The sequence below is a fragment of the Periophthalmus magnuspinnatus genome, chromosome 6, assembly GCF_009829125.3.
Source record: "Periophthalmus magnuspinnatus isolate fPerMag1 chromosome 6, fPerMag1.2.pri, whole genome shotgun sequence".
Lineage (NCBI taxonomy): Eukaryota > Metazoa > Chordata > Actinopteri > Gobiiformes > Gobiidae > Periophthalmus > Periophthalmus magnuspinnatus.
In genome coordinates this window covers 30,659,692-30,731,542 of record NC_047131.1, presented here as the reverse complement: position 1 = coordinate 30,731,542, position 71,851 = coordinate 30,659,692, and the positions used below count along the sequence as shown (strand labels likewise).

Genomic DNA, 71,851 nt, shown 5'->3' with positions numbered 1-71,851 from the left:
TAGTGGAACTTTAAGTCATATAAATGCAGTCACTATATTCAGTTAAAGCTCCTGTACGACACAAAACTGACTCTTGTGAACTTTAATTCATGTTCTAATTCCGTTATCTCCTCAAAAACAGACCTGGAGTTGTGTTTTTTTTCATTCACACATGTTTAAGTAACATTTCCAAAGCTAAAAACGCTCTGTTCCACCTTGTGATGTCATGAAGTGGTAATTTTCAAGTTAACAGCTGCTTTTTTTACCTTTAGTTCAGTCGAGATAAGTGGCAATTCCAGGGCTGAAATGATCCAAATGATTCTAGAAATGAAGGTGTGTGGAGTTTAAACCAGGAGTCTATTGCGCTGAATAACTCAAATGTGATGAATTACCATTATAAAAGTAAGATTTTGACGCCTGACGTTCTGCTCAATGCTCATCTAACGCTTCCTTTGGCTCCTATAAACTCTCAATTTCTTGCCGAATCTTGTCTAACCTCTAAAAATAGCAGCTCTTTGACATTTCTGTTCTGTAAAAGTAGCTCACGGGGGGAAAAAAAGGTTGGAGATCCCCGGTTTAAACACACAACGGAGCACTTCCTGTATCACCACGTGACATCACAAGGTGCGACAGAGCGTTTTGAGTTCGAGAGAAGAGTCTAAATATGCGAGAATTGTGTGTTAAACATGTGTGAATGGAACAAAACACAACTCCAGGTCTGTTTGTGATGAGGAAACATAACAGAAAATCAGAAAATAGAGTAAAATGTGAGTTTAGAGAGGTAGTTTTTCTCATACAGACACAAGTTTTAGCCTAAAGACCCACATCTGTCTTGGCGTTCGCTTCACAGAAACATGGGTTGCCAGACACTGATGACAAACTCTTCCTCCTCCTCTTCCAGAAATGTGCAAACACTACATTATCTCTTCGTGCTTTCTATAGGAAAACAGATTAAAATGTGTCTGCTGTGAAGGCTGCAGGTAAATACAGTGTGAAAAGTGGAACGTCAAGCTCATTTTTGGTCGTTTTGTCCCTTTTATGATGAATTTAGACATTTTTTATTCGATGAAACATTCACCCAACGCCCCGATATGTTCTGGTGTAATGACGACAACAAGACGAAATGATGCTCGTTTCATTCAAATGTTTATAAGTTTGCATCATTTCTCCGGAAAACCTGGAAGAAGCGGCGGATGTTTGTTTAAATGAGTCAATTGGTGGTTGTAAAACGTCTGGCAACTCGCCGATTGTAATGGCGTCTTATAAATCCAATAAAGATCTCGGCATTTTTGTACGCAAGACCCAAAAATAAAAGAATCAATCAATAAATATGGCTTAATAATGCAGGAAAAACTCAAAGAATCCTCTAGTTCTGGGGTAAATTCTTGTTTAAACCAATAAAACCCTTGAAGATTACAGCAAAAACGCTCCATTTGAGTCGTCTGTGTTTAGATAAATGTGCAGCTGAGACTAAAAACTACACCAAATCAAACTTTCACACTTTATTTCTCAACTCAGAATCGCTAAAAGAGAAATTCTATCAACTTCCTGTACATTATATTCTCAATTTGCTGTTTAAACTTAACCTAAACCCTCTGACCTTACGCCACGTTATAAAATCATGTTGTTGATCTAATAATAGAAGATTTACGTCATGGAGACTTGATTTTCATCCCCATAAAGGAGCCAGATCCCTTTGAATTTCAGTCTTTACAATTCTCCCACCCACACAAAATAAAAACCACACACGATCCCAATCCATGTTGCACAACTTACTTTAATAGAATACTTTTAACTCTGTACAAATTGGAAAGAAATATTGCGCAGTAAGTAACAAATTGAGAAGAATAAGAACCGGTTAAGGCCATTGCTAGCACACGGCTCTGTTCTGCCATGGCTGGGACGAGATCTACATCCATACAATCACGTTAAAAATCTGCGGGCGTTAAACTGTCGTCGCCGTAACCGAAGACCAAACGGCAAAAGTTTTAAAACAAAACACTGGTACAAAATACATTGGCAAACTCTGTCAGTCCCCTTGACATTCCACGGAATTAGACAAGGACAAAATAGAGAAGAGGGGTTTTAACTTCAAACCGTGTCGTGTAAAAACATTTTGCAGATGAATTGGCAAAGAGTTGAAGAGTTAAAGGTCCGATATTACGCAAAATGGACTCTTGTGAGGTTTAAATCGTGTTTTAATGTTGTTATCGCCGCAAAAACACACCTGGAGTTGTGTTTTGTTTCATTTATCATCACTCTGTCTACATCTCCAAAGCTCAAAACGCTCTGTTCCACCTTGTGATGTCATGAAGTGGTAGTTTTCATGTTAATTTCTGCCTTTTACATTTTGTTTAGTAGCAATTGGCAAGTCCAGATGTGAAATTATCCGAATGATTCTAAAAAAATCCAAAAAAACCACACAAAAAAGGGGTACGGAATTTAAAAACACAGTGAAGCACTTCCTGTATTACCACATGATGACATCACAAGGTGGAACAGAGCGTTTTGACTTTGAGAGAAGAGCTCAGCCTAAATATTCAAGGTTTGTCTGTTGTGTGAGTGAAACAAAACACAACTCCAGGCCCGTTTTTGAAGAGGAAACATTATAACATCGATGAGAAAATGGCGTAATACGGGACCTTTAAAAGTACATTTTGGCTCAATGACATCAAAAGGAGTTAACATATTTATTATTACCTTGTTTTTATTATCATTGTTCTATCATAACCTCACACTTAAACGAGAAAACAGGCAGTAGTAAAAATTAAAAAAAATACTTCAGACATGGGCAGTTGATGAAAAACTTTACATTTCCTCCTCATCTTCACACAAAATATCGGCGCGTTATGACTCGGCCGTGGGTTCGTCTGTGTAAGTGCGTGTTCTGACCCATTAATGTCCAGACAGACTAAATAATTTGGCAAGTAAAGAAGCGTTTTGACGGTCAAACATGTTTCTTGTGGCCTGACGTTGGTAAAGACACAGATCACATTACTCTGCTGACCAACTTTAAGTGTAGAGCGTTTGTTTTTATGCTCGTTATCCAAACCCCCTAAAGAGAGTGGAGCAAAAATGACAAGTTTTGAAACGTAAAAAGAAACTAACGATCCTATAAGTGCGGTTTTAATAACGCACCGAGTCACAGCTGACACGAGAACTTGTTCACCGACAGTACAATGAACATTCAAAATTTAATAACTTGTTTGCTATTTTAAAAACATCACAAAATGATACACCAAAAAAGATACAACCTGTTGAACACATTAGTTATTCAGCAGTTTCCTGGTAAACTTATGATTTTTGTTGGCAATAAAAACCCTGAGTAACTAATTTACCTTTGAAACTAAAGAGCGCATCCTCGTCCATGTCTTTTAAACATGGGGGGGGGGTTTAAGGATATTTGCAGTCACTCTCCCACTCCGCCTTCCAGAAAATAAAATACACAATGCCAAGTTTTTTAAATAGACTCGAGTCATTTCCACTGAACGGTACCAAAGCCAAATAAATACGTAAATGGGGGAGATGGGCGCAGGACTAATGAAAAGTCATGCACGCGGTATTGCATTCTTTCATGAGCGTGTAAAAGGGGCCTGGCTCACAGGACTTTGCTGAGGACTGATGTGGTTTTACATGTTCACCGCGTCCACTGATACGGTTACTGCTGTTTGCATTCGGCGGGCTGGGGCTGTTCTTTCTGTGGGAGAATCACAGGGAGAGAGGACGTTTACTTCAGTGCAGGGGGGAGCATTCATAAAGCCATTCGTATTAAGCAGGAAACCAGAGGAAATGTGAAAGGAGAGCAAGCAAAGAACAGGCTTCTAGAAGACACCTGGCTGTGTAAATAAACAGGGCTGTGTTAGAAACCCAGAAGAGAACGAAAAGAACGTTTTAACAGATGTAAGTGCAAGGTTCTAAACGTCAGACTATGAGGAGAAGACTATAGAGAGAGAGCAGCCAGATAAAACAGACCTAAGCCAAAAATAAAAAGAATTAGCTGGGCACTGTTTTTCAGTATTTCCCCCTTACCTATAAATGCAGGGGGTGAAAATGATTTGATTATGCCTGTAATGGAAAGGAACCCAAGAGAGGGAGAGACAACAAAATAGAAATTTAATAAACAAAAACAAAAAAGTAAAAAAAAAAAACAGGCAGATTCAGGATAATATGTGTAAATTCTAGTATTTCAAAGTATTGCCAGTAGCGCCTTAATTAAGTAGCATTTTCCTCTCCTTTTCTTTAAAATGAGTGTGCAGGAATTTAGCCAAAACAGTGCATTTACTCAGCGACAGGACTATATTTCAGACAAAGGAGCATTGTTGGCCACTCCTTGGTACAACCCAAATGACACACGCTAGTCAAACTCATGATGAAGAGCCCATCTATCGGCTAAAAGAGGAGTGTGGAAACGCCAGAGAAACACATTTTTGCGCAGTTAAGTGTGTGGAAAGAGCTGACAATTCTAGAGTTCTACAGAGTCATTCCCACGACCTGGTGTCATTAAAGGTTACAGCTAAAAACATGGAAGGGGGAGGGGGGTCAAAGGGTGCGCTCACCTTGGGGTCAAAGTCGCCGTCGTCGTCGTCTTCGTCGCCCTCTTCGTCCTGCTCCTGATAAATAAAAGCAATCGTTTAAAGCTGATGTATCGCTTTATTTTAGCAGATTAAAAAGGACAGGAGTGATATTTGTGACTGACTCCTAAACTACAATATGTTCTAGCTACAAACTCTCCAGAATTGATTTTGAGAGACTCCCGTTATAAGGCTGAAATTCATCCGAAAGCGGACGCCGACAAATCAGAGCGGCAGGTTTGTGCGAAGTCAAAGCGGCCGAGCGAATCAAAACAAACACGGTGACGCTGACAGACAAACTTCAGCACATTTCACACAAAAAAACAGTCTGTATTTTCACTAGAATAGTCCGATTTAAGCGCTTTTGTGGACAGGGAAGACGTCTGCACTGCTTTTAACTGGATGTTTGTTTGATTTTTTTCACCTTTCCCCAATCGCGTTCAGTGTGAATCTTTCCAGAGTGATAAATGTGCAGGAAAATACACACAAACACATACGAGGGAACCCGCTTTACCAACCTCCTCATCTCCCTCTTCCATCTCCTCTTCTTCAAACTGAAATTAAATAAACGCGTGGTCAAGATGAGCGAGGTTTAAAGAATTTGACAGATTCATTTGAAAGGCTAAAGAGGCTCACGCTCTCGTCCGCCTCTCCTGTGAAGTACAGCACTGCTCTCGGAACAATTCTCTCGCGGAAGAAATGACCGATCTCAAAGTCTGTGGCTAAAGAGGCGAGGGTGAACTCCGAGTCGTCCTCCTGCGAAACACAAAGCATCAGTGTGGAACGTGCGTAGAAACAATGGGATCAGACGAGAAAGAAAAGGAGGAAATGTACCAACCTCTGCATCTGGTGAGGCTGAAAAAACAGACAAAACTATTAACTTATGACTAAAGAGACATTTAACAACAAGTAACATGGAACTTCATTCAAGCAGCAGACTTTTGGGTCCAACTGTTTTGTAATTTTCAGTATTCAAGATTATTTTTTTGTTAATTTAAAAGCAAAACTGCTGCTGTGACTTTATGTTGGGAGCCACTACACAAAGGTGAATATGTTTAATATACTGTTTGTTTCTGAAAAATTGCTGTAAACTTGGAACGATTGAGTCCTAAATCTACAGCTGAGTCACTGTTACTAAGTATTAAAAGACCTCTGGCTCCATCTGCTGTTCAAAAGCAACAAACTGAGGAAGGAAAATCTATTTGTGCTGAAGAACTTTTACAAACACTGGAACATTTTAAAATAATTACACATGCATATGAGGAGGTGTGGAGGGCACAAACCTTTGACTGGGTTAAAAAAGTTGAAGAAAGAGTCATTAGGGACTTGTTTGGTGACTGTACGGACTGTGCCACGACCTTTATGTTTCTGCTTTTTCTTGATAGTTTTCACGGTCACGTCTTTTCCTTTGTGCCAGTCTATTTGACAGCTACAGAGGGAACATGAGAGGTGCCGTAATTTAATATCATAGTATTTTTACAGCATTTGTGAGCTCCAAACAGACGGATTTCTCACCCTTCACAGTCAACAATCTCTGGGCCTTCAAAAGAGAACGGGTCAGACTCATCAGGCTCCGATTTCATCTTATAGACTTTAGTTAGAACTGCATTGTTGAAGTAACCGTTTGGTTCAAAGTGGAACTCTAATGTAAAACTCTGAGAAACAGACATTTTCCTTCAGCATTCAATATTTTCCATGTTACACTTCATATAAATGTGATTTGCTACAAACCATTGGCTGCCCTGGCTCTGAAAACTTGACTTGGATATCTTTCAGATGTTTAAGGATAGGTTCATCATGTTCCTGTTGAGAAGAACAAGAAGGTACAAGTCAAAACATGTCACATTTAAGCTGGAGGCTATAAAAAGACAGCTCTTCTTTGCACAGATAAAAACTCAAGAGGGAATACACTGACTCAAAGCACATAAATAATATTATAACATAAATATTACAAATCATTATTGACAAAAGACACGTACCTGTAACATGTCACTGAGCATGTCCACACTTTTAAAAATGGTAAGCCAGAATTCAGGAATGCCTTTTTGGTCTTCCTGTGGAGTTTCTTCTTTCTTTGCATCTTCAATAGTAGCTTTTTCCTTAATGTCTTCCTACAAATGTAAAGGGAATAAACACGTGTGAAGTTTAAACAGCAGAGTATAGTAAAGGTCACTGGGTTTACTTACAGCTAGCTCATCCTCCTCATCTCTGTCACTCTGCCACTCACACTCCTCGTCTGTGGGCTCCACTGTTCCTGTGACAATGTCTCGTCTCTGTGAATCATTAAAGACGAATCATCAGCACACAGCCATGACTTCACCTGCTTTAAAAACTACAATCATAACATTTGCTCCTACATATTCAGGATATAAAAACAAAAACAAATCTGTCTACACCAGTCCACTAAATATTGTATAAAATAATTTCACACCATGTAAAAACTGTTTCATTCACCATAAACAACACATTTTGCCTCATTTTACTTCACAGCCTGGCATGTTTAAACATGATCCCCAAACAGTTACATTAAATTAATGTTTACGACAAAGGAAGTATTTGTTCATTGAGGAAAGTCTTTGAAGCTCACAGTGAAATGTGAAGTATTTGAAACACACAGTCTAAGTGTACACACTGTGGTGACAGGTGCAGCAGGATTACAGCTGCCAGTCTTCAGTGAAACTAAGAATGTCACTCACTCACTGGAAATAGCTCTGACTGACAAATGAACAGTTGACAACTCGTTGTGGTGGTTTTATTTTAGCACCATGAATGTAGGCCCGCTGATCTCAGATCAGAAAAGGAGCCGAGAAACACCATGGAGCATTATAACATTATTAATAATGTAGGCACAAAATACACTGATTTACTTTCAACATACAAAAGTACAAGTGTTCTGGAGATTAAATTACATATTATAATGACGTTACCTTGTCAAATAGTGGCTGATAAAGAGCAGAATATTTCCTCTCTAGCTCATGGACCTCTTCATAAAACTTGGCCTCTATATTGGCACACTGCACCTGTAACCTTTTCAAAGCGTGCACTCGCCTCTTGACGGCTTTGGGAAGCATGCTGTACAAGACAAAACAAAACAAAATACATTTAAGGAAGACAAAACCTAAGTATCAGTTCAAAATTTAAGTCATAAAACAGAAATATGCATCTTCCCACATATGACAGAAGAATAAGCCGTTATATTATTATATTATGAAGCACATGTGACACAAACCTTTCCAAATCCTGAAAGTTGACCACCGGTTTGTCCCCCGGTCCACCTGGATTTGGGACCGCTTGATCCCCCTTGGCTACAAAATATAAGAATTCCTCTGTTAAATCCAAGACACATTAATCATATCCTGTAAAAACATTTTTAAAACAAGGTTTTTTTTTTACCTTTACCTGCGTCCATGACGGAGACCTCCTCTGTCCAAACACAAGGCACAGAAGTTAGTGATCATTCAATTAACGTGTCTGAATATAATCTATTTGTCTGGAATGACAGGATCATTATTAGAGGTTAGACTCTTTCATAAGAGTCTGATATGAGACATGTGAGAGTCTGAGTGAACGTGAACAGGTTTAGACCCGTGAGATCAGTGACTCATGACTGATCTGTGGTTAAACACAACAGACCCAAACTGACAACTACCATTACATTTATGAGACATTTAAGTGGCGACAAGAGCAAAAGTGTGACAGGCTAAGAGCAAAAATGTGACAGGCTAACAAGACTGAGGCTGAAACACAGACGCGCTTCAGCTTCACTCGTTTCACTCACACTTTGTGTTAAACTCAGACTTTAAGAGTAAAAATATGATCATAATGAACAAGTCGCAGTGTAAAATGCAGCGTTTACGCACAGACAGGTCACAGACACATGACACAGTCTCGTGGACATGTAACTGTGCTTTATGTCGATGCTAACAGTAGCTTTAAGCTAACGCAGCTTTAGCTCGTGGAGCCTGTGGCTAAATGATGTGACATTGAGAGGATAAACTCAGGAGTCGAGATCTACACGACATTATTCTTTTGTTCTTCTGCTCGTTACGCGTCTGTCACGTCTCTGATCACACGTGGATTATTTTGTCTTACCTCACACTGAGCGGAACTGTAGTTTGATGCTAACCTCACGCTTCTGCTGCTAGCCACACGCGCGAACGGCTCTCGCGCATCAACATCGAGGAAGCTGATTGGACAGAGACGAGTGACATCACGTGCTGCGTTCAAAGACCGCGCGTTATTATTGAAACGTGTTTGTTTTTATTTCCTCTTTATCTCCAAACAAACACAGGCCTACAATACAAAATCTGTAGTAATTTGTGGTAAATGTATTTGACAAATATCCGTTTTAAATTCAACGCGCCATGAGCTTTGTGTACAAAAAAAACAGTCAAAAACAAAATAGTTAAAACATAGATTAATATTTCGTTTATTATGTTCCACTATTTATGATAATATAATATAAGATTTGTTGTGGTTACAGAGCTAGGCTTATTGTAACTTGTGAATTTTCAAACCTGTTTCTTTTAATTTGGGTTTGACGCCCACAGTTTAAAAATAACTTAAAAACAAATCGCTGATATGTTGTTTCCTTTAAAAACCACAGGAGGGCGCCACTCACCGAGAACAGCCAGAGTGTAGCTATAGTTTATTAGTTGGTAATAGTTGCACAACCTGACGATTAGGTTTGGTCTAATTTGATTTTACACAGTGTCCATCAGGAGGAGGACATGAGGACTACCTGCATCATGAGTGTTTGATGCACATAATCCACAGCCTTAATCATCCTTGACATTCAATTGATGTGGAGAGAATACACGCATATTCTGTTTTTGTTAGTTTTTTTGTTCTAAGTTATTTAACAGCATGTAGACCAACCGAAAAACCTCACCTAACCAACCACACAGAGATTACGGACCTCCACTTTTTCACCTGAACGTGGCACCAAATTGCTGAATTAACTCACGAAACATTTGTAGTGATTTTTAAACAATCATTACACTTTACAAGTAGTAGGCCTAATAAAAGCTGCCCTTTTTGTGTGCGCCTACACTCCGCACATGCAGCCTTCAGAGGACACAGAGAGGAAGTGACAGCTCAGGACCTCAGGCTGCATGTGCCTGTCACTGTCTGACATTTAGCAGCAGCTTCCACAGAGCAAATCAAAGTCTCCTGCTGCATTCAGACTGTGCCAAGAAATGGTAACATAAGTACAGTAATAACAGTAATAGGCTTCTTTTTTTTAAACTGATGCATGAGGCAACGTCGTTATTTAGAAAAAAAGTCCCGATAATGTATTTAGGAGAAGTAATGGACCATGAGATCTGCACAACTGTTCATTTTACTGACTATTTTTGATTGCATTTACTATCTCTTCTCAACTGCCCTTTTAAAGCCATTGAAAAGTGTGAGGCGTGTGCAGGAGCAAAGGTCGTGTCCTGAAAAACATATGGTCACGTTTTTTTACCTGTTGCTCTAATATTACTGTTGGACAGACGAGTTGTGGTAAATATGAATCATGAAATGTCCAGCCATGTTAATTATGTTTTAGTGAAGTGAGTAGATCTGTTCTGGTTTATGCAATTTAACTACAGCTCTGGATCCAAAGGTCACATCTACACATTTAATTTAAAGGCCTTATATTACGCAAAAGTGAGCTGTAAATCACGTTATAATCCTGTCGCTGCTTCAAAAACAGACCTGGAGTTGTGTTTTGTTTCATTCGCACATGCATTATTAAGCTGTCTGCATCATTCATCTGCTGTTCGTGGTCATTTTAAAGTTATTTTTAGCCTCAACTGAGCTGCTTTACTTTATAATACACTAGAATTACCTTAAATTGTTGGGTTTAGTACTTTTGTTTTACCTTTACCGTTGAGATTGTCAGTAAAAGTGTCTCACAGGAGGGAGGAGGCTAAAATAATAGATGTAACTTCAAATTTACAGCTGAAATGATCGATATGATTCTGGTGGAGGTGGGCGGAGTTTAAAAACACAGTGGAGTTAAAGGGTTAAAGGGTAAAACTGGTAAAAGGGACAATAGACAGAGAAGTTTTAGATGATTGTTTATTAGTTGAAATGGTTGTGCAGCTGAAGTCGGCCCGTGACAAAAGAAAAGTGCATCAGTAAATTAAACGTAATTGAATTGTTTGAATTTCTACTTACCCATTCTGTCTGTCATCTTAAGTGTTTCAGCCGAATGAGTCCCCGAGGAGCCGGAGAGGCAAGACAAGTTTATTTGTACAGCACAATTCTTACACAAAGTAATTCAAAGTATTTTACAGGATAAGAAACACATTAAAATCACACAAATCAAAACAGAAATGATCAGAAATAATCATCATAAAATTAAGAGTAAAACTGAAAAGTGCAGAATAAACCCCCTTTGAGTCACAGCAGATAAACAGAACAGTTTGAGTCTGGATTTAAACTTTGTCAAAGTCGAGGCCTGAGTCACATCTTCAGGAAGAATGTTCTAGGTTTTAGCTGCAGAAAAATGAAATACTGATTCAACTTGTTTAGTCCTGGTTTAGTCCTGGTGTAGTCCTGGTTTAGTCCTGGTTTAGTCCTGGTTTAGTCCTGGTTTAGTCTCAGTTTAGTCCTGGTTTAGTCCTGGTTTAGTCCTGGTTTAGTCCTGGTTTAGTCCTGTTTTAGTCCTGTTTTAGTCTCAGTTTAGTCCTGGTTTAGTTCTGGTTTAGTTCTGGTTTAGTCCTGGTTTAGTCCTGGTTTAGCCCTGGTTTAGTCCAGGTTTAGTCCTGGTTTAGTCCTGGTTTAGTCCTGGTTTAGTCCTGGTTTAGTCCTGGTTCAGTCCTGGTTTAGTCCTGGTTTAGTCCTGGTTTAGTCCTGGTTTAGTCCTGGTTTAGTCCTGGTTTAGTCCTGGTTTAGTCCTGGTTTAGTCCTCCTCATGTGAGATGGTTCATGTGGCTCATGTGGGAGATGTTCTTTGGTGCTGGTCCATGGAGAGACTTGTTCACACTGAGCTGCTTTAAAGTCTCTGAGCCACAGGAGCCACAGGAGCCACAGGAGCCACAGGAGCCACAGGAGCCACAGACCTGAGCCACAGGAGCCACAGGACACATGTGCTCATACTTCCTGGTTCTAGTCCTGACCCGAGCAGCAGTGTTCTGGATGTCTTTACTTTAAGAAGGTTCTGGGACAGACCACTGTGCGCTGAGGAGGAGGGGTGTCCAAATATTTTAGCTTTTTGTGTGTCTAAGTCGTTTTCCACAGTTGACACGAATATAAATGACATGATTGAACGTAGAGCTCTAGTTTCAACAACCGATTTGACTGAATAAAGATTTACACTGTTTTGTTAGCTTGATCACTTTTAACAATATTATTGGATCTGCTGAGACTGACCTGTGCTGTAGTGTGGGCGTGGCCACTTAAGGGAGGGGCTCTATAAAAGGTCGGCACAAAGTGATGCTTCGGTGATGCTACTTTTAAATTTCCCGGTTATCGTAAATATTTTTGGTGTTGAAAATAAATGCACGTGGATCTGCACTGGACAAGTCGTCTCAGTTCTGCTCTGTTCCGGACAATGACATCACAAGGGAGAACAGAGCGTTTTCGAGCAAAGAACTGCAGAATTTGTGCGTTAAACATGTGCAAACGAAACAAAACACAACTCCATGTCTGTTTGTGATGACGAAACATTAGAACGACTCAGAAAATAGTGAGATACTCTTTAAAGATACACAGCCTGTTGTTTCTTTTTTCATTCACAGGACAAATTTGAGCAAACACAACTGCAATCCAGGACAATGTCTGTAAGTAAACTTGGCCCCGTCTTGGATCTAAAGCCATTGTCAGTGTTTCCTCAGCCAGACAAAGCTCCACCTGCTGCGGTCGGTGTTTACAGCCCGTCACAGTCCTGGATTACAGCCCTCGCCATTGTCCCGCCTCCGAGTGGGTTCTGACGGACACCTGGCTCCTGGACACTGTCTGAGTCATCTGTGTTTGTAGATCCTGAACGATAAACTCATTTGAAACTTCTATAAGCCACAGCTACAGTATCAGTAAAACCTTTTTTGTCTTTAGAGGAAGCTTTGCCAAATTGCGGAGATGCTGTGGCTCGAGGCTTTGTGCTCTGACCTGTGTCCACATGGGTCAAACGCATGTTATCTGTCTGCGCGGTTACCCTTTTCACTTTAACTCATGCGTCTTCTTTCACCCCAACCGCAGCGACAGGCGTAAAAGCGAGGTTTTTTTTATGATTCTGTGCGGTAAACATTTATGTAGGCCTTGAAAATAAACTGAAAACACGGAGCAGACGAATGTACAAAGACAGTGAACAGACGAACGCAGCGTTAATCCATCATACATGTCTCCCGGGCAGGAGACGACGGGCTTTTTTTAATCTCTCTGGACTCTAGAATCATTCCAAGAGGCACAGAACGGAATAAACGAGATCAACTCAGGAGTACCTCAGGAGTACCTCAGGAGTTATGGACCTTATCTAAAGAACTGGACGTATTTGAGAGCCTGAGAACACGTCAATTTAGTCTTTAGTGGTAGATTTGTTTGTCTTCTTAACACATATTCTTTACTTTTTTGACCTTTTAACCATGTTATATTGTTGTCCCCTCATCAAAAACGTACCTGGAATTGTATTTTACTTATTTCACGCAGTGTTTTATCTCACTACGCGACTACGCACCGGCCTCCTGCTCATGCACAAGAGTCACGACGAAACCACAGACGGTGTAAAGAAGTGGACGGAGTGAGTGTGACGTCGCCCACAGCGTCCGGCTCCAGTCAAATGAAGCTCGTCGAGGCTCTAGAGCAGTTAGATCGGCCAGTGTCATAGCAACCAAAGAGCCAATCCCGTCCACACTGCTGGTTTAGGAGGGAGCAGGCCCTTAGCAACGCTGTCAATCAAACCTGTTGCTAACGCTAACAGGAGGGACCTCGGGGAAAGAAGACGTCTGATTTGTCTGTTATTAATGTTCATATCTTGATTTACAGACACAAAAGTGAAATAAAAACCTCAGGATCATGTAGAGGGTTAATACGAACATTTAAGAGCAAAATGACGAGTCTGACGGCAGCAGGTACAGAGAGAGGACACAGTTTTACAAAAAAAAAAAAAAAAACAACTCAAAAAAAATTAAAAAAACAACCAAAAAAAAACAAAACAAAAAAACTCAAAATAAAAAAAATAAATAATAATAATAATTATCTAAATAACTTAAAATATATATATAGTAAAAATAATTAAAATAAAAACTGAAAAAAGAAAAAAAACCTCAAAATCACTCAAAAAAAAAAAAAAAAAAAGAAAAAAAAAAAACCCAAAAAACTCCAGGATCATGTAGAGGGTTAATACGAACATTTAAGAGCAAAATGACGAGTCTGACGGCAGCAGGTACAGAGAGAGGAGACAGTTAAAAAAAAAAAAAAAACAACTAAAAGAAAACCTAAAAAAAACAAAAAAAAACTCAAAATAACAAAAAAAATATTAAATAAATAAATCTCAAAATAACTTAAAATATATATATAGTAAAAATAATTAAAATAAAAACTCAAAAAACAAAAGAAAAAAAAGAAAAAACTCAAAATCACTCAAAAAAAAATAAAAAAAAATAAAAAAAAATGAAAAAACAAACAAACAAAAAAAACTCCAGGATCATGTAGAGGGTTAATACGAACATTTAAGAGCAAAATGACGAGTCTGACAGCAGCAGGTGCAGAGAGAGGGGACAGAAGTGCGCACATGATCATTTCCTATTTGTAACGTGGAGGCTAGCAGGTTAGCTACGTCCGTTTATATATACAGTCTATGACAGCGCTCTCTGGCAATGCCAGAGAGCGGCTAATTTCAGCGAGTGCAAGAAACTGAGTAAATATTAAACTTAAGCTTAAAAAAAACATTGAATTTATGTCTTAAATGAAGAAAGGGGTGGGATTTAATACGCTTTCCCACTTCTTCCCACTCATTTTTGAGCTTGTATAAGTATTAATTTGTGAAATGTACCTTAAGTGTACCCGATTGTGCTTGAAAAAAATAAATAAATAAATAAATTGTACCGCAGGAAGCTTTAAATGGGTGCACTTAGACGCCTTTTGAACATAAACGCATCAAAATTATACTTTTACAGTGGTAATTAATCAAGTTTTAGTTATTCAGGGTAAGACATAATTCAGAAATACTTCATCGAGCTGTGTGGAAGGAACTGGAGCGATACTGGGAGCTCCAAGGCCTCGACTTTGACAAAGTTTAAATCCAGGCTCCAAACGGTTCTGTTCATCTATGCATGCGACTGAAAGGGTTTTATTCTGCACTTTTCTCTTTTAATGTTCATTTCTTGAGGTTATTTCTGTTTGGATTTCTTGTATTTTCTTGCCTCGCCTTTATTTTCCCTCTCAAATAAACATAAGTATAACATAAACCATTTAATTTTGCAGATACAGTTGCAAAAAATCACATATTTCCGCGTTAGCATTAGCACCCGTTTTCGCGTAATTTGCTGCGTGACCCCGAATAGACATTTATGATCAAAACAAACCCGATTACCAACCTTTAAACGAAGCCGCGGTGACATTTTCATATATCGATGGCCAATTTGTGACAGATTGGAGACATCGGACAACGTTTGGCGCACGCAAATCTGTGTTAGCGCGGATCGATACTTCAGGTAATTCGCTTGAACGGCAAAGAAACATGCAAAAAAAAAAACAGTAGCGTGGACGTGTAGACCTGTAAACGCACAGACGTGTACTCAAAAATGACCAAAAAAGTGTGTGTGGTTGTCAGGGCGACGCTCGTGTTTGCTGTTGATTGAACCTCATCCCGCGCGGTATTGGTTTCGTGAATGAATCGTCCAAACTCGCAGATGTCTGTATTGATATGGAGTCAAGTGGGAGCCGGCGTCTATGGACCTGCATCCCCCGCCGTCTATTAAGCCGCTCTCCGTCTAACTCGCTCGTCTGTAACAACACAATCAGACACAGAAACGCAATCAAAACACGAGAGCGGCACCGGCGGACACAGCTGCAGACGTTATGCACCGGGAGGGGGAGGTTGGGTAAGGGGGGACGATGGGTGTGTCCGGTGGTCAGGTGCGTTGGCGACGTTTCCAGAGACATTGATCTGTCTTACCGCAGCCGGCGACGACACTTTGGGCCATTTACTTTCATCTGCATCACTAAGCAAATCCTGTCTTTATTATTCTGTCACAACAAATGCACATTTTAGCCACAAACGATTTGTCCGATCTGTCATCTCCGACTCTTTTAGCCTCTTTAGCTTCAAAACGTCCGCAGACAAATGTGTTCGTTCAGTTTTGACATTTAAGGATGTTTTGAGAAGGGCAGAGTGAGAGAACGTGCGCTCGGGCGGGAGTAGCTTTAGCGCAGTTGGTTTGGTTTGAGTGTTTGTTCGCCGATACGAAGGTTAGCGGTTTGAATCACCTGCGGCGTTCAGCTAATGAAGCTAATCGAGGCTAGCAGTTATAGTGGCGAATTTTGAGCTGGGTTGAGTGTTAGAAACTCAGGACACGAGTATCATAGCAACTAAAGAGCCAATCCGGAGCGAGGTTGTTGAAGGTAACGCCCCTTTCCGCCTGCAAAGCTGGTTTAGCAAGAAACGAGTGAAATAATAACGGCAAGAGCATGTAGCGCAGGTTAAAACGAACATTTAAGAGCAAAATGACGAGTCTGACCACAGTCTGGCCACAGTTTTTCAATGGAAAGTGAATTAGACTCGGAGTCGATGGAGCAGGAAGTGCGCTCATGATCACTTCCTGTTTAGAACGTGGCGGCTAGCACGTTAGCTATGTCCATTTATATATACAGTTTATGCTCTTGAGCTAAACATCATGGGTAAAAAGGTCAGATCCATTGACGCACAGGTTGGCGGTGTGATTCCAGCTCAGATGAATGCGTCGTTGTTGTGTCGTTGGGCAAGACACTTATGCCACCTCGCCCCCAGTGAGTGTTTCCTTGAAGTAAAGAGCTTTTGAGTGTCTTGAAAGTGGAAAAGAATTGACTTTTTAACCATAAGAATTGATTTTTAGCCACAAGAATTGACTTTTTGGCCATAAGAACTGATTTTTTGCCAGAAAAATTTACTTTTTAACCATAAGAATTGACTTTTTAGCCAGACGAATTGACTTTTTGGCCATAAGAACTGATTTTTTGCCAGAAAAATTGACTTTTTAACCATAAGAACTGATTTTTTGCCAGAAGAATTGACTTTTTAGCCAGAAGAATTGACTAAAATGGGCTTGCATCTTCACAAACCTGACTTTTATTTGGCCTCTTCCTGCTTGTTTCCATGGAGATGTTGATCCTTTGCCCATAATCTTCCGCAGTATGACATAAAACACAACTATTACCATGGAGAATGTTCCGAAATATGGTTTTAACTTCCTATTTCCGTGTAATCATTGAGAAAGTTACATACTGTACCTTTTAAGTAAACCTAAAAAGATCTCAAGAACTGCTAGAAGGAGGATGAAGAGGATTCTGGGCAGAACAAGGTGTGATATATGATCGTTTTAGCTGTTTCTTTTTTCTTCGTGCACATGTTCGTTTTGCAGAGCGTGAGCAGGTGTCAGATGCGACAGGTGAAGTTTATCTGAGGTCCTGGCGTCCTGGTGATGCCTCGAGCGGCTCTCTGGCTCATGGGCCGTTAGGGAAAGGTAAATCTAATAGAGACGCTGCAGCCTGTGATTGTTTTGAGAGAACACGTTTCGCCTCATCTCCACAAACTGTTTTCTCCACTTATCGCAACAGGTTAAGATGAAGAGAGGGATGAACGTTTCCAGAATTAACTCAAATATCTATCGTCAAATAATAATCTTCCATTTTACTCGTGCAGAAGAGGGTCACACTTAAACCTGTGTGTCGGGTCAGACATTACACTGAAGTGATTAACATTATGTCGACTGTAATCTGACAGTAAAAAGTGTTGGTACTTTATGTGTCCAGACCCTCTGTTTGAACGTGCGACATTTAACAAGAGCAATTTGCTTTGCACCAGCTCCACATAATGCTCCATTTGAAGCCCTCCAATCAGTGAGCTCAATCATAAAGTGATGACATTTAATTACATTTGCAAAAGGGTCCTGTGCTCAGCTCAAATTATGAACGGGACTGTCTATTTCCGGGCGCACTGTGACAGCTCGGCTAATTGATGGGCTCACAGCTGTACTTGATGTGAGTCTGGGAGCAGCTCCACGGAGCATGCTCAGTCTGCCTCACGTTATCAACAAATGACACAGACACGGCTCTTCAGTTTTAGTCACCGGGACCTGTGCAGATCACTGTGATCACCTGCCCTCACCTGCCCTCACCTGTCACACGCTCCTCTGTGCAGAGGGAAGGTGGATGTTCACTGGACGATTCACAGACTCTTCACTCACAGCAGCCTGTGAAAATGAAGGAGCAAACCCATCTGAACTGGTTCCAAGCTAAATGTGACTGTGGTGACTTGATGCTGCTCTGTCACTCTGTACAGTCTGGGACAAATCTTGCCTCCAGCAATGCTGTGTCTCATTTAGAAAACTTTATGTTGAATTCTTACTAAAGGCGTTCGTACGTGCCTCAGACGTTCTCCCTCCTCGTCTCACATCTGCTTCTGTTGTCATGTGTACGTAACATTTGTACACAGGCTTTATAAATGAGAACCTGTGATAAACAGACCTGAGACTCTGTTTTTGAGGGCGATGTTTATCTGCAGATGAGGTGAAGCACACTCTGGGGTTACTGTACGTTACACTGGAGTGAGAGCTGCTGTCGTGGGCTGGAGGCCACACAAAGGTGACTGTATTGTTTGGCAGTGATGGAGAGAAAGCACATGTATGTATAATAGCCCAGCTGGTCACATTAGCTGCAATTAGGCCGTCTGAAGTCCCACAATTACAGTGAGGAACGCTGACAGTCACAATGCCTCTACAGCCCTGCTGAATCAATACATAATTGTAATAATTATCATGCTGGTGTCATTTGTGGTCACGACTGACACTTCCAGAAAAGAGGATAGAATTGGATAAACACACAGGGATAAATGGCACTTTTCAAGTGCAGCATTTCAAACAAAAGGTGGACAGATACCTGCTGTAATAAAGAGCTGTGGTGAGTCAGAGGCAGGACAGAGTGTGAACCTGCAGCCGTCCCTTTAAAAAAGTCACACTCAGGACCCTAAGGACATAAATGTCCACCTACAAAAAACAGAAATAAAATCATCATAGGAGTCATGTTTTTTTCATACTTTTTTTGACTACATCCAAAGATCTAAACCAGTTTTATATATATATATATATATATATATATATATATATATATATATATATATATATATATATATATCAGTATATATTTAACCCTTTAAATTTCAGTTTGAAAACTTGAATCTCACATGTCGTGTAAAAATTGCCTCTAAAATTGAGATATGCTCCGGAAAACTGAAGTCAGGTTATAATGGGGGATATTTTATATGTGTCATGTGAAGCTTTAACTCCGTCTATGGTTCAAAGTTTGTGGCCTTTTTAGTTTTTGTGAAGCATCAGATTAAAATCAGCTCTAAAATGTTCTTCCCATTGGTTATAATACACTTTTTTTTTAAATAAACACATTTTCATTTATATTTGTTGTTTTGTATGTTTCTTTTTGATAAAATAAGTGAAATGTATCATTTTTACAGTTTATGACATAAATGTGTCTTTTACTCATTGCTGTCGTTTGTTTAACGTTTAAAATGTCGTGTATTTTTTCTGTTTAAATGGGCGTCTGGAGTCGAGTCGTCTCCTGTGACACAAAAATGTTGTGCACTTAAACTGCACGTGTCTTTGATCCAGATGGACTCTGTTTCCTTCACTGAAATCTAGTTCTAGTTCTGCAAGTTTTCAATGAGTAAAAGTGACATGTTCTGCGATTTTAAGCAAAGGTTTGAAATGTTATGTCTAAATAGACTTAATAAACAACCATCTGCTGTATTAAACACTATGTGACTTGACCCTGGAGACTAAAGCTCTGGAGCCCAAACCTCTGCACACTGAGCTCTTCACAATGAACATTTCACTGCCACAGTCTCTGAACCTGCTCCTTTTCCTTAAACACAAATCCTGTGAGAAAAAATGACGTCCAAGAGACACTTTATCTCCGGTTTATCTTAAACAGATTCATCTGGTCTGAGACGTCTCTCACCTGCAGCTGCAGCACCGGCCTCTTTCATTTACCTACATGTTCTCCAACATGTGACGTAGTGAACCACTTTCACACAGGGGGTCTGGGGTTTCCCCCTAAGACAATTCTGCAGAAAACATATGTAATTTCCTGTAACGTGGCAGATTTTAGATGAATAAATACATTCAGATTTGTACAGATTTTCTTATTCCTGCTGTATTTTATTAAACTGAACATGTGTTTTTTTCCACGAGCTGCTCCTCAGTGTGTAAAGGGTTTATTTAGTTTTTATTTTCATGTGAACACAGCACTGACGACGTTCCAGAGAAAGAAATGAAACTTAAAGCTCCACAGAAACAAGGAGGCGACGACACCAGGCTGACTTACAGGTCAGATCTGTGGAGAGGTGTTTTCAAGGCACAGTTTAATAACATAACACTGTTAAAGGGAAGGCAAAACAACATCGCCATGGAGACGAGCAGGAAACTGTTCCACCAGGAAAGTTCCACTGCACCTTTAAGTGTTTGATGTGTGTGACATGAAACATGAGGGAAAAGCTCTTTGGTTCATATCAGTGATGGACACGTTCAGTCATGTCCCTCTACATGAACATCTTCATGAGGTCTGCAGTTTCACCTGATGCTCACAAAAGGACAGACGTTTGTGAGATGACATATACATAAAAGGTCCATAATAACATGTTAATTCTTGTGGCTCATGGTTAAAATGTCACTTTTGCACCTGCTGCTCTGTCTTTGATTTTGTCCCTCTTTGGAAAGGTCACCCACACTTGGCTCAGATGATGATGCTCTTCAGTTCTGATCTTTCTCTGCAGCAGATCATGGTCAAAGCGCCGTGTCTTTGCTCATCTTCATGGAGCATTAGGAGCGCAGCCCTGGCCCCGGGGCCCCGGGGCCCGTGCTCTTTACTGTTTCCCTTGTGTCTTGTTTCTCCAGTGTTGTGAGGGCGCAGTGGTGGCAGCGCATGGCCACAGGTCCATGTGTAATCCCTTTAGCTCCTGTGGCCTGTGGGCACAGTACATCACTTCACAATCACGTTATCCTCAGTGTTGGCCGCGCGCTGCAGATAAACCTCGTGTCTGTGGCTGAGGTGGAGAGTGTGACGCCCCACGGCGCATCTGCCCTGATTCCAAACATTCAAATCAAATTATGAGCAGCGGCACAGATTGGATTGTTCTGATAAAGTGACTTAATCTCCTGTAGTTGACTTTTTCTGCTTTGTGTAAAAGCTCAGGAGCTGCTCATTAAACAAAGTCTCACTTAAAGCGACTTGAGCCAAAAGAGAAACAAAACAGGACAATAAAAAACAGAAGGTGTTTTAACACTTTCATATTTTTCCTCCTTTAAAAAAAAATATTATTTATTGAATTTATTTTTTTTTTTTCTTGAGATAAACCACATGCACGCGCTGTGCTCGTGCCCGGCTCCAGCGCGTGCGCGGCTTCTAGATGCTGCTTTTTTATTGATTTCATCAGTATGAACTTGTTTGACGTCACACTCTAAACAAACGAGCCCATAAAAGGGCGCAAAGGGGCTGAAAAAAAGCGCAGGAGCAGATCCCGGGCATCTGTGAGGAAACAGGCGCAGGGGCCGTGCGTAAAAGTCTCTCCTGGAAAATGCCTCATTCCAGCGGCTCCACGTCCTCCACCAAGAGCGTGCGCAGAGCCGCGTCCGAGCTGGAGAGGGCTGATTCTGTCACGGTAAGACGCTCAGGGATGATGTAAAAAGAAAGTTTGATTTGGAAATTAAATTGTAAAGATGGAAAACGCCGCGCGCATCTGGTGCACCTGTTGCGCGCGCGGCTGTTTCTGTTTTTAAACCATCAGAATCAAAGTGAGTCCATTTTCTACAATAATTTCACTCGATAATCATAAGAGAGGAGTCTGAATACTCACGCTTTTCTGTTTTCTGCTCCATTTCACGAGGCAGTCGCCAAAGTTTCTGCGGAGGAGGCAGAGTTTGATCGATGACGCGCGGAAGGAGCGAGAAGCGGCGGCGGCGGCTGCGTCCGCGGCTGAGGCCAGTGAACAGATCGTGTTTGAGGAGGACGACGGAAAAGCGCTGCTCAACATCTTCTTTACGCTCGGCGGCTCCAAGACCCAAGCCCTGTCCCGCACGCTCAAAGTGTTTGAGGTAAGAGACGCGCGCCTGACAGGACTCTCCAAACCAAACCAAACTGTGACAATCTGAGCCAAATCAAGAGTCTGATGTGATGTTAATGTTTAAACCAGTTATGTTTAAAATTAAGTCTATGCCATGTTACTCCAATATTTGCTTTATATATTAATTTGTTTGATTAAAAGCCTGTTTGAGCGTTTAAAAATATCATTATAATTCTGTCCCCATGAGCTGCATCTGCTGCATTTACAAGTCAAAGACAAAGACAATTTAATACATGTTTTCTTGATTTTTTTCCTGAGAGATCTTTAGGCAACTGACTCACACAAAATCACTGTTTAAACTGTACGAAATGTGTCAAGATAATGTGCGTTTTTTCTTTTTTTAAACAAGTAAAATGTATTTATACAGCACCACTTGAACAAAACACACTTGGAGTCACTTCACGAGGAGAAACAATTGTCTTTCCTAGCGCAGAAGGACGCAGTGTTGAGCAGTTTGTTTGCCTAGTGCACTTCTGTGTCCTGTGTTTCAGACATTTGAGGCAAAGGTCCATCACCTCGAGACCCGCCCGTCCCGGAAGCACAAGGACAGTCTGGAGGGTCTGGAGTACTTCGTCCGCTGTGAGCTGCACCTTACAGACGTCAGCACTCTGATCGGCTCGCTCAAGAGGAACGCCGAAGATGTCAAAACCACCAAAGAAGTCAAATGTAGGCGCCTCTCCTCGGCCGTGCTGTCTGTGTTTCGTCGCTCATGACTCTCTCTGTTTATTCTAGTTCACTGGTTCCCAAAGAAAATAGGAGACCTCGACAAATGTCACCATTTGGTCACCAAATTTGATCCAGATTTAGACCAAGATCATCCCGTAAGTTGAAAAAGGCTCATGATGCAGTTATGAGCTGGCTGTTATGTGGTTAGTGGGACATTTACTATCAGAAAAATGTGATCAGTGTGCGCTGAATTGGATTTGGACAGGGCTTCACAGACCCAGTGTACAGACAGAGGAGGAAGATGATTGGAGACATCGCCTACAGATACAGGCAGTGAGCAGAACACTGAGCAGACTTCCATAAAAACAATTATAAAGGGCTTTTAAATCCTAATATTGTGTTTCTTTTGTTCAGCGGTGAAGCCATCCCCAGAGTGGAGTACACGGCCGAGGAGATCGGGACATGGTAACACTGTTTTTGTGTTTTATAGTTGAGCTAAATCACTTGAACACGTTTAAAACAGTTTATCTATTTTAAAATGTACATCTGTATTTGACGTTATATTTAACTCAGAGTTTAGGACTTTTAGGATGAAGGAGCTCAATTTAAAGATCCATGTGCAACGACCTGAACAATGATGCAACGTAACAAAGTAAAAGTAGTAAAGTACTGTATTTAAGTAAACAAATGCTATCTGTACTTTACTTAAGTAGATTTTACAGTGGATACTTTTTACTTTTACTTCACTACATTTGAGAGCAGTATTTGTACTTTCTACTCCACTACATTTATGAACTGGACTGAAAAGTAAAAGTATTTTTATTACTGCTTGAGACCTGCTGAAAAGGCTGAGGGTTTATTTTTAAACTAAAATACACAAATAAAAACAGGTAGAAAAAAACAATCAGATTTATCAAAATCACTAGATTTGACCTTCATTAGACCTAAATCTGCACAGAATACTTACTTAGTATTTTTACTCTTTAAGTACATTTTTAATAATGAACTTTAATACTTTTACTCAAGCAGATTTTTTCACGTGATTAGTATTATTTGCTCCAGTATCTATACTTCACAAAGTTTAGTACTTTTTCCACCACTGGATATGAATTATTCTAAGAGCTGAATCAAAAGAAGAATTCACTGTTCCATGTTGAGTGCAGTCTGTGTGCAGAACCTCATGTGTTCATAGTCTCATGTGTTCATATCCCTCTGCTTAAATGCCTCATGTATTCATAGCCTCATGTGTTCATAGCCTCATGTGTTCATAGCCTCATGTGTTCAGATCCTCATGTGTTTATATCCCTCTGCTTAAATGCCTCATGTGTTCATAGCTCTCTGTTTAAAAGTCTCATGTGTTCAGAGCCTCATGTGTTCATAGCCTCATGTGTTCAGATCCTCATGTGTTCAGAGCTTCATGTGTTCATAGCCTCATGTGTTCATATCCCACTGCTTAAATTCCTCATGTGTTCATAGCTCTCAGTTTAAAAGCCTCATGTGTTCAGTCTCATGTGTTCACAGTCTCATGTGTTCACAGTCTCATGTGTTCAGATCCTCATGTGTTCATAGTCTCATGTGTTCAGTCTCATGTGTTCATAGTCTCATGTGTTCATAGCCTCATATGTTCATATCCTCATGTGTTCATAGCCTCATGTGTTCATATCCTCATGTGTTCAGAGCTTCATGTGTTCATAGCCTCATGTGTTCATATCCCTCTGCTTAAATGCCTCATGTGTTCATAGCTCTCTGTTTAAAAGCCTCATGTGTTCAGAGCTTCATGTGTTCATAGTCTCATGTGTTCATAGTTTCATGTGTTCACACTCTCATGTGTTCACAGTCTCATGTGTTCAGATCCTCATGTGTTCACAGTCTCATGTGTTCACAGTCTCATGTGTTGAGATCCTCATGTGTTCATAGTCTCATGTGTTCACAGTCTCATGTGTTCAGACCCTCATGTGTTCAGATCCTCATGTGTTCATAGTCTCATGTGTTCATAGTCTCATGTGTTCAGATCCTCATGTGTTCATAGTCTCATGTGTTCACAGTCTCATGTGTTCACAGTCTCATGTGTTCATAGCCTCATGTGTTCACAGTCTCATGTGTTCACAGTCTCATGTGTTCAGATCCTCATGTGTTCATAGTCTCATGTGTTCACAGTCTCATGTGTTCACACTCTCATGTGTTCATAGTCTCATGTGTTCACACTCTCATGTGTTCATAGCCTCATGTGTTCACAGTCCCATGTGTTCAGTCTCATGTGTTCATAGCCTCATGTGTTCACAGTCTCATGTGTTCAGTCTCATGTGTTCATAGCCTCATGTGTTCAGTCTCATGTGTTCAGTCTCATGTGTTCATAGCCTCATGTGTTCAGTCTCATGTGTTCATAGTCTCATGTGTTCATAGCCTCATGTGTTCAGATCCTCATGTGTTCACACTCTCATGTGTTCATAGTCTCATGTGTTCACACTCTCATGTGTTCATAGCCTCATGTGTTCACAGTCCCATGTGTTCAGTCTCATGTGTTCATAGCCTCATGTGTTCACAGTCTCATGTGTGCATAGCCTCATGTGTTCAGTCTCATGTGTTCATAGCCTCATGTGTTCACAGTCTCATGTGTTCAGTCTCATGTGTTCATAGCCTCATGTGTTCAGTCTCATGTGTTCATAGTCTCATGTGTTCATAGCCTCATGTGTTCAGATCCTCATGTGTTCACAGTCTCATGTGTTCACAGTCTCATGTGTTCACAGTCTCATGTGTGCATAGCCTCATGTGTTCAGTCTCATGTGTTCATAGCCTCATGTGTTCAGTCTCATGTGTTCACAGTCTCATGTGTTCATAGTCTCATGTGTTCATAGCCTCATGTGTTCACAGTCTCATGTGTTCACAGTCTCATGTGTTCAGATCCTCATGTGTTCATAGTCTCATGTGTTCACAGTCTCATGTGTTCACACTCTCATGTGTTCATAGTCTCATGTGTTCACAGTCTCATGTGTTCATAGCCTCATGTGTTCACAGTCTCATGTGTTCAGTCTCATGTGTTCATAGCCTCATGTGTTCAGTCTCATGTGTTCATAGCCTCATGTGTTCACAGTCTCATGTGTTCAGTCTCATGTGTTCATAGCCTCATGTGTTCAGTCTCATGTGTTCATAGCCTCATGTGTTCACAGTCTCATGTGTTCAGTCTCATGTGTTCATAGCCTCATGTGTTCAGTCTCATGTGTTCATAGTCTCATGTGTTCATAGCCTCATGTGTTCAGATCCTCATGTGTTCACAGTCTCATGTGTTCATAGTCTCATGTGTTCACACTCTCATGTGTTCATAGCCTCATGTGTTCACAGTCCCATGTGTTCAGTCTCATGTGTTCAGTCTCATGTGTTCATAGCCTCATGTGTTCACAGTCTCATGTGTGCATAGCCTCATGTGTTCAGTCTCATGTGTTCATAGCCTCATGTGTTCACAGTCTCATGTGTTCAGTCTCATGTGTTCATAGCCTCATGTGTTCAGTCTCATGTGTTCATAGTCTCATGTGTTCATAGCCTCATGTGTTCAGATCCTCATGTGTTCACAGTCTCATGTGTTCACAGTCTCATGTGTTCATAGTCTCATGTGTTCATAGTCTCATGTGTTCAGTCTCATGTGTTCACAGTCTCATGTGTTCACAGTCTCATGTGTTCAGATCCTCATGTGTTCATAGTCTCATGTGTTCACAGTCTCATGTGTTCACACTCTCATGTGTTCATAGTCTCATGTGTTCACAGTCTCATGTGTTCATAGCCTCATGTGTTCACAGTCTCATGTGTTCAGTCTCATGTGTTCATAGCCTCATGTGTTCAGTCTCATGTGTTCATAGCCTCATGTGTTCACAGTCTCATGTGTTCAGTCTCATGTGTTCATAGCCTCATGTGTTCAGTCTCATGTGTTCATAGCCTCATGTGTTCACAGTCTCATGTGTTCAGTCTCATGTGTTCATAGCCTCATGTGTTCAGTCTCATGTGTTCATAGTCTCATGTGTTCATAGCCTCATGTGTTCAGATCCTCATGTGTTCACAGTCTCATGTGTTCATAGTCTCATGTGTTCACACTCTCATGTGTTCATAGCCTCATGTGTTCACAGTCCCATGTGTTCAGTCTCATGTGTTCAGTCTCATGTGTTCATAGCCTCATGTGTTCACAGTCTCATGTGTGCATAGCCTCATGTGTTCAGTCTCATGTGTTCATAGCCTCATGTGTTCACAGTCTCATGTGTTCAGTCTCATGTGTTCATAGCCTCATGTGTTCAGTCTCATGTGTTCATAGTCTCATGTGTTCATAGCCTCATGTGTTCAGATCCTCATGTGTTCACAGTCTCATGTGTTCACAGTCTCATGTGTTCATAGTCTCATGTGTTCATAGTCTCATGTGTTCAGTCTCATGTGTTCACAGTCTCATGTGTTCAGTCTCATGTGTTCATGTCCCTCTCCTCATGTCAGGTGTGTTGTGTCTTTCACACTCGTCCTTCTCTTGTCGCACAAACTCCTCCTTCACCTTCATCTTTGGGTTTAATCCACATCGATATAAAACAATGACGTGTGTTTAACCTGAAGGAGAGAAGTTTACTCCACCCTGAGGGACCTGTACTCCACCCACGCCTGCAGCGAGTACCAGGAGGCCTTCAACCTGCTCGAGAGACACTGCGGCTACAGCCCGGACAACATCCCCCAACTGGAAGACGTGTCCAACTTCATTAAAGGTACAAAATATATGTACTTTTTAATATTTCATAGTGTAATACAGTTCAGTATCTCCTGTTACATCATAGAAATAGGACTTTTCTTGCTTCTTTTTTCTGTTTTGGACGGAGCATTTTATATAAACGTGAGAATCAGCAACAGAAATAATCAACATTTATACAGCGGTCCCTCGTTACGGTCTAAAAATAACCCACAAAAGCTTTAATTTTTACGATTATTCTCTATGTTTTTGTCTGTAAAACCCCTCACCACACACTTTATACACTTTTCTCACACAGGCGTTAACATTTTCTCACATTTCTCTCTCGTTTAAACACAAAGTTCAAACCTTCGTCGGTGCAGAACGTTTCATCGACGTCACAACCACAAATCACAAACGTACAGCACTTAAGAGTCACACTGCGAGATGGAGGAGGAGCCTGGCTGCAGTCCCTTAGCCAATCAGGACGCAGAACACAAAAAAAACATGTAAAATTGCACAAAAAACATCTGCGAAACCCCAGAATGTGCAGAAAAAGCTCTTTAACTGTGATATTTTCTTCTAGACCACAGTTTTTTTTTCACTTATAACAAAGTAAAACACTATAACAGCTGTTTAAATATCAAAAGAAAAGATGATTCGTACCAGATTTAGCTACCGCTGCTTTCCACGTGCAGGTAAAATCACATTAAAACACCACTTTTCACCACAATTACATTAAAAAATTACGTTAAAATTAGCAGGAAAATACAATAAAATGTCTTCCTTCAGTCCAAATACATATAAAAATCACTAATATGCAGGTTTTTTTTACAGTAAAACAGAACAAATTCAACGTACTTTTTCAAATTTCTACAGATAATTTCAAAGTCTGGAGCTGATTCTCTGTCCGATGTTTTAATACGGAACTAATTATTCACATCCGTAACATTTTATTAAACTGTCAGCGGCTTTAATCGTTCTCGTTTTGACCTTGATAATCGCTGAATTTCGACGTGTTTGTGTTTTCTCCCGTCCGTCAGAGCGCACGGGCTTCATCCTGCGGCCGGTGGCGGGTCTGCTGTCGGCGCGGGACTTTTTGGCGAGTTTAGCGTTCAGAGTTTTCCAGTGCACCCAGTACATCAGGCACGCGTCCTCCCCCATGCACTCCCCCGAACCGTGAGTCCTCTTTACGTTTGTTTTTTTTTGTTTTTTTTACTGTTTTAAACGATTCACTCTGACCAAAACCTGGATTTCTGAGCTAATCTGCGGACGGACACTGACTAAAAACACGCTTCTTTACTGAAAAATGAGACATACAAATACTAATTCATGTTCTATAAAACTGTGATTGAACCATTTGAAGTTAAAAAAGTTCATTTCTTTCTTTTTATGTAGCATTTGCAAACACTGAATCGCTTTCCACTGATATTCTAATCCACTGATTTACATGTAAATGTGTCCAAACTCAATGGGATTATGTATTAGGTCTTTACAAAGGCAAATTACAAAAGCTATAGAAACTCGGCAGTGGCATTTGTTTGTGAGAAGTGGAGGCGTGGGGTTTGACGGTGGTGCAGCTTCAAAACAAAAAAAAACAACAAAAAAAAGGCACGTTGGGGCAAGTTTGCATGTTCTGCCTGTGCCTGGGGTAAGTTTCCTCCAGTGCTTTTTTTCTTTTCCACTAAAAACATGCACAAGACTCTCCTGAGAAAAAAAGAACCTTAACCTCAGCGGGACATGACACGTAGCACAAAATTAAATAAATTAATACGTAAAAAGGTATTTAAAGTTTATTGCACATGTGTCAAACTCAAGGCCCGGGGGCTAAATGCGGCCCGCCACGTCATTTTATGTGGCCCGTGAGAAGGTAAATTAAGGCTTGACTGTCATTTTAAAATAAGTCTATCCTGCTTTAATGTGCATTGACAATAAACTAATGAGATTTTCCCAGCAAGTGACACTGAGAAATATTTGAGAATAATCATCCCAAATTGTTCAGGAAAAGGAAAGTTGTCGGCGTGGAAGGAAGTTTCAAGAAAGACGCTAAAGGTGAATACAAGTTTGTGCTTTAAGGAGAAAATCTGTGTTTTTTGTGTTATGAGGCGCGGTCGGTACAATCTACGTCGATATTTTGACACCGAACACGGAGCTAAGTATGAAAAAGTGAGTCTGCAAGAAAAACAACAAATTGTTCAATAATTAAAAGGCTAAAAAAGGCTTTATCAGGAAATACACAGTTACACAGACACGTAATATTTGCAACTTGAATAAGTAATAAATACAGAAACAGTTATTTAACAAGTTTAAAAGTAGTTACATTTATTTTACATGACATTTGTTTACATTTAGTGACATTTATCCTGCCGCACAGTCACATCTGGCCCTCGACGGCGGCCATTTTGCTGATGTGGCCCTCGGTGAAAATGAGTTTGACGCCTCTGGTTTATTGGGGCATGAGTCCGTCTGAAGTAACTGTGTCAGAAATGGAAATGTCTGTTATAATAGAGCAGTGGACAGAGGGAAGTTATAGTTCAAACCTTAAAGGAAACACCACATCCCTTTAACACAGAGGGGCCCAAACTTTCACCGAGATCTTGAAAAATGTTTGACACTGAGGGCCACAGACCAGTGGTAAATACATTAGATTATTCAGATGGTGCATTTAACATCGTTTTAACTTCATACTTTAAATCAGGCTTGAAATATTAATATTAGGTCTGTGTGAAAATGAAATGTGATGTTCTTTAGGTTTATATTGGAGGATTACTAAAATACTGATTATGATCAATTGGATGAGTTCACCTGAAGGTCTGAGGGCCAATACAAAATTGGTCTGAGGGCCGCATTTGGCCCCCGGGCCGTAGTTTGGACACCCCTGAACTAACATCATTCACATGGTTTAAGTTACACCTGTGCGATTCTCTGCATTTGTCCGATTCTCTGCGCCTGTCTGATTCTCTCCAACTGTCCGATTCCCTGCGCCTGTCTGATTCTCTGCAACATTCTCTGCAACTGTCCGATACTCCGCAACTGTCCGATTCTCTGCAATTGACTGATTCTCTGCGCCTGTCTGATTCCCTGCGCCTGATTCTCTACTCCTGTCCGATTCTCTGCAACATTCCGATACTCCACAAGTGTCCGATACTCCACAAGTGTCCGTTCTCTGCAACTGTCTGACTCTCTACCTCTGTTTGATTCTCTACCTTTGCCCGATCCTCTACTCCTGTCTGCTTCTCTACTCCTGTCCGATTCTCTACTCCTGTCCGATTCTCCGATTCTCTACTCCTGTCCGATTCTCTACTCTTGTCCGACTCTCCGACTCTCTACTCCCGTCCGATTCTCTACTCCTGTCCGATCCTCTACTCCTGTCCGATCCTCTACTCCTGTCCGATCCTCTACTCCCGTCCGATCCTCTACTCCCATCCGATTCTCTTCCTCTCTCTGCAGCTGCTTCTTACACGCTCCATTTTCTTTCCTGACTTCACCTTTTCTTTTCTTTTGAACAGCGACTGCGTGCACGAACTCCTGGGCCACGTCCCGATGCTCGCCGACCGCACGTTCGCTCAGTTCTCTCAGGTCGGCCCGATTCCCGTTCCATCGTACCACAAACGCATAAAAAAAACACCTCCTAACTCTGTGTTTTTCCCCCCGTAGAACCTGGGTCTTGCATCATTAGGAGCTTCTGACGAGGACATCGAGAAGCTTTCCACGGTAAATTCCCATAATCCTTTGTTTATCTGCTTTTGTATCTCGTTTTTTTTCCTGAGCGGTTTGTTTCCCCAAGCAGCTGTACTGGTTTACTGTGGAGTACGGCTTGTGTAAACAGAACGGCGAGCTGAGGGCGTACGGCGCTGGTCTGCTGTCCTCATACGGAGAACTAGTGGTAACGTTTCAGCCTGTTCCCTCGTACAATCCCTGGTTTTTGTTAAAAGTTTCTAAAAAAAAAAAGGAACATTGAGTAAAGTCTCGGTCTTAACGTGAATCTGCTTTGTTTCACGTAAAAAAAATCCAGCATTCGCTTTCGGATGAGCCGGAGAGGAGGGAGTTTGAACCGGAGGCGGCCGCGGTTCAACCTTATCAAGACCAGAACTATCAACCAGTTTACTTTGTTTCTGAGAGTTTTGCGGACGCGAAGGAGAAATTCAGGTATTTATGCAAATTTATGAGAAGGAATGAGGGAGAAGAGGAATGTAAAAACAAAACAAAAAGTGAAGGGGTTATGTAAGGACAAGGTCGAACAGCCATCCAAGACCTCAGGCCGCAAACCTTTTTAGGTCAGCCAGGAGACAGCTGTTGCTAATGCACTCCTTCCTTTACCGAGACGCAAAACTAAAAAAAAAAATCGAAGTTTGATCTGGCGTGAGGTTCAAATGGAGCGTTTGTGCTTTTGACAATATTTAGTCTGTGGTGACATGCATCATAGCAGAGTCTGTGAAGCCATGGAAAATGTGAACTTTAAACGTGATAATGCAAAGTGATGGCGGAACTAATGCTATTGAATACAAGGGAATGTCGGAAACAGCGAGACACGAAAGATTATGTCGTAAAAAATAACTTTAAAACTAGCATGAAACCAGATCTGGGGTAAGTTTAAACCAGGACATTTGAGAGCCAGACCGGGCCAGGTTCTAAAGGCCGAACCGCCGAGTCCGAAGAAGAAAGACGCTTTACTGAACGGAGCAGCGTCCAGTTGGGCTGAGAGTTGTTTTTTCCACAGTGAGACTAAATAAAAGTTGATACACCAATCCATGCTAAGTCTAAATCTGGTCTAAATCTGATGATACCCGGTTGTACCCGTGCCAATCGACCAATTCTGAAGTAGAAAGACGCTTTATCTGTGGCTGAACCATGCAGATTCCAATTTAGTTGATAGGCCTAGCTGTTTTTTCCACTATGGGCTTAAAGAAAAGTTGTTATACCAAACCATGCCAGGTCTAAATCTGGTCTAAATCTGATGATACCCGGTTGTACCCGTGCCAATCGACCAATTCTGAAGTAGAAAGATGCTTTACTTGTGGCCGAACTAACCAGATTCCAATTGAGCTGGTAGTTGTTTTTTCCACAATAAGACTAAACAAAAGCTCATACACCAATCCGTGCCAGTTCTAAATCTGGCCTTAATCTGGTTTAAATCTGATGATACCCGGTTGTACCCGTGCCAACCTACCAGTTCTGAAGTAGAACGATGTCTTACCCGTGGCTGAACCATGCAACTTCCAATTAAGCTGGTTGTTATTTTTTCCACAGTAAAACTAAACAAAAGTTAATGTGCAAAACCATGCCAGGTCTAAATCTGATACCCGGTTGTACCCGTGCCAACCCACCAAGTCTGATGTAGAAATACGTGTTACCCGTGGCTGAACTAACCAGCTTCCGGATGAGCTGGTAGGTTTTGTTTTTTTTCACAGTGAGACAAAGCAAAAGTTGATTTACCAAACCATGCCAGGTCTAAATCCGGTTTAAATCTGATGATACCCGGTTGTACCCGTGCCAACCTACCAAGTCCGAAGTAAAAAGACGTCGTACCTGTGGCTGAACCATGCAAATTCCGATTTAGCTGATAGGCCTAGTTGTTTTTTCCACTATGGGCTTAAAGAAAAGTTGTTATACCAAACTATGCCAGGTCTAAATCTGGCCTTAATCTGGTCTAAATCTGATGATACCCGGTTGTACCCGTGCCAACCCACCAGTTCTGAAGTAGAATGATGTCTTACCCGTGGCTGAACCATGCAACTTCCAATTAAGCTGGTTGTTATTTTTTCCACAGTAAAACTAAACAAAAGTTAATATGCAAAACCATGCCAGGTCTAAATCTGATACCCGGTTGTACCCGTGCCAACCCACCAAGCCTGATGTAGAAAGACGTGTTACCCGTGGCTGAACTAACCAGCTTCCGGTTGAGCTTGTAGTTTGTTTTTTTTTCACAGTGAGACAAAGCAAAAGTTGATTTACCAAACCATGCCAGGTCTAAATCCGGTTTAAATCTGATGATACCCGGTTGTACCCGTGCCAACCTACCAAGTCCGAAGTAAAAAGACGTCGTACCTGTGGCTGAACCATGCAAATTCCGATTTAGCTGATAGGCCTAGTTGTTTTTTCCACTATGGGCTTAAAGAAAAGTTGTTATACCAAACTATGCCAGGTCTAAATCTGGTCTAAATCTGATACCCGGTTGTACCCGTGCCAACCCACCAAGTCCCAAAGCAGAATGACAAGTTACCTGTGGCTGAACCATGCGAATTCCAATTTCGCTGGTAGATATTTTTTCCACACTGAGACAAAGCCAAAGTTGATACTGTATACAAAACCATGCCAGTTCTAAATCTGGTCTAAATCTGATGATACCCGGTTGTACCCGTGCCAATCGACCAATTCTGAAGTAGAAAGACGTCTTACCTGTGGCTGAACCGTGCAAATTCCGATTTAGCTGGTAGATATTTTTCCACAGTGAGACAAAGCAAAAGTTAATATGCAGAACTATGCCAGGTCTAAATCTGGTCTAAATCTGATACCCGCTTGTACCCGTGCCAACCCACCAAGTCCCAAATCAGAATGACAAGTTACCTGTGGCTGAACCGTGCGAATTCCACTTGAGCTGGTAGTAACTTTTTTCCACAATGAGACTAAACAAAAGTTCAAACGTCATTTTAATCAGTCAGTTGTAGTTTCTCAAGTCCAAAAACAACAGGACATGAACCATGACTTCACCTTATAAGAACTTCTAAGTGTGTTTTTCCTTTTAAATCCAGGGCCTATGTAACCGGAATCAAGCGCCCCTTCGCCGTGAGATACGATCCGTTCACAAGCAGCGTGGAAGTCTTGGACAACGCCTACAAGATCCAAAGAGGCCTGGACTGTCTCAAGGATGACCTGAAGGTGCTCACAGACGCTCTGAGTGTGTTAGCGTGACCCCGTGACCCTCGTTCCGGGGTCCCGTGCGTCGCCGGTGTCGTCTCTATGTGCTGTTATAATGTCGTAGCCGGTTTGGGGCCGTTATAGCGTAAAGAAAAAAGATCATTTTAAACTCTGAAATGCAGTGTTGGCAAAATAGTTCCAAAGATTTCTCTCTGAATGGCAAAAATGCAGCGGATTCGTAACGCTTTAATGGGTACGTGGGAAAAATGTGATAATATATGTGGAAAAATGTGTAATTAAAAAAGGAAAAATATATAATGTAAAGGGAGTGTATATATATATAAATGATGTGTATTATTTAAGAGTGTTTATCTTGACTGTCACCTTCAAATATGCAGCTTTGGTTCGTATGTCTCATGGTGCGTGTAGAATAAAACAATAAAAACACAAAAAGGTTAGTGATTATTGTGTCGTAAATAAACTAGGACTGTGTGATGATGTAATGTACAGCACGTGTCATCAGAAAATACAGAAATAAATGAGATATATACACAAAAAAATATATAAAAATCAGGATTTAGTGACAGACTGTTGCATGATTTGGCCACAAGAGGGAGCCACCCCGCGGCTGTGTCTCAGGTGAGTCTCATTTATAAAATATAATTTACTTATGTTCATCTTCCACAACAACTGTGCTGTCAATAAAGACAATATGTGCGTAATTATGTTTGAAATGCTGTTTTAAAACTTGAAACACTGAACTCTACACAACATAAGCCCAAAATAACAAATGATAGTATTTCATAAATGTGACTGGACCAAACCTGGACTAAAGTCAGAGCTGAGCAGAACCAGGACAAATCAGGAGTGAATCAGATCCAAACTAGAACTAAACAAGACCAGGAACAAAACAGGAGAAGAAAGGAGAAGAACATGAAATGAAACAAAGTCTACAATAAACTGAGGCGTTTATTGCTGAAGAGAAACAAGATGTTTTGTTCATGGGCTTTGATTTTCTCCAGTATCAGAGTATCTCAGAGTACCTCAGAGTATCTCAGAGTACCTCAGTGTGCGTTTCCTTCCACAGTCACTAGATGTCAGTGCGCGTCTTAGGACATGTCCAGGCAAAGCCCTGCCACTTGTTTTTCCCAAAATAAATGTTAGTATTAACAAGTACATTTGTGCAGTTAAAAGGAATGAGCAAAACATTTGAATAAAAGTGAAACGCCCCGAAGAAGCCAGTCCCTGAACGCATCAGTGTGTCCACATGAGTGTGAGGCAGTTTACAGGCCAAATGTGACTGACATGAGGAGAATGTGTCATTATTATTATTATTATTATTATTATTATTATTATTATTATTATTATTATTATTATTATTATTATTATTATTATTATTATTATTATGTCTGGATGGATCTTGCTCTTTTCTTCACATAAACAGGGACATCAGTGGCTCTTGGCTCTGACCCGGTGGACTCTTCACACCTGTCACAGACTCGGTGCTTTCCACTGTTCGTCTTAATTAAACGTGTGAGGCGTCAGTGTGAGGTTCTACTGGAGTCTGTGTGTAAACAGTGTGATTGTGGGTTACTGTGCGTAAACGTGGAAAATGCCATATGGAATAGTTCCATATGCGGTGACTCTATCACCTTTTCCTTTTGCTTATTCCCCCTTTAAGCACTTTTCCACGAAACGTCTCGGGACGTTTTTTTTCCTCTTGCCCCGGCCGTGGAAGGGGGAGGAGCGAGTGGGTGGACTGTGGGAGTTAAGGGGCGTGTTTGCTATATAATACAAAACCCTCAGAAGTTTTGCCTGTCGCCTGGCTTGGGACAGCTTCTCACACATCATCTCTATAGTCTCACTAAAACTGGGAAACTAACTCACCTGCCACTTCTCCAACCAAATAACCCCACCGTCTTTAAGAACAACTGCATCAGCACCGTTTGTGACTACTGCACTGACATGGAGACGCAGCACACGCACGGACTTTGCCACACCTGCAGAAGAGCGGAGAGCACCAGGATGAGGGTGAGTACCCTGCTCTCAGTCACTACAGCACAGTGCAGTTTGGATAAACACATGTCAAGTTGCAGTATTGCATCATAGTGCAAGAAGTCTGGAAAGTGCGCAATGGAAGTGTTTTTGTGCACAGTCGCCGCTGTGTGCGCGTGCATTTAAGTTTGACACGCGTTTTGGCGCAGATGGCCGCGCGGGGCACGAAGGATTTGTGCAACAAGTTTGGACACAGAGTCTCAGCTAAAGGAGTTTTGGAGATATGTAGGTGCGCGTCTGCCCCGAGCGCAGGACTCAAACAGCTGGTGTGTTTGCGGCAGATAGGGGGCGGTAGTTGTGAGGGTCAGTGAGCTCACTAACAGGGTGAGCAAGGGGAAAATATATGCTGAGTCTGGGCTTTCAACACAGTTAACTATCGAGCAGCCGCGGGTCTAACTCCTCAGGAGGAGCTGTGTGAGCGCGTCACAGAGACACAGTCTGAGAGTTTGTTTTTTTCTTAAGAACGAGCACTTCTGAGGTGCGACAGAAACACTGGGGAGGAATGCATGTTTGGCATCTTTATCGCACGACTTAAGCTGTTTTTGAGTTAGTAGGTCAGTGTCCTCACTCCACACACTTTGATCACTCCTGAACGCGCTGGAGGATGTCTTCAATGTGCTGCATTTGTTTCTAGGCTTTTGCTTCACAATGCACTTGGTGTTTTTGTCTGCAGGTCAAGAAGATGTCTTCATCCAGTCGCGCGCTGCTGTTTGCGTTGGCCCTGACGCTGTACGTGGTGGAAATGGCCTCGGCTGAGACGCTGTGTGGGGGAGAGCTGGTGGATGCGCTGCAGTTTGTCTGTGAAGACAGGGGCTTCTATTTCAGTAAGTTTCAATACACAGCATCAAGATTGAATCACCGTTTATTCTTCCCCAGAGTTCCATCTCTCCCTCACATCTGTTTGGAAAGCTGACATTTTGTTATGCGTTTGGAGATTTTCTCCAGCTGAGCTCCAGAGCTGGCTCTCTGTGCTGAGTGTGCGCATTCTAGCTCCCAGCCATAGTATAGTCTCCTTGCATATGAAAAGGCCGGCGAGTTGTGAAGGCACAAGACACAATGGGCTGCTTGTTTACCAGTAAAGTAATAGCACCCCAAGAGGCATACCACCTCAGCACCACTGTTCCCAGGCCCCACAGTGACGAGTCTGGAGGGGGCTTTTTACTGCATCAGTCCTGATCATAGCAGACTACATGTTATTTGAGTGTGGCAGCGGTTAATCCTCACACCATAAGCTTGTGTTTGCAGCGTGCAGGAGTTAGTGTCATGCAGGACATTATCCCTCTCATATATTCTTACGACAAAGTCATTACTACTGACTGGCAGCTTCTTTGTGTCCTGTTAAACCACTAAGCTTCCCTCCAATCACAATGATCATTATCCAATTTGGCCCAACCGATCGGCTGCCTATACCCCCCCCTCCCTCCCTCCTCAGCGCTCCCTTTTCTTTCCCCCAGATCCCTCGTTCTCTCTTATGTTACTCTTCCTGCAATCAAATCTAGGCTGGCCTCTCATGAGACTTTGCCAACATTGTGTGCGGCGCTGGACTTCAAACAAGGCTTTTTATTGATTGTGGATAATGTTCCCCTGTGCAACATGCTAACACTCCTCCGCCCCCTCTTCTTATTCTTCTCCACCTTTTCTCTCTTGGCTCTTACTGTCTTTGTTTAGCGTGCTGGTCTTACTCAGCCTCACACCCTGTAGGCCTCGCTGCCACTGATCCTTTTCTTCTGTGCCTCTCATGTGCTCATCTCTTTATCTGTGCTGAGTTGACAAAGCGCAAGGTCACACCGGAGTTTCCATTTTATGTTTGGACTCACCTAGGTGCCCTGTCTGTCTAGAATTTGACTTGATGTTTACTCTTTCCTTCACTTATTAAATCACTTGCCGATAGTCTTAATCAGATTAGCCCGTGAAAACAAAACGATCTGTTGCAGTTGGTCATAGATATCCGTTTATCCTCTTTATTCTGCCTATGATTGACAAAGTAATCCTGTGAAAAACAACACAGATCCATGTCCATAGTTGTGTTTGACTGACATCTCACCCTTGTCCACAGGTCGGCCCACGAGTAGGTTTAATAACCGGCGTGGTCAGAATCGGGGGATTGTAGAGGAGTGCTGCTTTCGTAGCTGTGATCTGGCCCTGCTGGAGCAGTACTGTGCCAAACCCGCCAAGTCAGAGAGGGACGTGTCCGCTACGTCTCTGGTCATCCCCATGATACCCTCACTAAAACAGGTACGCTCATCAGCAAGTACACCGCTATGGGAAACTCTGTGCCGTGAGGCGTTACACCCCTATGTCCCGATGCTGAATACACACAAACACCAGTTTTTCTCGCCAAAGGGTCAATAGTAAGCACTTATCTTCCTGCACAAACGCTGATGGCTGTGGAAAAAGTGCCATAGTCGTGTCATATTCTCTGATCTAGAGACACCAACTGCTGGTCCACAACAAAACACAGTGTTCTTGAAATATGTTTAACTTGTCGTCATGGCCATGAGTCAGATACATTCTACGCATGATTCGCTGAGCTGTCCAAGATTCCCAAAAATGTTTAATGAAATTCTTTAGAAGCCAGTCATAAACAGAGTGTGTGCCAGGGACTAAGTCAGGACATGTTCCTAGTTGGAGTGGGAAGGAGACTAGATGGGTACAAGCTGCTCCCAGGCCAGCTGTTCTCTGGCTATTGAGCAGGCCTGAGCTCAATGAGGGGGATAAACACTCTTCAAGTGGCAGCACCAAAACAACCATTCACATGGAGCACTGACTACTTGCGCATTCCATGCAGCTTTGCCACTATCAGTGCAGCAAGAGCAGCTCTGAGCTTTCAGCGCAACATTCAAATGTGGTTTTGGTTGACGAGGCTGTGTATGTATATGAGCCAGGTGACCGGTCTTGTCTTTCATTGTATGTTAAAGAGGCTTAAGTATGCAGCTGTTGACGGCTTCTCTCACCCAGAAAAGCCAAAACAAGGCTAAGTCAGTGTTATTTTGCTCAGTATTCATTTCCATTTGACTGCCCTGATAATGGCAAACAAACAAGGCACGTCTGGTTAGTGACAAATGTTCAAACAGTGTCTCATCTCAGCAAATGAACTCACTCCCTCTTTTCCCTCTTTCCTCTATGTTGTTGTTGTCTGTACGCCACAATAGGAAGTCCCAAGGAAGCATGTTACCACCAAGTATTCCAAATACGAGGTGTGGCAGAGGAAGGCGGCCCAGCGGCTCCGGAGAGGAGTCCCCGGGATCCTGCGGGCCCGGAAGTTTCGGAGGCAGGCGGAGAAGATCAAAGCCCAGGAGCAGGCCATCTTCCACAGGCCTCTGATCAGCCTGCCCAGCAAACTGCCTCCAGTGTCGCTCACCACGGACAGCTACGTCAGCCACAAATGAGCCCGCTGCTAGCCCTTTGCACAGACAAGAGTTGGATGGAGAAAAAAAGACTAGGGGATTATAGCTTTGTCTCTGACGTCATTTCTGTGGCAGTCCTCTTTGACCTCCCCTGCCCTGTCCGAGCCCACCATCCCTCCCCCTGCTCTCATCCAATACTGTTTCTACTGCAACCCCCCCCCCCCCCCCCTTCCCATCCCTCCCAGAGAGACCCCCCACCCCAATGCACAGACTCCACATTCTTCCTGTCTGAACTCTTTCGGCTCCCCCCCCTCTCTTTAGTCACTCACACAAAAGGCACCACAACCACAAGTGATGGACAAAAGTTCACATTTTGACTGAATGCGATTCAGGTGGATCCTTGAGGAACGCCGAAAAGGGAAGGGAGAAACCTGATGAAAGAGATCAATGGTCCTGCCGCGTTGAGAGGACACACAGCGGACTGTTTTTTGGCCTTGTGGAAGACGACTGAAAGTGAAGTGCAGATTGCATGAGCGAATCCATTCCACATTCCTGAGGCAGAAAGAACCCCCGTCATAGTTGTTCTTCTTCTTATTAGTTTGCACCTCTACCTATAAAGGGACTTCCACACTGTAAGGAATTATTTTGTAAAATTAGATTCCTGCTCCAGCACCTTTGATCACAAACAAAAAGCAGAGAGAAGAGTCTGCAAAATTGCACATTGCCACGGATTACGTCAAAGTAAAGAAAAAATGGCACTATTTTTTTATGAACAATGGACGTGTAGCTTAAATAATGTCATGGTGCTAGCTTTGGGAAACAGACTCAAAGAAGAGGATGAAGCACGATTTTTTCGTTGAATGAATATTAATACTTTCCGTTTTAAGGAAAGTGTGACTTTTAAACAAATTAGAGGAAAATAAAAGGCTAAGGGGGAGCTCCCGGCAGTGGCAATGTCAAGGGGGAGTGAGACTTTGGACAGGAGCAGAGGGCTGTGTTGAGTGCGATTGGCTGCTCTGAGCTCGGAGGGGGACTCAGCCGCGCTCTGTCCCCCCGGCCCCACAGGCTGCTGGACACGGGGCACAGCGCAGGGACATACGAGACTCCATGGACAGCCCAGATTGGGACAGTACTTCTGGGACAGTACTTCCTGGTTGCCATGGCTCCGTGGACTGCTTGGAAAAGGAAATAACATGGCAATGGATGGAGAATGAGTGGGATAATAATGAATTTATTTTATTTTGTCTTTATTTTTCTGTTTTTCTTTCATATCAATGTTTCAGATGAAAAAAGGATAAACCCAGTCAGTTTCTGGTACAGTGACATTCCTGTTTTTCAGTTAGGCATTTTTGTTTTGTTATATGGTTATTGTTATGATGTTACTTTACAGTTTTAAAAGAAAGGCACAAAATCTTGATTCAAAGGGAAAAAACAGCAATAATGTCAACTAACATTTTATTTTTATTGTATATCAGTAGTATTCACATGCTTTTGCCTGAAAACAAATACTTGAATATATATATACATCTATATATATATATATAAATATATATAAATATAGATATATGATTAGTTTCCAGGGACATTGTGTTATTTTCCTTTAGTCTGAGCTGTACCTTGCGTAATGAGCCGCCAAGCTTTTTTGTTTGTTTGTTGAAATACAAATAAGGGCACTGTATAAAGGCATTATTTATTTTGTTATAAAGTATATTTGAAAAAATTGGTCCAAATAATATACGTAGCACTGATGCTCAACTGACGGATTTATTTTATATGATCGCTGTTCCAATTGGAGTTGTAAGGCTTTTTTTGTAGATGCTTTGTACCAAAAATAATGTCTTTTAATTTCCTCTTCGTTTCCGTTCGCCATAGTTACGTTAAATATTTGAACAGCAGCTTCGTCGGGTCTGCTTCGGCATGTCATGTCACAAAAATAGGCACATACTTAGAACAAGATGGTCTGCATGGACTTCCAGAAGCCAGTCAGGGCGCTCACCCTTAAGTGACTTTACAATGGAAGGAATATCTGCTCATTGATTGTACTCTACCCACTATGTTTTAAAGCCACTTTAGTATTTATGGCTGGAGAATGATCAGTCCTACATTCAATTGTGTTGTTTCATACCATTTTATGTTTGTGCATTCTGACCTAAGGAAGCTTTCAGATGTAATTGTGGGGTAGATGTCCACAATAGTCCATTGAAAAACAAGGCCCCTGTATTTGCATAGTGAAACACGGCGGGGTGGGACGGTTTCACATTTGCTTCTCGTTATAATGTCCTATAATACTGCTCCATCCATTATGCATTTGATGAAGGGCTATCTGGCTGAACCTCTTCTGAAGCACTCAGGAACACCGATCCTGTGTGCTCTGTGATTGGCTGAGCCGGGATCTTGCTGTGTGGATGTGGGGAGGGCAGCTGAGCCACAATGATACAGCTCTTTATGACAACAAAAACCACTAAAGGCCATGTAGATGATTCTTTCTTATGTCATGCCCACCTGTCACAAACCACCACTCTGATCTGAACCCAGCATCTCAAGACTGCGTCCTGTCTTTAATTATATTCTGCTTCAGTTGTGCAACAAAGCAGGCAGTGCAATTACTATTTTTATTATTATATTAATATTATTATTATATTTTCTATTTTATTGGACATTTTCCTGCTAGGACTGCATTCATCCACTATTGTAAAGATCAAACGGTTACTCTAGTGTTCTTATGAATGGCGTGTATGACAACCACTTCTCTTTTCGCTGCATATGAAGATTTGAAATACCTTTGCCTCGCAGATGGCAAACTGTTTCTGTGTCAGTAGCTCACTCAGCCTGTGTGTATTTTATTAATTTAACCTCTGCACGCTAAAAACGTCCGAAATGCACAATTCATGTACTTTCATTTTTAATATCAATAAAAAAACATTTTATCAAACGGATATCGTCTGTGTGGCCTTGTTTTCCACACTGCGTTTGTACTTCGTGTCGCCTGTGTGTTTTTGAAATAGTTTTATTTCAATTTCAAATGTTCCCTGTAAATGATTTATTGCATCTTAAGAATCTCCAGCTGCTTTCACCAGCCTCTACTCAGCCCCCCTCCCTCGTTTTTCTCCTCCATCGCTGCTGTCTCTGTCTGTCTTGGTCTGTCTACTTCCTGCTTTTTGATAGGGCAAAGAGTGCAAAACACAGCACTCAAACGCAGGCACGCCACAAACTCCTTTCCAATCCTTTTCCGAGGCCTGACCTGTTCTCTTTCCCGACACACCCTTCCTTCCATCCTCCAGTGGCCCGCTAACTGAAGCAAGCTTCCACTCCGGGGCTAACTATAGCAACCATCATGTCTCAAATTATCACATGCAGAGTCCCAAAATGGCGCAACCTTTTTATTGTTGACATGCATGCATATAGCCACCCATGGGAATGTCTGTTACTGGGTAGATTTTCCACAATGAGAGGATTTCCTCACAGTTTGCTGGTGTAAAATAACTGTTGTGCCCGTCTATCTTTCTATAGCTACAGGCGAGATCTGGCCTCCGTTTAATGCTCATAAATCCCTCAATGAAATCACCTTTGACTGTCTGTTGAAACACATTGCCTTATTTAGAAATGTGCCAGGCTGCCCTCAATGGAATGGAAGTTCAAAGTGCTGAAAAAGTGTAGCCAGTCAAGTTCCTTTTGGCACCGTATTAAAGGTTGTGCGGGTTCAGACACATTATTACGCAAACTTAACTCACTCATTACAAGAATTTCATCATTTCATAATTCTTCACTTTCATTGCCAAACCTCTGCTTCTTGTCAGCTCCGGTTAGACTCTCATCACTTGAACTGTGCTCCTGCCCGGGCACGCTCTCGACATGGTTGAACTTCATTGTCTGCTACAGGAACGAGGCATTTTCAATAGAAGGAACACCTGTAGGTCAAGCTAACCCGGCGCAGACTCATGCCCGAGGCCTGCTGAAGCGGCGGTCGCTGTGTATCTGTGGGTGGCACATCTCTCCCATTCCGACATCACAAACTGCCAAAGAGCACACTGGAGTTAGTTGTGGTTGGCTGGATGCACGGGATGCATGTAAGGCCAGGCCAAGTATTGAGGCACCGGGTTTGGCAAGCTCAGCGTGGCCACACAGGCCAATTAAGACAGGCCCTCTCTCCTCCACTTTCTTTCGCTCCGAGCGCTGTCCTCCTCTCATCTCTCCCTCTCCATTGGTCTGTCCCTTGTAGTCCCTCGCTCGGCAGGCTCATCCTCACAAAGCATGCTCACACATTCCTCTTCTCTTCTTTGCTTCTCTAATTGCCGGAGAGTGAAAAGAGATGGCAGGGCGAATGAGATTGGTAGACAGAGAGAAAGGGGGTCATACCACAGAACCTCTAGGACACACTGTACTGGCCCTCGGGACTAGCATCAGCTCCTATTTAAGATGCCCAACAAGCGGTAATGAACAAAAACATAACCTTTTGGCGAGCGTAGCTTAACAAACTTGGGTATGTGTAAAGTAAACCAGGAGTGTTACATGTCAGCGCGGGTCTGAGGTGCCCACCACAGCTCATGCATAAACGGGGAATTGTGTTTCTTCACTGCACCACAAAACTGTCCAATTGTTGCGTCCTAATCAACCAGCGGGTCTGAAAAAGCAAGTTTTGTAAAAGTTATGTAACCGAGCGCTGACATACTAGCAGTGGAGAGGATGGTTACGCAAATGAGCAGGTAAGAAACAGAAAGCGAGTGATGTGGCTCATTTTATTTATTTTAGATTGACCTTCCAGAAGCATCAATTGCTTTTCCTTCTTCAAAAACACACTGGCTCTGATATATCTATGTAAATTCTTTCAATTGTCTTTCTGTTTTCTGCTCCACCTCCACCTAAGCTCCCAGGAATTTCGACTCGAGCCCCAAATCTGGGTCAGTGTGCACTAGCGACGGGACTTTCAGCTCTTTTATGGGATTCGATTCTTTCAGATCCGTTCATTTCAAAGAGCTGCTCAAAAGACTGGCTCGTTTTCTGTTTATTTTTATGACAGAAACCAGTCTCAGTCGCTTCTGAGCTGATTCTTGCGTCGGTTCAGTGTTAATCAGTATAAAAATGCAGACAAATGAAAGAAAAAGATCCGTCTCTTTTCAAAAATGAGATCCAGATCCGATCGTTCACCTTAAGGAATCGTTCAAAAGAGCCGACTTGTGCGCACTGCGTGTTCTCCAATGCAGAAAAGCTCCATTAAAGGCAAAAACTTGGGAGATTTATTGGGTAAATCATCAAAAACAAATCTCTTACTCAAAATGTTTCCAGTGAACGTTCACTCAGACTAAATCAAATCGAATGTGCAGTTTTTAACATGTGGCGTAGTATTCCTCATGGGACCTATCTGCAAAATACACAAGTGTCTGGTGTCGTTCAAGCGCCTCAAAGAAAATTCACACACTAAAAAGCAAATGTACGATGCAAAACAACAAACCGCTAAACACAGGCTATAGGCTCTTTGTGTGGACGTTTGCTAATTTGACGCTTCTCTCTTTGCCCAAATAGCAGAAAGAGCAAAGCAGTGACAGACCATGTGGGGTAGCCAAACTCCGCCAGGGCCAAACATGGAAAATGATCCGGTTAAACCATACAGAATCATAACAAAAGGGGAAGTGGTTTCAACTGCGGTCACTGGGTCGTTGCATGACAATTTCCTTTTACTGGAAAACAAGGGGTCACAGCTTCACGCTCCAATGTGCTCCGTGTGTGGCTCCAAGTCTGAGCTAAACTTATGCAGGGTTAAGTTACCCACTGTGGTCAGCCCGGATTTAAGAGCGCGCATGAGAACAATGCCCGAATCTTTTGACTGTCACTTTAAAGCTCGTATGAAATGATGGCCAACGTGTTCAGTTTAATTGAGGGAGTTGCAGGAAGAGTGAACTGGGTGGTACTAACAGTTAAAACCTAATTCTGCACTTAATTAACGAGCAGGTCAGCATCTTGTAACAATTAGGATTCGAGAGTATGGGACTCTTAACATTGTCCAGGTGGGTCTTTGCGGCTCTCGCGGGGCATTCATCATAGCTGCGCGTCAGTGTCACTATGCGGAGGTCAGCGGGCCACTACCTGAGCCCGCACACACACTGACAGGCTCTGCTGCCGGGCGACATCAGCTCCATCAGCCCCGAGCGGAGCTGAAGGGAGCAAACGCGGCTCCTGTCTGCGACCATGTTTATGCACTCGTTTGTTTAAGATCGTCTGATGATGTCATGATCTCAGAGGACTGGGGTCAATGTGAATCTATGGGAGATTTGCTCCGTTTGAAAGAAATATCCTCAAGTGACCCATATTATTCTATTTTTGGATCTATGTTCTAATGTTTCCTCATCATAAACAGACCTGGAGTTACGTTTTGTTTCATTCACATGTTTAACACACAAACAAACGTGCGTGTTTAGGCCGAGTTCTTCTCTCAGACACAAAACACTCAATACAGGAAGTGCTCCACTGTACTGAGCGTTTTGTGTCCATGCACTTTCACTGGAATCATGTGGATTATTTCAACTCTGGGATTGCCGATTTCTACCAAACAAAAGAGAAAAAAGGAGCTGTTAACTTGAAAACTGGTAGAACAGAGCATTTTGAGTTTTGAGATTTTGATGAGGTAACATTTTAACATGGTTTGAAGCAGTTTCCAGCTATTTCTTATGCTTAAAAAATGTTATATTATAGAAGAAAGGTACGTTATGATCTTTGCGTTGACACATACACATTATTTAAAGAGAATGGCTAAACAGGAAGTGCTCCATTGTGCTTCTATACTACCTTCACTAGAATCATTTCAGCCCTGGAATTGCCAATTTCGACCAAACTAAAGGTAAAATGTAGATGTTAACTTGAAAACTACCACTTCATGACATCACAAGGTGGAACGGAGCGTTTTAAGCTTTGGAGATACAGACAGATTAATAATAAAGAGTTACTCAAACACGTGTGAATGAAACAAAACACAACTCCAGGTCTGTTTTTGAGGAGGTAACAGCATTAAAACATGAATTAAAGCTCAAAAGAGTCACTTTCACGTAACATAAGACCCTTAACTTATTCGTAAACATTAGCCGCCGATGCGATAGATGCAGAGTTTTATGAGAACTACTTTCAAGCTCCCGTCCCTGGACCCTCAGTCTCATTTATTACAGATTGGATCCACAAACCTGCAATTTTAATCTTTAGGTTCATGTTTTTTTTCAACTAACAACAATCCAATCACGTGTTACTGTCACCACTTTTCTGAAACTGCAGTGAAACGATCTGTTTAATTTCACTTTCTACTGACACAGAAGTTGAACTTTGTGCCAGTTTTTGTTTCACGTGGAGAGGTCCAGTGATTAGAGATAAAAACCATAAACCAAATCAACAAATCGTACAATCAGACGTTTAAAAACTGCAAATTCCACTTCAGAATTCACGCTTTCTTGTCCAGTTCAGTGTTAAAATATATGTATTTTGGAGCGTTGAGCTGCAACATAAGGAAACCGTTTTGCAAAAAGAGATAAAACAGAAAAAATCTAACTTATTTACACATTTTACTACTATTTTTAAAAACATTTTTGGAAGAAACATGCCATGTCCATAAATAGACATGTACAGATATAAAAGGCGATAAACGATGATACTGAAACTACTTTACACCACTGAAACAATAAAAATAACACAAGATAATCCCAGTAAACCATTTTTAAATAGTCCGTATCATTAAAACACATGAGCTTCAACAAATAAATATCAGAATCAACCCATAATTAGCCGTCGCCATTAGCCAAGACATGTATTCAACCCTCTACGGCTCAAGTCTTATCGGTTTAAAACAAAAAATACAGGACAGGACAATCCATAAACCAGACCCTATAAGCCGTCACCTCACTTCTCGTCGATTTCAAAACAATCTGCAGCCTCCGATTCCTCTCGCTGTGTAGAAAGAGTAAAGCTGCAGCACAATATCCCAGGACACTCCCCTCTGTGTTTGAACAACATATAATTATAGATCAGGACGCAGAGCCCATTCTGAGGGGAAAATAGCAATCTCTCTTAATTACAAGGCAGCTCGTGATCCATACCGATCCGACGCTTGACAATATTATTTCAGAGGTAAACAAAGCAGGTTCTGTGTGATGACTTCGCACATTCCCAGAGACTTTGAATAACATCACTGTACCGTACGGGCCAGGCGGGGATCCCTGCAGATGCGATTATGTGCTTTTGAATGACAAGTGTTGAAGTTTTGTGCAACAGTTGAGCTCGGGCCAAGCCGTGTGTCCAGCTGTCTCGCTTTAGGCCACGGTCTTGGTAAACAGGGGCTCCACTCTTCCCTCTTGCACTTGCAGGTTGGCGTTATCTTTTGCTCATAAACAGGATAAGCTCCATTTCTTTAGCCTCTGCCATGGCTGTGGGGTTACCGAGTTCTTCCAGTTTCTCCTCTCCCAGGCCCCTTTTTTGCAGATAGTTTTCACCCATTGTGCGGTACAAGCATTTTTGCGGTATCGCGCGTGCAAAATAATCTATTTACAGAGATGCGACGTGAAGGTTGTCACTCTTGAAACTAAAACAGCCGGTTGCGTTGACGTCTCGAATGCGTGCGTTAGCGTCACAATTGTTGGACTGATTACGATTTGTTCTACATTAAAACAACAACTGCAGATTTGGAAAAAAAACCAAAAACGTGCAAAGCGACAGTGTCCTTGTTTCCACATCCACAGGAAACTGCCGCAGATCCGAGCAAATATTTGAGAGTAAACGGCTCGGGAAGGACTAGCTCTTTCGGCTAACGGAAACCATTGTCTTGTTAGCGGTCGCCATGGAAGCGGGCAGCGGTGGTTGCGTCAGTTTCTTTCTCAGGCCCCGAGGATGGGACCTGTTGATCTGCCTACGCTCCAGTGTTACCAAAAGTGTTACAAACCAGAATAGAGCCTGTGATTATAACGAATTTACACCCAAAAAGCCACAAACAAGCAACTGGGATTTAGTCATTCTCTTTCAATAATGTGTACGTGTCGATGCTAACAACAAAACTTACCTTTCTTCTGTAATTTAACGGTTTTAAACATGAGAAATTGCTGGAAACTATCACGCTGGTAAACTGGACTCTAATGCAACACAAAGAGAACAGTCAAAATGTCTTAAAAACTACAACAAAACGTGTCCTTTAAGCAGGTAATTCAGAATATGGTAAATCAGGGACTAAACAACTATAGTGGAATAGTGTCTTATTTAATATCAACCAAAATCTCTTCCACACTGGAGATTCAATAGGCTCGGCAAATAAACTCAGGAACAGGTAACTCAAACAGATATAAATGCAAACAACAGAGGATTTCAGATGAGGTTCAATGTTGCTCTAGACTGGTTACAATCTAGCAAGAACTGAGAGAACAGAAGCAAGTATATATAAGACCACCCTGAGCTCATTAACAAAACGAGAGGCATCTGCAGGGAAAACAGGGAGGTAACAAAAGAAGGACCGGAACAGGCTGAAAAACGGAGCCGGACTGAGGAAAAAACATGCAAACAGGTAGAACTATGACAGAAACTACTTTAAGCCCTGTTAAAATGTTCTTAAGTCATCAAAAACATACCTGGAGTTGTGTTTTGTTTCATTCACGCACATTTGTCTACATCTCCAAACCTCAAAAACGCTCTGTTCCACCTTGTGATGTCATGAAGTGGTAGTTTTCAAGTTAAACGCAAAATTTTACCTTTAGTTTTGTAGAGATTGCCAATTCCAGCGCTGAAATCATCCAAATGATTCTAGAAATGAAGGTGCGCGGAGTTTAAAAAACACAGTGGAGCACTTCCTGTATCACCACATGATGACATCACAAGGTGGACTAGAGTGTTTTGCGCTTGAGAGAAAAACTCAGCCTAAATCTGCAGGTGTGTTTGTGCGTTAAACATGAAATGAATGAAACAAAACACAACTCCAGGTCTGTTTGTGATGAGGAAACATTAAAACATGGATCAGAAAACATCGCGGTATGTCCCCTTTAACCTAGAGTGCGTCGGTCTGTTATTGACTGGACATACTGTGCACTTTCAGAAAGAACATCTCGGTACATGGATTACGCAGGCATCCTATAGCCTGATTTTATACTTTGCCTGTAATATAAAAGGGCTCACACAGTTTACGTTGGATCCAGAGCATATCTAGTAATATCAAGTCTGGTCATAATATTTTTACCGTTGTGAGATATGACCTTGACTGGGCTCTCGACACAGACTGTATAAAGAAGCAGATTAACTGAGTGTGACGTCACCCACAGCGTTCAGATCCAGTCAAATGAAGCTCATCGAGGCCAGAGGTTAAAGGTGAATTTAGGGCTGAGTTTCATATTTGGGATTCTGACCACGAGTATCACAGCAACTCTGTCGATCAGACCTGTTGCTATCGCTGGCGGGAGCAACCTCGGGGAAAGAAGCTGCCTGATTTGTCTGATCCAGCAGCAAAATTAAAATCATGCAGGATCATGTAGAGAAGGTTAATACGAACATTTTAAGACCAAAATGACAAGTCTGACAGCAGCAGTTACGGCGAGTGACAGTTTTCAATAGAAAGTGAATTGAATCCAGAGTCAATGGAGCCGGAAGAGTGCTCATGCCATCCATCAATCCATCAATTTTCTTCGTCTTATCCAGAGCCAGGTCGCGGGGGCAGCAGAATAAGCAGGGACTCCCAGACTTCCCTCACCCCGGACACGTCCTCCAGCTCCTCCGGTGGGACCCCAAGGCGTTCCCAGGCCAGAGAGACATAGTCCCTCCAGCGTGTCCTGGGTCTTCCCCGGGGCTTCATTCCGGTGGGACATGCCCAGAACACCTCCCCAGGGAGGCGTCCAGGAGACATCCTGAGCAGATGCCCGAGACTCAACTGACTCCTCTTGTGGTGGACGAGCAGCAGCTCTACTCCGAGCTCCTCCCATGTGACCGAGCTCCTCACCCTATCCCTACGGGAGAGCTCGGCCACTCTGCGGAGGAAACCCACGATCTTGCCTTTTCGGCCGTTACCCAGAGCTCATGACCACAGGAGAGGGTAGGAACAGAGATTGACGGTAAATCACGAGTTTTGCCTTTAGGCTTTTTCATTACCACAACAGACCGATGCAGATCACTGCAGACGCTGAGCTGATCTGTCAATCTCACGCTCCATCCTCCCCTCACTTGTGAACAAAACCCTGAGATACTTGAACTCCTCCACTTGGGGCAGAGACTCACCACCCACCTGGAGAGGGCAAACCACCTTTTTCTGATCGAGAACCATGGCCTCGGATTTGGAGGAGCTGATTCTCATCCCAGCCGCTTCACACTCGGCTGCAAACCGCCCAGTGCTGCAGGTCCTGCCTAAATGAAGCCATCAGGACAACATCATCTGCAAACAGCAGAGATGAAATCTTGTGGTTCCTGAACCAGACCCCCTCCAGCCCCTGGCTGAGCCATAAATGTAATGAACAGAACCGGTGACAAAGGGCAGCCCTGAGTCCAACATGCACCAGGAACAGGTCTGACGATGTGAACACAGCTCCTGCTCCGGTCACACAGGGACAGGAGGAGCAGTGTGGTTTTCGCCCCGGTTACAGAACACTGGACCAGCTCTACCCTCTCCATCGGGTCCTCGAGGGTTTATGGGAGTTTGCCCAACCAGTCCACATGTGTTTTGTGGATCTGGAGAAGGCATTCAACCGTGTGTCTCGTGATGCTCTTTGGGGGGTCAGGGGAGTACGAGGTCAGGGGCCCTTTGGTCAGAGCTGTCCGGTCCCTGTATGTAAGCGCCTGTGCTCACTTCCTATTTGGAGCAAGGCAAGACAAGTTTATTTGTACAGCACAATTCGTACACAAGGTAATTCAAAGTGCTTTACAGAATAAGAAAGACATTAAAATCACACAAATCAAAACATAAATAATCACAAATAATCATCATAAAATTAACATTAAAAGAGAAGAGAATAAAAAACAGCAGGTTAGCTACGTTCATGTGTGTCTGTGGATCTGGGAGCTTCATATCATGATGACTTTTACATTTGTCCATGTTCTCTGATGCATAGACTGATGCGGCTCTGTGTTTTACAGTATTTAATGTTGTAACAGGCCTCATATCTGGCTTTTCTCCAAAAATGACTCAACAAATATAAACAACATGCTTGGATACACACATACATGCGCTTACATACGGACAAACACAAAGGCAGGCTGATATTTAAACGAAACAGCTTGCTAGCGTTTAATTCACAGGGCTTTGCTAATGATGGGTGGCACTATGATGTTGTGAATGCTCCGAAAGAACTGGCATTAGTTCTGGGGCCAATTCAGCAGCCAACAGCAGCGGGCTAAACTGTTTCTTTGTTTGTTTTTTCCCCCGGATTTTTTTTTTTCTACTCTCTTTTTTCTTTGGAAGGCGCCAAGCAATTAATAGTGCGCCTATGGGAGTCTAGTAAAGTTTGCAGCGGTACAAAACATGCACAGCAATGCACGGCATGATGGGAAATAATATGATAATAACAGTGAAAAGTGTTACACGCAAGAAACCATGAGCCCACAGTCAACATGCTGCGTGTACGAGCAAAATACTACTACGACTACCAGTGCTACGACTATAAATATTACTACTTGTTTGTATTTTCCTTCATTAGCAAAACAAAAATCTGAAATTGTTTGTTTCTTAAGTGTTACCATGTTCTATACATTAACCGTGTGGGCAGAGGCAGAGGAAATAAATCATTAGTGGGTGTTGTTATGAACTTTACAAGCAGGAATAACTTTTTATGTACTACAAACATGTGACATTAAACAGGGGAGTTTGTGGCTAAACCAAGCCTGTAAAACACATGGCACTCAAATGTAAACAACTTCTGTTCCTGCCTGTTATCTGCTCATATATGGGACTACTTAAACAGAGAAGATAAGCTGCAGATAGTAGACCACACCTTCATCATTGACTTTCTCATGCATTTTAGGAATATACAGTAGATACAGTCAGTGTTTCTATGCCTTTCACGTAGGACATGATGGTCTTTACCGTAGGCCTCACCTCAGCTCCTCACGAGTGTCGGCTGCAGGTTTTATTTGTCGTCCAAATCCCTGAGGTCAGCTGACCCACTCCAGGCTCAAGACAAGAGGTGACAGAGCCTTTTCTGTGGCAGCGGCCAGACCATGGACCAGCCTCTGTCTGCCTGTCAGATCTGAAGAGTCTTTAACGCAGTTTAAGACTAGACTGAAAACCTCCCTCCTCCCTGGCATTTAATACCAGCGAGATAGGATATACTGGTGTTTTATTGTTTTATTTTTCTTTGTCGGTGTGTTTTCTGTTTTTTGTTGACTTTAAGTGAAACACTTTGGGCAGTTTAAGTTGTATTTTAAATGTTCTTTATAAATAAAACTGAATTTAAAGTCAGTGACATACTGATATTTGATTCAGTAGTTCATATGTTCCTGTCGCTGACATGTACATCCAGGACGTGTCTCTCCATGTGGAGTCACTTGTACATTCTGTTGAAGTTAAACAAACATAATGTACAGTCTGTCCTGTGCACATTGCTCCATGAGCCAACAAGTTCATGTTCAATATTTACATCCGACCAATCAGACAGGTCAAAAACCAGAGCTGTGCTGATGGCACGTCCTGCTCAGGGGAAATGGGACAAATGTTCAGAGAGTTTAATATTCACCAGGTCATGTGACAGGAGACAATATGGCCCTGTTATAAAGATATGTTTTATTTATGGCCAATGGTATTGATTAACCGGGTTAATAGGTGCGTTCACACCTTCACAAATCAAAGATATAAAAGTGTAACTTGGTGCTCGTTGATGTTTTCATTTGATGTGCCTGTGATACCTGGTCATACGTGTGGATGATGTGTGCTGCAAAGTGGCAGCAATAAGGTAATTATGCCATGGCCTTCTCCCCAGACAGCGTGCGTATGCACTGTACCTGGATAGTAATTGTGGGCTCCTGGGGAGCGAGGCTATCCCCTGTAGCCTTATTATTATCATTAAAGCGAGAGTTAGCGCGCTGTCTGAGGCCAGGTCAAACAGGGAGATCTTCCTCCAGACAAGCCCTGTGTTTGTGCTCCGTGAATCAACCGTCCTCTATGTAGTCATTACCGACAGGCCACTGCCACAAATAACAATTTGTCTTCATTTGGAGCCTTGCTGAACAAATTTTTAAAATATGAAAAGTAGGACTGGAGGTGATTGTTTGAGTCTGTAGAGGTGGACACCTGCAGACACAGCCGTAAACAGAGCTCCTCATACGGCTCTCTGTGTAACAGTGTGTACCTCAGTAACACCTGGAGGCTCAGCTGCGCTCACACCGGCTCCTGTCACACACAGCAGCTTTAATCACTCCCATAAAGGTGATTTAAAGACACTTTAATACGCTCGTCATTCCGTCAGAAATAATTATCTCCCAGCTCAAACTGGGAACATGTAGTGCCATCTCAAACGCTGCTCCCAAATTCTGCCGCTAATCTCCTTGAAAAACAAAGATAGTGCTTGCACAAGTCATGAAGGAGCCAAAGTTCTTGCCACAGACTGACAAACCAAACAAGAAGTGAGCAAAACAGCCTCGACAACAACTCACTTTAACAATAAAGATGTTCTTTCTCTGAAAATACAGCTCTGTGCCAAGACCAACACAGAGCAGCTCCGGCAGATGCTTCAAGGAAACAAAGGATGACGTCACAGCACAGAGCCACCTGTCCCAGAGCGTGCTCCACCAGAGCATCACCTCCACCCCACAAACAGCCACACCACCCGCACCAACTGCCACAAACACCACCCACATCACCCACATCACCTAGATCACCCACCTCCACCCACATCACCCACATCACCCACCTCCACCCAGATCACCCACATCACCCACCAACACCATGACGTCACAGCACAGAGCCACCTGTCCCAGAGTGTGCTCCACCAGGGCATCACCTCCACCCCACAAAGAGCCACACCACCCGCACCAACTGCCACAAACACCACCCACATCACCCACATCACCTAGATCACCCACATCACCCACATCCACCCAGATCACCCACATCACACCCCAACACCATGACGTCACAGCACAGAGCCACCTGTCCCAGAGCGCGTTCCACCAGGGCATCACCTCCACCCTACAAACGGCCACACCAAGCCCTCACTCGCACCACCCGCCCTCACCCACATCACCTGCCCACACCCACACCACCCCCGACACCATGACGTCACAAGACAGAGCCACTTGTCCCACCAGGGCATCGCCTATACCCCGCAAACAGTCACACCACCTGCCCTCACCCACACCACCTGCCCTCACCCACACCAACCGCCGTCACCCACACCACCTGCCCTCACCCAACACTCACATCACCCTCACCCCCCCCCCCCCCCCCAAACAGCCACACCACCTGCCCTCACCCAACACCCACTGAACATACACACAACTGAACTTTTTACCATCTTATTTGTTCCGTCATTCTTTCATAGTTCATATGTAAGTCATTAGAGCGAAACGTAAACAACAGAAAGACTTGAGGCGTTTGAAAATTACAGTGTGTGTTGTGAAATAAAAAACGCACAAAATATCTATTATATTATTATTTTCAAGGTAGGAAGGGTTTCAGAGGTAGGTCATCTGGTGTTTTTTGGCAGTTGATTGCATTGCCGTTCCTTCTTTTCGCTATAAAATAAATAAATAAACGTGGAAATATAGCGTCCTGTGTTACAACCAAACTGGGTGAGCTGTCCCCGAAGAATGACTCTGCAGATAGGAGCGAGTAGAGCAGAACAGGTGCCAAGCAAAACAGCGGAAAGGACGAAAACATGAGGGGATGGCTAACAGCAGGCTTCCCGCTAGTGAACTGCAGCAAACACATGAGCAACAGAAGATCCGGCTCCAGCGTAGGACAAGGAGGGAGAGCGGAGTGTTTTCTGTAGCGTCCAGAAGGTCACGAGACTGCTGACCTCACTGCGGTGATACACAATTCCCAGGACACAGTGGGAGGTATGGAAAGTATTCTGGGTAAGTTTTTAGGGGCTTCATTTGTCATCATTGACAGCAGGATCAGTGGAAAGATCTGACTGAGGCTGAACCCAAATACCTGACGTGGCTTTAGATAAGTAGTAAAGGGGGAAAAGGTGGAATGGTGCAGTGGTGGTGGTGGTGACGGCGAGGGGGGGGGATGGAGAGGCTGAGGTGGCTCATTGTCTGGTTTTGCAGCGAGAAGCGTCATTTAAAAGCGAGACTAGACGAGTTATGTAAAGGTTAGAGCTGCTCAACTGTGAAGGAAATGACAAACCGCATTATTTTCATCACAATAGAAATCCCAAGTATGCAAACGATTATTCACTCTGAAAAGTAAGACAAAGAAAAGAGCATATACGTAAAAAAGTAAAAACCTATTTAGCGTCGTCGCTGTAGAATAAAAAGAAGAAGCCAAAGAGCGGAAAGAGGAAACACGAGGATGGAGCTCGAACACAGAAGTTTGTTTAATATCACCTGCAGACGTGAACCCTTAAGACATTATGAAAGTGTTGTCCATTCCAGTCTAGCGCAGTCCTGTCTGGATATGCTTCCGTTGTAGGGAGTATTATACCTCTGATGACGCAGGCCAATATAACCATGTCTGAGCGCTCCGTGAGGGCCCTCCGTACAGCACAGATATGGAATTTCTCTAACAAGACTAAAAATGAAGGTTCTGGAAGTAAAATGCTTCAACGCGCTGCAACTTTTTCACGCACAGAAATCTGCACACAATAATCTTTTAATCTAGATTATACAGTTTGTCATTGTAGAGTTTAAAGCAGACGTTCTTTTAACCGTGTCGTAGCTGTTTCTCCTTCTCATTTACCCTCTTAAAGTTGTGTTTGGACTGATTTGTGCAATCTTTAATCAGTTACTTTCAGGACGCCATATTTCCCATCAACCCCTGTTTTTATCGCCACCAGCACACGCCCCCTCCGCTCTGCTCTGTACGTACTTTGTTCTCTAATTTTATTTTCTTAATTGGTGATTCGTGTGGGATTCGTGATCTGCAGTCGGGGAAGTAACAAAAGCAAAGATGTTAAAATGGCACAAATAAAGTCGTAATTTAAGGATTGTAAGAGGTAAAGTAACAAAAGTGGGTTAAAATATTCACGCAAACATATAAACAAAAGAACCTAAACCGACAGACCAAAAAGAACAGGTTTAACGGAGAACAAGCTTCATGTCTTAAAAAAAAAGGAATCGCAGAGACCGATTAAAAACGAGAAAAATAAGGGACATAACACAAAACCAAAGTCACATAAACCTACAAACAGAATCGAGTGACAACAACAAAACACTAAGAGACACAAAAACAGAACTAAACTAGTGTCTCACAGTTAGACACAGACACAAACAAGTGACTGACCACAAAATCCAGCCGCTCGAGCAGGTGTGTTGAATCTCCTTAAAGAGGAGAGGCGGCTGCAGGTGATTGTCCAGGTGGAAAAAAGTCGTCCAGATAAGAGCGAGAGATCACACAGCCAGGATTTAATGGAGAAAAGGACAGATTTCATCACACACAAAACATAACACTCAAATAATAACAAATGAAAGTACTTAAGGCCGTCAACAGATGTCAGCTGAGTTATATTAAGTCGTTTGAGATTAATATTGCGATTTAAAATGTGCACATTATAATAAAATGATCCACAGGTGTCGTAGATTCGAGCTCTATCCCAGGCTCAAGAACAATGTGTTCCTTAATAATTGGGATTACTCAGTTATTTGGAGACACTGCACAAACCTAACACTGGCTGGAGATGAAACTGAAGTTACAACCATCTGGTAAATGGGCAAATACAGCCAATCCATGCAGTTACTACTTTCAATTACTTTCAGTTACTTTTGGTACATTTTTACTCAAGCTAATTGCTCCCACCCCAAAACTCACATAAAAGATATAAAACAATACATTTGCTTGGAGTTAACACTGAACTCATCATAACATCACAGTTTAAATGTGTTTCCAGTGAAAAATACAGCAGGTTTTAGTCCTTGTTGAAAAGGTGGTCTTCCCTGATGCCGTCTGTTCGGGGCTGGAATATACATTGTGTGTGGGCTCCACAATTTATGCTAGACAGTCCACAACCTCTTTCCCTGTGTGTCTGCTTAAGTAACAGGAGAAGGTATCCTGCCGCGGTTTGCAGCCAAAAAGCCTGTCTAAACCTAATTATGACCTCTTCATACATCACATCACTCCTATTCTATTACCTGTTCTTTACACTTAATCATTCTGTGAAGTTTTGCACTGAGGTAATTGAGATCTATGGCCCATGTGCTCCATATGTGTTCTGAAGTGCAGGCAAATATTGGAGCAAAATGTATAAAATATAATTCAGAACAGACTCCCTTTTTCCCAATGGATAAGGTGGATATAAATAAGATCCTAATGCTCCGAGGCACATTTGGCACCGTCTGCTGAAAATAAAATACATATATTTCCATAGCTTATGCTGAGACACACTCTTTGAATTGTGCGCCTGCCCTCGAAAAACACTGAACCTATATGCCAGGTCATATAATAAACACCCTTTTTACTACCTCAAAGCCAGCTTGTCCCGGCATCATTAAAGCAGTGTTTCTTATTAGACGAGCCATTAGGTCCAAGTTGTTTTTCATAGGGGCTTTGCATTTCCCCCCATACGCCCTTGGCTGTCCTCACACACATGAACTGAGGTGACCGCCCCCCAGCACAGCTTCCTGGGACTTTCACTTCCACAGCCCTGTTCCCAAAACACACAGAGACAAAGACACAAGCAGCTGGCCACCCTAAAGCCCACATTAACAACTCCATGTTTGTACATAGTCTTCAGTCATCTGATTGTGATTTATACAGCACCAAGGCCGTATAATTATAATGTATACTTGGAGGAATGCATCCTGGATTCAGATGTGTTGGATGTTAAATGTATTGGAACAGCAGGAAATGAACTCTGAAAGTGTTTTTGCATCGCAGAGGTTTGTATAGTTCACTGTGAAATGTAGAAACTTTGGCTTCTGCTGAAGTGGGAATCTGACCATGTGCACCAGACACAACATCAAACAATCTGAAACAAGATGCACAATAATCAATCACAGAGACGTTCCCTCAGCCTCAGCCTGGTCTTTTAGTCATTAGCAGATGTATAACAGCAGGTATTAGCAGATATATAGCACACATTTAGATCACATTTAACAGAAATATGCCACTGCATTTTAAACCTGTGATTTATCTTCTCTCTCTGCCTCAGATCTCTCTGAATCCTTCAGTGGGGGATTCTTAAGCATTCATGTTTTTCAGTGGAGTGACCATCAGACTAAATGGTGCATGATAAAACTTGTATCTTCATCTGATACTGCTATCAGTGCTTGATGGGCCGAGGAGTTGTTGCTGGAAGCAAATTCCACCTCCCCTGCTAAAGCATATGAGTAAATATTTGAAAATATTTGAAAAACAGAGACAGGCGAAGAGTGAAGGAGGCATTGCAAATAAAATGCGTGACCTCAGGTCATGGAATTCCAGGATTGGTTGGATTCAGGAGCATGCAGGCCCCACGCCCCATGGGCACCGCTGGTCTTAGACAACAAGTCTGTGGATACGCTCAGACAGTCCCACCCCCGGCCTTTTGTTGTTGTTGTTTTTTCGGAGCCTCACAAAGAGGAGATGTCTCAGGGGTCAGTGTGTAGGACTGTAAAGTGAATCTATACTGTCGCTGCTGCCTTTACCTTGGACTTTAGCCGGACATTGTCTTGTTTAAGGCCGATAAGAGCAGAGCGTGGCACAGAGTGCAGCAGGCAGCTCACTGAGGCCCCTCACCTCCACTCGCTACAACACAAAGCTCTTTTGAGCATTGTCTCCGCTCTCAGCCTGCTCATATGATTAGTCAGCACACTGTTATCACACAGGGCCCTGGCCTACTTCTGCAGGAATTCAACCTATGACATCAGCTATGGACAAAGTTTGTCCCAAACTCTACTCAAGTCCAGGTAGAAGCACACGGCAGATTTGATCAATCTTACCAACATGATACTGCTAAATCTTGTTTGGATTTGTTGGAGACCAAAATCAGTTTGGATAAATGAGCAGGTTACAGTTGTAGTAGGACAAGTCAAACATCAAACTGAAACAAATGCACTGACATAAAGCATTTATAGCCTGTATAATGTGAGCACGACATCATCTCCTCTTTACTTTGCTGTGTGTGACATAAACTCCTTAAACTGTGTGGAATCCAAAGTGAAAGCAGAGCAGGCCTGAAGGTAGGACACAGTTGTGGCAAGGATTTTCTTATTTAACCATGAACAAAGCCCCAAAACCGTAACCACAGTAACCACAGGCCCAGAGCTTGTTCCAATTAGCCTGAGTTTCTTAACTTTAACCAAACCTTTAACTTCCTCGACCACACATTATCGTTAGCTGTTAGCTAAACTCTGATGCCAGCTCTTCACTGTCACACAGTCTTATGTGGCTCTATGTCGTTCATATGCAGGGCGCTCTTCCTGTCTTCTGTAACATGAGTTCTGATCTGTGGTACTCTCTGGTGGCTCTAGAAATACAGTAAATGGCCAGAATAGGAGAGACAGGCCAAGGTAAGCAGAAAACATATTTAAATGAGCGGTCGGCAGGCTACCCCCGAGGGAGTGTGGGAGACGGCCTGCTTGGAGCACATTCCAAGCCTTTGTCATTCTATTTTCCTGTCAACATCTTAAGCCAACAGATAATGGAATCTGAAGGATGGGTGCAATGGAATCTCACCTCTTTATCCCACAGATCAGCCCACCCCCCGACAATGAGGAAAGAAGATCTATTGTAGGAAATACCTTCAAAGTGAGACATCTTGTTTGGAGATCGTTTCTGGTTTAAATCCACCACCGCAAGACACATGAGGTGAAGGAGGTTTTCTTGGGACACCCCCCTCCGACTAGAGTGAAAAGCTAATTACCACAAGAGGCTGTAGCCTGTTTATGGATTTCATCGTAATACCTGTGATGGGGGGTATTATTTCATAGCCGTTTGGCCTAATTTATGAGGTGCTCCACATATGAGTTTGCTCCCTTTTATGGCCCTGTTATCCCCGTGTCTGCTAAAAGGATGTATGCGCCCTCCGAACGGCCAGCCCAGGGCCAGTAACGCCCGCTATACCAGGCAACCACAACTGTTCTCTGTCAATTACATCACCTTTGCACATCTCAGCTGCTCCCTAATTCTCCATTTTTACCTTGTTTTCTCGCAGCCGCAGCTTAAGCCGTAGAGGACCAGCATGTGTTCCAGAGGAGTGCAGTCAACCTGAGAACACCGTGTCCCACATACAAGAGCGCAGGTAATCTTTCATGTGGGTTCCAACAGTGGGGCGCAGGGAGAGTTTAAAAGCCTGTATGTAGAACTGAACTGGCAGCAAACGCATTCGCCCTCTTCTTGAGTTTTTAGGGTTAGAGATCTGGGAACGATTTTGAAGGATTCAGCAAGTATCTGAGAGGATGAAATGGAGTGTAATGGTGAAGATTAGGACCTGGATTTTGGGTTGTCTTGGCCGCAATACAAATTTTTCTCTACAAGGTCCTGGTGTCCACATGTGAGGTCGTTATACTGCCCCTTAGAGGTGACAGAAGGGTATAGCACATTATGGTTTAGATTCAAGTGTATATTGCCACATGTTTCAGCCAAAAAATGTCTACAAGTGAGCTAAATTGTTTAAAGATTTATCTGCAAAAGAAATTAAATCCATGTGAAAAACAAGTAAAAAAAAAAAAAAAAATTAAAAATAAATAAGCTTCTAACTGTATTAAAAGTCCTTATACCAAAAAATTCACCTTATTTATTGAATGACCCTCGTAAAATATGTTCATATATTGTATTTTTGCTTAAATAAAAAAAATCTCATAATTACTGAAACTATGACTAAAGCTTCATACATTTGGGTCAACTAAAACTAACTAATAAAAGTAGATATTTTACATTTGTCAATCCAAAAAAGCTCCAAAACCGACCAAGATCAGTGTCAAAGGAACACTCTTTACGTGTCTTATGAAACAAAGACATGCAATTTATCATAGTTGAAGTAAAAAAAAAAAGTTAAATTTCTGGTTGACCTACAAACTACAATGGATTTCGTTGACTAAAGCTTGCCGCACACTACAGGATTTTTCACGTGATACTAAAAGTGCAGACCACAAACATGAGGAGAATCAGACGAGATTTAAAACCGCACAAAGGCTGCAACGAAGAGACCGCACACCACAAGCTAAAAGTTGTGTTTCCTGTTGGAGCTTTGCACTTCTACTTTAGACGCAACTCAAACTGTGTTATTATTATGTGTGAAATGTGGCGCAGTGGTTCAGATAAATGCTTTTAATGCACAGAAGGCCGGACATAAACGGCACAGGAAGTAGAGTCACTATCGCTAATCTGCAGCAGCTTCAGCCTGATCCTCGGGTGTAAACAGACACACGTGAGGAACTACTCGCCTTTTCACGTTTTCCGAATGTTTCAAACTGGATCAGAGTGCTGTTTTGTGGACGGCGGGGTCATTACTAGAGGAGGTCACTTTCTAATGGATAATATGGATGCGAATGCTGCAGCCAAATTATTTTCACTATTTCTTGAGTTTGCATCTTGCGCCTCTGTATCTGTCACTCCGTCGCTCTCTCTTATTGGCTGTTGCCGTGGTGATGTTTTGCTGTTACGATGACACCGCACACGGGCAGTACAGCGGCTTCAAAATGGCCGACAAGGATCTAAAGTCGGGTCACGCCTTCCTGGAAACGGTGAAGCTAATCGGCTCCTAAATCGGGCAAATGAATGATGAATTAGCCTGACGTTTTTTTCAACTAAAACAAAATATTCCAACTAAAACATTTAAATATATGCTATTTTCGAATCTACGCATTTTTAAACTCCATACACCTTCACTAGAATCGTTTAATTTGCCTCCAAACTCTACTGAACGAAAGATAAAAGTCCGCTTTTAACTGAAAAACCACCACTCGATGACATCACAAGGTGGAACTCCGCGTTTCAAGCTTTGGAGATGTAGACAGACTAATAATAAAGTTACTCAATCACGTGCGAATGAAACAAAACACAAGTCCGGGTATGTTTTTGATTCGAACATGGCTTAAATATTTGCGTAATATGGGACCTTTAAAACGAAGCCGTAAGACTAAAACTAATTTAAAGAGTCTTGTAAAAAAAAAATTCACCTTACTTGACACACGCTGAACTCGAAAACCGATGTGTGAACTACAACAGCCAGAGATTCACATTCGCCTCCTCCACGTGTAATTGTTATACCAGAGCAGGCATAGTATTACGTGACCTTGTGAACTGCGTTTTGATTGTGGCACTGTTTAAAAGCCCCCGCCTTATCTGACTATGGACAATTGCAGTAACACCCATTTTCCCTCTTTGTATAATATCTCCGGCGGTTTTCTCAGTGAAGCGGTGCCAAACCCATCCTCGCCCTCGCCGCCCTCTTCGCTTTCATCCCTGAGTGTCTATAAGGAAGTGACTTTGGGTCAGTGGTATGTCCGCAGCGTAAACACCGACTATAGGCAGGGCCAGCTTCGGTCTTATCAGGTCTCCGCTGTCTGAGTGACCCTCTACTCCCTCTTTGTTTAGACGGCGTTCCACATCCGCCTCCGCTCCATTCTTCCCAGCGTATCATGTTGTAAAAGTGAAAGGTTTTACTTCTTTACTTTAAGAGCAAACAGGAGAAAGAGGGAATCCAAACAGCGCTCAAAGGAGGTATGGACGGGGGGCTAAGGCATGTCCTGGGATGTTGACAAATATTTACTGCTCGCTGGGACAACAAGAGGAATGTTGGGGGGGTGGGGGGGTGATGCCTGGACTGCCTCACAGCTTTTCCAAAGTGGTTCCCAGCTCCAGTGTGTGCGGTCGGTGGCTGTGGCCTGTCACTCGGGGCAGATAAAAGCGCTCCGCATGTTTTGTTTTGCTATAGGAGGGGCACCGCGTGTGTGTGATCCGCTGTCAGCCTCCTTCTCATCCATCCCCGCCAGAATTGAAGGGGGCATGGGAGGGAAAAGCGGGTTCAGGTGGGGGCAAGGGCCAGGGTCACTCAGGGGGAAGAGTGGGGTCAGAGGTTAAGCTGGGTCCACCCCCCTCCCGCTCATCCCCGAACCCGAGCCACACACATACACACAAACGCACACACGCTCTGGTTGTATGCTGCGCCGCACGTCTTCATGCACGGCGCGTCACGTTATTGAGTGCAGATGTGAGGCCGTGATGAGCTGAGACTGCGCTCTGACACAAACAGGAGAAGAAGAAAACAACGGTGAACCGAGTGGACGGCGGAAACACGAGGCCGCGCGCAAAGAGCTGACAGGAGAGCGTCAGGGGCCGGCAGGTGCGCCTCACCTGTCACTGAGGACAAAAGAGAATTGGGTTAACGGTAAAACTACAAAACAGTAAACACCACAGAGCGTCTGATATCAAAATTACAGCTCATTTTAAAGCCACAGTATGTAAGTTTTTAGCCATGTTTTGCTTTTTTGCACTGAAAACCATGCGCCTTTATTCTGATCGGGCTTGCGTCTCCACAAACCTGACTTGTACATGGCCTGGCGGAGGGTCAAATTGTGAAATACACAACCTTGAAACGTATTTACTAGAGATGCAACGATACAAACACAAAAAATGGACTGAAAACAACTCTGACGAGACTGAAAGCAATATTTATTTCTGTTAAAAACAAATAAATTAAACCAAATGTGTTATGTAGCTGTTATTTTTCGACAGAACAACTTTGTATGAGTAAAAGATCAAACGTTATGAGACTTTCTGCGCCAAATAGACCAGAAAATGCTACAAATCCAGACTGATCTCTCTCTATTTTTTACACAGATTGACATCAGTCTGGTCCACAAATCCTCCATTGCGTCTCAAGTCACGGTCAAACGTCATCGTCCAATCAGATCCGTTTTTTCAGTGACACATGTGAAACGAAGGAGCTCATTGGACGCCTGTGATTTACAAATAAAATCAAATCTATGTCACCTCACATTTTAGTTCTTTGTTCATTGATTCTGCAGAAATCCACCATGTGTTTCAGCTCCTTGTGATTTATTTATTCTTTTTTTTTTTTTTTTTTATAAGGACGGCCCACGCCTGTCCCTGATTGGCTAATCCACCTGTCAATCACACCCATTTGAACACACAGAGAGAAGTATTGAAGAAGTGTGTATTCTGGATCCCAGGCAACAGAAAATGGTCTTATTACATCGATTTAAATGTGCAAACAGGATATCGACTCAGAAATCGATATCTGATCCAGCAAATATTACAGTATCGGGTATTTTAATGCTAATATTTACAATAAAATGAGAAAAAAGTGTACACTGATCATAATACTTGGACCAGAAATCACCTGTAAAGAGAAGCGGGTCGGTCAGTCTCAGGTTCACAGCAACAGTGAACTTTGACGGGATTTATTTATTATAGTAAATATCATTTTCCAGAGTCCAGACACAAGAGCTGATGTAAAACAGGAGTCTGGAGGAGAGGGAAATGGGGCAGACAAGTGAAAGACGAGTCACATGAGATAGAGACGAGATGGGAGCTGGAAAAACTATGATCCGAGTTGATTCTGACACTCGGAGTAAACAAAGACGCAGAAATGTAGAGTATGAAGCACGACTCGAACCTCTGTTGTTACTCTACACCAACTCTGCTCACTATCAGACGTAGTATTCAAGTAAAAGTACTGTTAAGGAAAAGTAGGGACCCAAATAATTAGCGTATTTGAGTCAGAGTGAAAAATATTTGCAGAAAATATAGTGTATATCTCTAGATTATCGAGTAACTGTGGGTGTAACATTTGATTTATAGTTTAAATGTAATTGGATTGATAAATATTCATGTTATAATGTCGTTTCCTCATCACAAACAGACCTGGAGTTGTGTTTTGTTTCATTCGCACATGTTTAACACACTCTGTTCCACCTCGTGATGTCATCATGTGGCAAAACAGGAAGTGCTCCGCTGTGTTTTTAAACTCCACACACCTTCACTACAGAATCATTTGGATGATTTCAGTCCTGCAATTGCCAATCTCTGCTGAACAAAAGGTAAAAGGAACTTGAAAAAAACACTTCCACTTCATGACATCACAAGGTGGAACATCGCGTTTTGAGCTTTGGAAGATGTGACAGACTAATAATAAAGTGTTACTCAAACGTGTGTGAATGAAGTGAATGAAACAAAACACAACTCTACTTCTGTTTTTGAGAAGGAAACCACATTATAACACGACTTAAAGCTTCACAAGAGTCAATTTTGCGTAACACAGGAGCTTTAAATAATACATTGATTCTACTAGTGAAAAAAAAAGGATATTTAAGACGTGACAAATGCAAATGTTCACCTCTAAAATTCTATGTGCCCTATAGACTTACAGTGTGGAGAGTAACACCACGTTTACTGCACATAAGAAACACTTTATGTGCTAAAATGAGCTCCAGTTGCTCTTCTCATAATTTATTTGAACAGATTCTTTTTTTTTTTTTTCAGTCCAAGCTTTAGTTTGTTTTCCTCCCTGACAGTTTGGACTGCTCGAGCGCTCTTCCTCACAGTGGTCATGTGTTGTTTAGTAACGTGTCCGGTCAGCTGGTTTAAACACCGGTAGGAAGACAGCGCCAAAACCTGTTTAAATCAGCCGACCGGACGCGTCACAGCAGCATCACATGACCACTGTGAGGAAGAGCGCTAGAGAGCAGCTCAAACTGTCTCCTGGGCCTGTCGAGATGAGTACTATATCGTTTAATAAATGTTAGATGGAACAGTGGATCATTTTGGGGGGTCAGTATTTATCGTGACACTTTTTTTTTAGTACTAAGTGGAAACTTTTTGCTATTTTTCCTGTTCTATGATTAGATTTGAGCTGTGGAGCATTGAATACATCACTTTTATGACTCATTATAGATGCAAATTAACTACCAAAGTGTTTGTTTTTTTAAACTATATCATACATTTACCTCCAAGTATTTCATTATATTTATACGCGTACCTTTTTAACTTTATGCATGCCTGTATTTGTACTTATTCAGTGTTTTTATGTTGCACTTTATCACCAAAGAGAGTTCCTGAGCTGAGTTTGTGAGCTGTGTTCACTGACAATGGCAATAAAAAGTCTTCTGATTTTGATTCTGACATTTAGAATAGTTTTTTAGGGATAATTCTACTTTAGCCTCCTGAGACCTGACGTCCTCATCTGTGGACAACACATTTTGGGTTGTTTAGTCCACAGTGCAAATTTTTAGAAGAACAGCAACAAGAACATGTTCAAGTTTGAATATTTCTAAGAGGCTAGAATATTTATTAATTTTTATTTATTTATATTTAATTTTTTATTACATTTTAATTGTATTTTTATTTATTTATTTTCATTTTTTAATTATTATTTTTTATATTTTTATTGTATTTCTTTTTTTTATTTAATTATTATTTTTTATCATTCTTATTTTATTTTATTGTATTTTAATATATTTTTATTATTTATTTATTTTTTTATTTTGATTTAAAGGCATATGTCTTCCTGCTCCTGTCAGCAGCACAAATGAGACACATTGTTCCTAGAGGCACAATTGTTTCTCATTTTGTTTTTTACACAAAATGTCTGTGTTCAAACAGTTAATAGTTTTTGCAAATAAAGTCCTGCAGGAGCTCAGGTCTCAGGAGGTTAGGGTTTCGTGTCAGTGGTATAAATCCATCCATCCATTTTCTTCTGCTTATCCGAGGTCATGTCGTGGGGGCATCAGTCTAAGCAGGGACTCCCAGACTTCCCTCACCCCAGACACGTCCTCCAGCTCCTACGGTGGGACCCCAAGGCGTTCCCAGTCCCTCCAGCGCGTCTTCGGTCTTCTCTGGGGCCTCCTCGTGATGGGACATGCCCGGGACACCTCCCTAGGGAACCTGGTATCAATCAGTTTCAATATTATCGTTTATCGTCTATATTTTCTTCAGCAATACTGTATATCTTACTTCAAAATGTGTTATCGTGACAGGTCTACTGCTACGAAAACAAACTATACCTCAGTCTGAAGAACCTCTTAATCTATTCTCTGGAACACAAGCTGGTCCTCTGTGAAGTACAACGACAATGACATAGAGTTACAGTTATTGACTTTAACTTTAAATAGAAGTAGTGAACGTTGGTCCAACAGGTCACGCAGTTCAGGGATGAGCTATCGGACGTGCGCCGCCTTCTCTGCTTGGAGTTACGGCCTGCACTTGGGTACACAAATCCAAAGGTTGACCGTTACATCTCTGCTCCGATGTGTGCTGTCGTGTTCTTGAGCAAGACGTTACAGTGGTCCGTCGTTTATCGCAGGGGTCACGTTCTGAAAATAACCCGCAACAGGCGAAATCTGTGACAATTATTACAATTATTCTCTATGTTTTTGTCTGTAAAACCCCTCACCACACACTTTATACACTTTTCTCACACAGGCGTTAACATTTTCTCACATTTCTCTCTCGTTTAAACTCTCTCAAAGTTCAAACCTTCGTAGGCGTCTTTGTCAGTGCAGAACGTTTCATCGACATTGTGGGTTTTGTCGGGGAGAAAACAAATTGCAAACGTACAGCACTTCAGAGTCACACTGCGATCCAACATTTATGTAAATTTGTCTGAACACATTCTGTACTGGACAGGAGACACGGCACGGAGGAGACTGATGGACAATGGTCTACAGTCCAACAGCCAATCAGGACGCACAACACAAAGCACGTTCATACGATGTAAAAAAAAAATCCATGAAACAACGAGGCTGCGAAAGGTGTTATGTGTTGTGTGTTGTAGAATAAATTAAAATCATCCAAGAGTTTAAAAATGATGAAAACTCAAGACATTTTGATAATATTGTCCATTCCAGTCCAGTCTGTCTACGCTTCCATTGTAGGGAGTATTATACCTTTGATGACGTAGGCCAAAATAACAAAATCTGAGCTGGCAGTGTGGAACTGGCACAGCACAGAAATAAAATTGGTCTATCAGCGTGTTTTTGTGGAGTTTGGAGGAGTCTTGCAGCTACATAAAATTGTAAAATGGGAGTCTAGTAATTTAAGTCATTCATGAATTGTTAGCAGATTTCGTATTAGTAGCTTGTCTAAAAATCCCTGGTCGTGTTTTGGTCAAAGAAACGCCTCATTGTCCAAACACAGGGCTTACAGATGTCCTCTTTTTAAATGAGGGCTCAGCAAAGTTTGGTGGTTGCAGAATTTCCTTCTTAAAATGGAACTATTGGGTAAGTATTATGTCGCCATTCGAAAGTCTTTTCACTTCCTCAAGATTTACGGACGAGGAATCCCAGTATAGAGCCGAGAATGCAGCGATACCACATGTGCTCCGCTGCGTTTTTAAAGTCCAGGATGATTTCAGCTCTGGAAATGCCAATCTGTGCTGAACAAACGGGTAAAAGGTCGCTGTTGTTGAAATGTTTTAGAGAGTATTCATAATGACTTTTTTCTTCTACATCTTTAGCTATAATCATTTCTTTATACAGTGGTCCCTCGTTTATCGCGCGGGTCACGTTCTAAAAATAATCTGCGAAGTATCAGCTTTATTTTTTACATTATTCTCTATGTTTTTTGTCTGTAAAACCCCTCACCACACACTTTATACACTTTTCTCACACAGGCGTTAACATTTTCTCACATTTCTCTCTCGTTTAAACTCTCTCAAAGTTCAAACCTTCGTCGGCGTCTTTGTCGGTGCAGAACGTTTCATCGACATTGTGGGTTTTGTGGGGGAGAAAACGAATCGCAAACGTACAGCACTTCAGAGTCACACTGCGATCCAACGTTTATGTAAATTTGACTCTAATATATTGTTCCGTTCAGTCTCTTGAGGCTGCGGTTTGTTGGTCACAGTTTGATTTAATTTGATGTATTTTCTTGCTTCTTCTTTGCTTAAATAAACCAACACATCAGGACAGTTACAGCTCGACTTTATGCAACAACTTCACTCGTCTCATCTCGTGTTATATTTTTATCGGTGCGCTCCTCAAATGCGCTGTACCGAAACAATAAGTAGGAACCAATATTATTATGAAGAAAGTAAATAATGTATCCAACATAATATGATAAATAATATTCATTGTTAATAAAATAAGTACAAAATAATAAACAAGATACTAACGACCCAAATAAATGTCAATACATAAAATAATATACGTCAAATAAGAGGAGACGGATGGACAATGGTCTAGAGCAGGGGTCTCAAACTCAAACTATCTGGGGGCCGAAGGAAGCAGAGTCTGGGTGAGGCATTCCACAAAAAATGCTTTGCTAAAATCTTCTCAAAGGTCATCTCTGTTTTGAACATACATGAGGAAATATGCCAGTTCTTGTGGATTTTATTGATATACATTGTTATTTGTCACTAACATTAAACTTTCATATTGTCCTATGGGCCACAAGATATCATCTCGTGGGCCGCAATTTGCCCCCGGGCCACAAGTTTGAGACTCCTAGTGTAGAGTCTCTCAGCCAATCAGGACGCAGAACACGATGAACGCTCATACAATGTAAAAAAGTATGAAAAATTGCGTTTAACCTCCTGAGACCTGGCGTCCACATCTGTGGACAACACATTTTGGGTTGTTTAGGCCACAGTGCAAATTTTTAGAAGAACAGCAACAAGAACATGTTCAATTTTGAATATTTCTAAGAGTTTAGAATATTTTTTTATTTATTATTATTATTATTATTATTATTATTATTATTATTATTATTATTATTGTATTTGAATTTATTTTTTATTTTATTTACTTTTTTTAATTATTTAATTTTATTAAGCGAGACCGTGAAAGGTGAACCGTGATATAACGACGGACAACTGTATCTTGTATCCATTAGTATCTTATGTGGATTAATGACATTGTAAAAGGGGCTGGGAGCAAATAAACGTTTCTTTTTCCCCACTTTGTTTCAGTATTTTTGATCTGAAGACTATATTCATGACTGGAAATTTAAAATACTTTCTTTCACGTATCTGCTCGTTATCGTTTGTTTGAACATAACGTCATTTATTTATTTATTTTCTTTTTTAATATTTGTCTTGGGCAAATGGACATCTTTTCTCTTTGCATAGCCCAGGCAGCCACAATCGATATCAATCAACACAATGATACAAGAGACAAGGAAAAATGAACAAAAACAGACAAACAAAACACACACACACAAATAAGAGTATCTCCAATTGCCCAAAAAGGAGTGGGAAGAAGAAAACTTATTTAATCCCACCCCCTCTGTTATTATTTCTTACATTTATCATACTTTACTTCCTTTTCATGATTGTATTACATGATCACATTGGGGACTATGAATGAAAGGAATGACTATTTATCATGAATCGACTGACTAAAGTGTGACTCAAACACGTGTGAATGAAACAAAACACAACTCCAGGTACGTTTTTGATGAGGTAAGTGTTATGTCGCCATCCGAAAGCCTTTTCACTTCCTCAAGATTTGCGGACGCGGAACCCCAGTATAGAGCGCGGCATGCTGCAATACATCATGTGCGCTCAGGAGTCACTCAGCGCAAAAAGCCAGTTCCTCTGAGCGTGTCCCGTGGAGCCGTGAGCGAGCGACTGAGCGAGTGGAGATGGCATTCAGACTTTGGACTGTTCAAATAGACTTCAGCACCAAATATCTTATCTGTGTCTGTTCCACTTTTCAACTTGCTTTGTACACAGAGAGACCGCGGCGTGGCGACTATAAGAACACAACATCCCAGTATCTTTGTCCTATTTAACAATTCCAATACCTCGATTTAAACGCGCTGCTGTTATCGTCTTCGAAAGTTCGGAATGTCCTTTGGCGGTTTCGTGCCAAAAAAATGAAACGGGTGAATAATAATAAGAGTGTGATAACGAAGTTCAACCCTAGACCGTTTAAAGTGAGTGTGACGTCGCCCGTAGTGTTCGAATCCAGACAAATGAAGCTCGTCGATGCTAACGGTTATAGCGGCGAATTTAGAGTTTAGTTCCATATTTGGGATTCCGACTGCGCGTATCATAGCAACCAAAGAGTGAATCCGGAGCGATGGCTGTTGAAGATAACGTCTGGTTTAGCGGCGTGGGCAGGAAGGGCGTTAACAGGAGCAACCTCGCAGAAAAGAAGCAGCTGATTTGTCTGATATTTGTGCTCATATCTGAAGTTACGGACACGATAGCGAAATAAAAATAACAGGATCACGTAGAGTCGCGTAATACGAGCATTTTAAGATCAAAACGACGAGTCTGACAGCAGCAGTTACAGAGAAAGGAGGGGCCGTTTTTCAGTGAGAAAGAAAGTGAACTGCAGCCAGAAGCGCTCATGATCACTTCCTGTTTGGAACACAGCGGCGGCTAGCAGGTTAGCT

The 71,851-nt window shown here is 42.1% G+C and overlaps 3 protein-coding genes across 3 annotated transcripts; 2 read left to right on the top strand and 1 right to left on the bottom strand.

Moving 5' to 3' along the window:
- Positions 1-3,172: 3,172 nt before the first annotated feature.
- On the bottom strand, positions 3,173-8,730 carry nap1l4a (nucleosome assembly protein 1-like 4a). Its single transcript, XM_033968185.2, has 14 exons — positions 8,643-8,730; positions 7,944-7,973; positions 7,780-7,855; positions 7,478-7,622; positions 6,737-6,823; positions 6,530-6,661; positions 6,282-6,353; positions 6,066-6,205; positions 5,834-5,979; positions 5,389-5,405; positions 5,187-5,306; positions 5,069-5,104; positions 4,536-4,589; positions 3,173-3,676 (listed from the first exon to the last, which is right to left on the bottom strand). The coding sequence occupies exons 2-14, from the start codon at positions 7,957-7,959 to the stop codon at positions 3,638-3,640; spliced, it is 1,080 nt and encodes a 359-aa protein (XP_033824076.1). The 5' UTR covers positions 7,960-7,973; positions 8,643-8,730; the 3' UTR covers positions 3,173-3,637.
- Positions 8,731-21,283: 12,553 nt separating this feature from the next.
- th (tyrosine hydroxylase) lies at positions 21,284-34,132 on the top strand. Its single transcript, XM_033968725.2, has 13 exons — positions 21,284-21,402; positions 21,632-21,835; positions 22,356-22,530; positions 22,597-22,685; positions 22,796-22,863; positions 22,945-22,995; positions 27,115-27,260; positions 28,264-28,399; positions 30,730-30,799; positions 30,878-30,934; positions 31,011-31,106; positions 31,236-31,369; positions 33,973-34,132. Exons 1-13 carry the CDS (start codon positions 21,319-21,321, stop codon positions 34,130-34,132), a joined length of 1,470 nt encoding a protein of 489 aa, XP_033824616.1. The 5' UTR covers positions 21,284-21,318.
- A 1,760-nt stretch (positions 34,133-35,892) lies between these two features.
- On the top strand, positions 35,893-39,532 carry igf2b (insulin-like growth factor 2b). Its single transcript, XM_033968724.2, has 4 exons — positions 35,893-36,109; positions 36,807-36,957; positions 38,190-38,368; positions 39,286-39,532. The coding sequence occupies exons 1-4, from the start codon at positions 36,044-36,046 to the stop codon at positions 39,520-39,522; spliced, it is 633 nt and encodes a 210-aa protein (XP_033824615.1). The 5' UTR covers positions 35,893-36,043; the 3' UTR covers positions 39,523-39,532.
- Positions 39,533-71,851: the final 32,319 nt, after the last annotated feature.

What these genes read in the sequence shown, in the direction of transcription:
- nap1l4a (XM_033968185.2), bottom strand. An exon ending in CAGAGCCAGGGCAGCCAATG is followed by an intron (nt 6,206 to 6,281) that starts GTTTGTAGCAAA and finishes TCTGTTTCTCAG; the next exon opens with AGTTTTACATTAGAGTTCCA. An exon ending in ACGGCGACTTTGACCCCAAG is followed by an intron (nt 3,677 to 4,535) that starts GTGAGCGCACCC and finishes ATTCTCCCACAG; the next exon opens with AAAGAACAGCCCCAGCCCGC.
- th (XM_033968725.2), top strand. Translation starts at nt 21,319, where the DNA reads ATGCCTCATTCCAGCGGCTCCACGTCCTCCACCAAGAGCGTGCGCAGA. An exon ending in AACCACCAAAGAAGTCAAAT is followed by an intron (nt 22,531 to 22,596) that starts GTAGGCGCCTCT and finishes TGTTTATTCTAG; the next exon opens with TTCACTGGTTCCCAAAGAAA. An exon ending in CGTGTCCAACTTCATTAAAG is followed by an intron (nt 27,261 to 28,263) that starts GTACAAAATATA and finishes CCCGTCCGTCAG; the next exon opens with AGCGCACGGGCTTCATCCTG.
- igf2b (XM_033968724.2), top strand. Translation starts at nt 36,044, where the DNA reads ATGGAGACGCAGCACACGCACGGACTTTGCCACACCTGCAGAAGAGCG. An exon ending in CGGAGAGCACCAGGATGAGG is followed by an intron (nt 36,110 to 36,806) that starts GTGAGTACCCTG and finishes TTTTGTCTGCAG; the next exon opens with GTCAAGAAGATGTCTTCATC. An exon ending in AGACAGGGGCTTCTATTTCA is followed by an intron (nt 36,958 to 38,189) that starts GTAAGTTTCAAT and finishes CCTTGTCCACAG; the next exon opens with GTCGGCCCACGAGTAGGTTT.